Below are 72,089 nucleotides of genomic sequence, written 5' to 3'. Positions count from 1 at the left end.
GAGTCTTCAGAGACGAAAAGTGAGTTGGACTCTAAGGACATACAGTAGTGTTCAGAATAATAGTAGTGCTATGTGACTAAAAAGATTAATCCAGGTTTTGAGTATATTTATTAATGTTACATGGGAAACAAGGTACCAGTAGATTCAGTAGATTCTCACAAATCCAACAAGACCAAGCATTCATGATATGCACACTCTTAAGGCTATGAAATTGGGCTATTGGTAAAAAAAAGTAGAAAAGGGGGTGTTCACAATAATAGTAGTGTGGCATTCAGCCAGTGAGTTTGTCAGTTTTGTGGAACAAACAGGTGTAAATCAGATGTCCCCTATTTAAGGATGAAGCCAGCACCTGTTGAACATGCGTTTCTCTTTGAAAGCCTGAGGAAAATGGGATGTTCAAGACATTGTTCAGAAGAACAGTGTAGTTTGATTAAAAAGTTGATTGGAGAGGGGAAAACGTATAGGCAGGTGCAAAAAAATATAGGCTGTTCATCTACAATGATCTCCAATGCTTTAAAATGGACAGAAAACCAGAGACACGTGGAAGAAAATGGAAAATAACCATCAAAATGGATAGAAGAATAACCAGAATGGGAAAGGCTCACCCATTGATCAGCTCCAGGATGATCAAAGACAGTCTTGAGTACCTGTAAGTACTGTGGCAGTTAGAAGATGCCTGTGTGAAGTTAATTTATTTGCAAGAATCCCCGCAAAGTCCCTCTGTTAAATAAAAAAACATGTGCAGAAGAGGTTACAATTTGCCAAAGAACACATCAACTGGCCTAAAGAGAAATGCAGGAATATTTTGTGGATGGATGAGAGTAAAATTGTTCTTTTTGGGTCCAAGGGCCGGAGACAGTTTGTGATACGACCCCCAAACTCTGAATTCAAGCCACAGTTCACAGTGAAGACAGTGAAGCGTGGTGGTGCAAGCATCATGATATGGGCATGTTTCCCCTACTATGGTGTTGGGCCTATATATCACATACCAGGTATCATGGTTTGGATTTGTCAAAATACTGGAAGAGGTCATGTTGCCTTATGCTGAAGTGGACATGGGTGTTTCAACAAGACAATGACCCCAAGCACACTAGTAAATGAGCAAAATCTTGGTTCCAAACCAACACAATGAATGCCTTGCAGATGTGAAGAAATCATGAAAAACTGTGGTTATACAACTAAATACTAGTTTAGTGATTCACAGGATTGCTAAAAAAGCAGTTTGAACATAATAGTTTTGAGTTTGTAGCGTCAACAGCAGATGCTACTATTATTGTGAACATCCCCTTTTTTTTTTTTTACTGTTTTTTACTAATAGCCTAATTTCATAGCCTTAAGAGTGTGCATATCATGAATGCTTGGTGTTGTTGGATTTGTGAGAATCTACTGAATCTACTGGTACCTTGTTTCCCATCTAACAAAAAGAAATATACTCAGAACCTGGATTAATCTTTTTAGTCACATAGCACTACTATTATTCTGAACAATACTGTATAAACAAATGAAGGTCTTTTTCACAGCTTTGAGCTCTTGGTGGAGTTTTTGGAGACACTTTCCTCAGGTTTTAAGCAGAAATGTTCTCTTGTTGTGTCTGGACTTCATATTTTGGTGTTCAGCTCCATTACGGAAAGTTTTGAAATACATCTATATTTACAAGGTTCTCTACACATCAGATGTTGAAATGTTCCTGATGTGAGACAAGTGAAGAAATATATATTTTTTCTATAATATAATATAAAGATGCATGAAACAGTGCTGTGCTATTTTTAATGTCTGATATCCCCATAGTTAAAACATTTAAATAAAAAAGTGATATAAAGTTATAAAAGTGATATAAACTTGTTCTTGTAGTCTCAACAGTAAGAATTAAAAACACTGTTGTGTAGATTTGGTAAAAATCAACATAGATTAAACAATTTACAATATAAATGTTCTGTCAGCTCGACTGAGTGATTGATTCTACAGCTAAAGACTAAGCTAATGTTACAGATTAAACTTCAGTGCCCAGTGTTGCACTTAAGACACATTTTATTTTCAGATTCAGACTCACCTCAGACAAATTTGCAGACGCTCTGTTGCTTAGAGCCCCTTCACACACTGAAAAATATTTGGAGTGATATTTACTTGAAAAAAGCTAGGCAATTTTTTTCAATCAGAAATTCCAAGTAAACTTTACAAGGAGAGTTTTAAAGTAAATTTTACTTGCATATATTAGTTTCTGTAAAAGAATAACTCAAGTAACATTTACTAGCATTTATCAATTGAAATTTTTCATCAAATTTAACTCTGTCTTTATTCCTAAAAAGTAAAACTTTTCAGCTGTTCTCTTTTTTCCATTCAAGGTTGCCACAGCACATCTAATCTGGATCTGCATGTTGATTTGGCACAAATTCTACACTGGCTGCCCTTTCTGATGCACCTCCACATTACAAAGTGGAGGGCACAAGTTTTACACTGGATGCCCGTCCTGGGTTGGAACCAAGAAAGTTCCACACTGAAGCCAGGCGCACTAACCACTTTGCCACCTATGGTAAATCTGTAACGCATAGACAATTCTCAAAATCAACATGTAAAACTTATACACAACCATTATTTATTCTGCATAAAAGAGCTTTAAAAATGATTAGCAATAGTCATTTTAGAGATCCATCTAATCCATTATTCATTAAGTATAGGGTACTTAAATTTCATGATTTAGTTGATTTGAAAATTTACAAACAATGCACCAAGCTAATAAAAATATCTTACCAATAAATATTCAAAATATGTTTAAAAAAGAGTAAGTAGTTATGATTTGAAAGGAATAGAAGTCTTTAAAAAACCAAGATTCAGAACCAAAGTAAAGGAACAGAGTATTGCAGTTAATGGTGTAAAATTATGGAACAACCTCAACAAAGAAATCAAAGAATCAAGGTTGCTTAAATTATTTAAAAAAACATATTAAACTAGATGTATTAAGTAAGTATGAAACTATGAAATATGTCAGTGGGTTGTGACAAAGTCTAAAATGTACTCTGTTAATAATGTCTAAAATGTTTTAAGTCTAAAATGTAACCTGGTAAAAATGTAATCTTTTAAATAATGGCTAAAATTATGAAATAAGTCAGTGGTATGTGACAAAGTCAAAAAATGTAATCTGTTAAATAATGTTGAATAATGATGCTTAAAATTGAAACTTTGTATTGTAAAAAGGGGCAGAAAATATAAGACTTGTTCTTCCCTCTGCTCCTTTTCATTCAATGTCTTGTAATATATTCATTTCTGCTTTTCTGTTTTTCTTTTAAATTAATGAAATAAATATTGAAAAAAAGAAGAAAAAAAGAGAAATGTGGCAGAGGTGGGGGGTTTGTACCAGGAACCATATGCACTGAAACCAAGTATACTAACCGCTTGTCCAAAACCCCTGCACTGAGTTTTAAGTCCCTTTGGCTGCCATTGTTTTCACTCGGAGTCACCACAGCAGATCTTGGATCACTAGTTCATGAATGCCTTCATTATAAAACAACCATCAATGCATCTTGATGCATCTTTTTACTAAACAGAATTTCTTTTGTCTCACTGCCTCGGCAGTGACTGTCTGCTGACTGTTGTTGTGCTAATAGTGCAAATGGCCACGCATTTGCTATGTGCCAAGCAAGTGGTTCCGGTGCTAATGTGTGTCAGCTGGAATTTGGCCGACACCTGCCGCGAGAGGATTTGATGGGCTCTCACAGCACACACTCTGTCTTTCAGCCACTGGTGTGCGGAAGTAGTTGTAGCGTTGGCAGCTATGATTCTACACATATTGCATACAGTCTCTGCTTCATGTGCACTTCATGTACAATTTGACTACAGTCGTACTATGTGTAAAGGGGCCCTTCAATTAGGTGTGTGTATATATATCCAAAAGTGAAGAATTTTGGATTAAGTGTTTTTGCTCGATCACACCGGCTGTTGACTCTCTCTGACTGGGTCTGTGGGTCTCTGATGGGGCTGGCTGCTTCAGCTCTGCCTGACCACTTCAGTTCCACCTGGTCACTGAAAAAAAGCTTCAGGGTGATGTCTGTCACTTGTTATTCTGCTTTTTGCTACAAATCGTGTGGTTATGGCTTGCAGACTGAGTGTTTTGCTTTTTCCTGTCATGAATCCATGATGGCAATTCTCTGTGTTTTTCACTGGACACTCAAAAAGCCAGATTGTGACATAGAATTATCTGTCCCCTCTGCGCATCCTGACACGTTGTTGGTGCATCCAACTTTTGCAAAAAATATGAGCGGATGTGGGAGAATGATTGCGTGGCATACACGGTGTGAAAGGCCCTTACTCTTAACCCTCTCAAGGTAGGCGCTGCAGATTTGCAACAGCTAAATATTTGATTTTGCCTATTACAAAAAATAATTTGAGCCTGAGAGGGTTAACCCTGAATTTGTGTTCTCTCACCTGTTATAAGACATTCACCTTCACAGTGAATGTAAAAAATTGAATTAAACCATGTGAGGAAAATGGCAGCCCCATCTTCTTCAGCCAGTAGTAGCCCTCCTGAAATCTCTTACGATGTCACAAAGGAAGGTGGGGGGTGGGGGAAGTGTAATTGCAAAGCTGGGCTAAACCATGCAATTAACTTCAAATGACAAGACAGTCAGCAAGATGAAATTAGCTAGTTTTCAGAGTGTCTCGTGGAGAGTGTGGCATGTCTTCCAACCTTTCACAAATGAGGATGAAAAGAGGCGCTATGTGTCTATGTGAAGATAGAAAGAATAGCAAAAAGAAGCCCTTATTAAAAAAAAAAAAACTTTACACAAAGTGTAATTAAAAATATCTACTGGAACAATGACAATGAAAGTGATTATGAAGTGTAAGAAACAATGCAGTACTAGAATTATCCAGATCTTTTGGTTCCATTTTAATGTTTTACCTTTGTTTCCCTTTCAGAAAAATCTTATTTGGATAGAGGTAAGACAGATTGATGGTAAATCACTTATTATGGTATTGTCATACTATCAAAAATATAACAACCAGATACTCATTTACAGCTTCATATCTTTCAACCAACTGTTAAACTGCACTTCTACTAGCCTGCAATTAAAATTAAATGCATGGTTCAACTGCTCCCCAACAACTGGTATAATAAACCTCATTTGAAATTCTTCAAGCTTAGAAAAATGACTTTGCTGTCTCTGAAGAGAGAGCACAATGCCTCAGACTAAAACAGAGAAATCTCAAAGGGAAATGAGGTACCAGTCGATTGTGGCTCCAACAGTAATTCCTGAGTAAATTTCACTTTCTTGTGAGCCTGAATGCAAGCAATCAAGTCTCTCTCTTTGGAGTGGGATGCTCCAAGGCAAAAGCAGAATAATGTATGTTGATGAACAAACCAATCAGTCTGAGAGTACAGATCTGACATGGCAGCATTGAGCTACTAACAAAAAATAAACTTGTAGTAGGCACTGGCTAAGGTCATAGTAAAGCTGTGCAAAAATTTTGGATGTTATCCATCCAATCTGGAAAAAGTGGATGGAAATCCAATGTGGAAAAGGGATCATTTGTAACCATCAATAATTCTGAGGGGTATGTTCAGTCATGTCACGCCTCGGAGCATGGTAACACATCTATCCCAGATAATAACCAACCAGCAGACAACTTGTTATTGTGGCATTATGATTCAAATTAAATATGATTATTTGTAAAATGACAAGGTGTAGTAAAACATCTTTGGCAATCAAGACTGTGCTGGAATTACTTTTAATAACTGTTCAATTTGCTAGAAATATATTTTTCTTTCATATGGAATGAATGAGAATGGGACAGCCCATCTGGGAGTTACAAAAATCAACTATAGGCTCAAAATAGCTGTCAGCATCAATGTAAGGTAGTGTACATTCTACCACACACATACTAAGTTTCTGTTGTACCTATACAACAAACATTTGTTAATTCCTGGTTGGTATATTTTTCCTCAGTAATGGAATATTTGTGCTAATAAACCCAGTGCAATAGATTGTACCATTCTTTGTGGTACCTTGGATCTTTTCAAGATGGCTTCTCATGAAAAAATTGACCTGGAGATCAAAATCATCACTCTGCTCCAAATTTCTTGGCTTAATTGTTTCAAAATTGTTTTAAACATCTTTGTTTTTTCCTGCTCTTCAATGCAAGAAGACACATCTTATTCCTAAAATACAATGAAATGTTTACCAATCAACCCTTAATTATGAGGGCAATTGAGAAGTTTTGACCCTGATTGAGACAAGTAGGGTGTGGATCTCCATCTTTTGCATTCTTGAGAATGTGTGAAGATTTGACTCAGTGGGTGCAATGTTGAGAAATTTTGTTTTTCTAGATGCAAAAGATGGAAAGCCATCTCCTATTTTTTTTTTCTGGGTCAGGCTCAAACCTTCTCAATCACCCCTTGTAAAAGCAAGTCCCTTCAGCTGCTCGCATGTTTTTAGGGTCACCACAGCAGATTTGAGGTGAATCTGTATGTTGATTCAGCACAAGTTTTACACTGGATGCCTGTCCTGGGTTGGAACCAAGAAAGTTCCACACTGAAGCCCGGTGCACTAAGCACTTTGCCACCTATGGTAAATCTGTAACGCGCAGACAATTCTCAAATTGTTGGAAGGAGATGATAGGGGAAGTTACCAAGACAACCTTGACAGCTCAGAAACAGTGATTTGAAGTTGAGCTTTAAGTTGTTCATGATACCCATTTACCTCCAATTAAGGGTCACGGGTGGGGGTGGAGTCAGAGTCTATCCCAGCAGTCATAGGGTGAGAGATGGTGTACACCCTGGACAGGATGCCAGTCTATCTCAGGGCCATGTATAGGCAAACAAACTCATTCAGATGCTTTTAACCCTTATACAGTCTTTGGGTCTATGGGACCTGTTTTCAGTTTTTAGCTTAAGATAAATGATACAAGAAATATACGAGGTCTGTTAGAAAAGTATCCAACCTTTTTATTTTTTTCAAAAACTATATGGATTTGAATCATGTGTGATTGCATCAGCCAAGCTTGAACCTTCACGCGCATGCGTGAGTTTTTTCATGCCTGTCGGTTGCGTCATTCGCCTGTGAGCAGGCTTTGTGTGAGCACTGGTCCACCCCTCTCATCATTTTTTATTGCAAATAAATGTCTGAACGATTTGGAGCTTTGCTGCATCAATTTTTTTTCCAGAAACTGTGAGAGACCTCCAGGTGGACACCGTTCGGCAAATTAATATGGCTTTCAGGGATGATTTTATGGGGATTATACCGATTAAGGAGTGTTACTGCTGCTTTAAGGACAGCCCACAACTGCTGAGAGCGCGGCGCGCTCCCAGCCCCCATCGACAGGCTGACACCCTGCTGGAACAACCAGACCATTTCCAACGTGAAAGCTTTGTTGATCCAGGACCTCGTCTGACTTTCACAAAAAGGCAGAAGATGTGGACATCAGCACTTTATCGGCACATTCCACTGTTACAGGAGTTTTTTTCATGGAAAAAAAAGTGAAGGGACGCGCCACCGTACCGCTCATGGCGCGGCACAAAACCACCTCAGTGTTGGTCTCACAGGACGGCTTAAAGGTGGATTTCAGATGGATTCCGGTTGCTTTTAAGTCGTGTGATTATCTGATTGTGATTGTGCATGAGCTGGACCTGCCCCAACATGTCATGGAAGGCTTCATCACAGCGTTGCTTTGCACCATGCAGCTCCACCGCGACGCGCTGAATTCCTCCGCGCGTCTGTCTCAATGTGTCGAAAAAATGCTGATGTCCACCCTTTTCACAATTCCTGTGCTAGTCAGATGACATACCAGATCAAGACAGCAGTTTAGAAATGAACGGCACATTCCACTGTTACAGGAGTTTTTTCATGGAAAGAGGAGCGGTGGAGCTGCATGGCGCAAAGCACCGCCGTGATGAAGCCTTCCAGGACATGTTGGGGCAGGTCCAGCTCATGCACAATCACAATCGGATAATCACACGACTGAAAAGCAACCGACAGACGTCTGAAATCCACCTTTAAGCCATCCTGTGAGACCAACACCGAGGTGGTCTTGTCCCGCATAATCAACGGCTCGGTGGCGCGTCCCTCCGCTCCTCTTTCCATGAAAAAACTCCTGTAACAGTGGAATGTGCCATTCATTTCTAAACTGGACGCTGTCTTGATCCGGTATGTCGTCTGACTAGCACAGGAATTGTGAAAAGAGTGGACATCAGCATTTTTTCGGCACATTGAGACAGACGTGCGGAGGAATTCCACGCGTCACGGTGGAGCTGCATGGCGCAAAGCAACGCCGTGATGAAGCCTTCCAGGACATGTTGGGGCAGGTCCAGCTCCTGCACAATCACAATCGGATAATCACACGACTGAAAAGCAACCGGAATCCATCTGAAATCCACCTTTAAGCCGTCCTGTGAGACCAACACTGAGGTGGATTTGTGCTGCACCGCTTCTTTTCCATGAAAAATCTCCTGTAATGGTGGAATGTGCCGATAAAGTGCTGATGTCCACATCTTCTGCCTTTTTGTGAAAGTCAGACGAGGTCCCGGATCAACAAAGCTTTCACGTTGGAAATGATCTGGTTGTTCCAGCGGGGTGTCAGCCTGTCAATGGGCCGTCCTTAAAGTGGCAGTAACACTCCTTAATCTGTATAATCCCCATAAAATCGTCCCTGAAAGCCATATTAATTTTCCAAACGGTGTCCACCTGGAGGTCTCTCACAGTTTCTGGAAAAAAATTGATGCAGCAAAGCTCCAAATCGTTCAGACATTTATTCGCAATAACAAAAACGATGAGAGGACGGACCAGTGCTCACACAAAGCCTGCTCACAGGCGAATGACGCAACCGACAGGCGTGAAAAAACTCACGCATGCGCACAAAGGTTCAAGCTTGGCTGATGCAATCACACGTGATTCAAATCCATATGGTTTTTGAAAAAAATAAAAAGGTTGGATACTTTTCTAACAGACCTCGTATATATATATATATATATATATATATATATATATATATATATATATATATATATATATTCACTTGCTTTCTCTCTCTCTGTGAGGCCAAGATACACCCCTTGTAAAAATTTCATTGAAATTCATTGAGGATTTTTTGAGTAATCCTGCTAACAAAAATATATATATATATATATATATATATATATATATATATATATATATATTTTTTTTTTTTTTTTTTTTTTTCCAAACTAAGACTCATTGGCATTGGTTCATTTTCTATGAGGAACATAAATCCGAAAACATTTTCAACTAGAGGCACTCGGAGAGTGCAAATCTCCACCAAGGCCATAGGGTCACTGACGTCGCATGGAATACCCTTTGGCAAAGAGACTTATTCCACATCGTTTCACGCATCTACTGTCATGTTTCAGATTCAGTGGTTAACCCTCGGGTCCGAGGGCATTTTTTCGACAGTTCACTCGCCTGGCATAAATGTTTTATTATTGCTGTTAACAGCTCTCCCTGCATCCCACAATCAAGTTTTATGTCTCTTTTTTTACAGGACAACCTGTACTGTCAAAATATATATGCTATGGTTGTGTTTTATAAGTGCAATAAAGGTTTACAATTAGAAATAAGAAAAGGAAAAAGGAAAATAATTTTCCACACACATTTATTCAAAACACACAGCAAACTATAATAAACTAGTAACACATCACTCCTAAAAACAATCTTTGGTGTGTCACGTGAGGTGAATCTGCCCTACAATTGGATTTTGGAAAACCATGTGACGGTGAACCAATTCCGATTGGACACTCACTTTGCTCGCGTCATCACACAGCTTCTATGAGGAGTACAAAGATGGTGGACGGTGGCTCAAAAGTCTATGGAGTTAACTTTTCAGTAACACAAATCTAAGTTTCTATCTCATATCATTAAAAAGTTTATAATTTAGCAAAGCTTGGTCTCAGCCGTCGTATCCGATGGTGTTGGCTCCAGAGGGTTAAACCCTTAGATCTTCAGCAAATGTATTTATAAAGAGAAACTGCATGAACTACACAATGTTTTTTCTAATAAGTTTATTCAATGAGGACAACCAAATGCTAAATTACTGTTGTGTCGTAACTTAATTTTTGTTCAGCCTTTGTGACCCGTCTTCATGAAGTTAGATGCAAAAATGTTGAAATTGGCCCTATTCTGTAATGATAATGAATCCTTAAAAAAAATACTTGATCTGGATCATGTTCCAGATCATTACCAAAATATAATGACTTCTAAATGAGGCCAAGATACACCCCTTGTAAAAATTTCATTGAAATCTGTTGAGGATTTTTTTGAGTAATCCTGCTAACAAACCAACAAACAAACAAACAGACACGACTGAAAACATAACCTCCTTGGCAGAGGTAATGACACCCCCCCCCCCCCCCCACCTCCCTTCACATTTATACTACATACGGGGTCCCCTTGACCTGGAGATAGTGAAAGTGTGGAAATCATAGGTCCAGTGCACCCTCATTTTCCATTTCTGCTCTTTGAGTGTGTGTGTGTGTGTGTGTGTGTGTGTGTGTGTGTGTGTGTGTGTGTGTGTGTGTGTGTGTGTGTGTGTGTGTGTGAGTGAGTTTCAGCACCCACCGTTCACACACAATGTTGCAACCTTGTGTGGGAACTGCACCCACATTCCCAAACATTTCTCCTCTGTTTTGCAGGAACCAATCTTGGGGACCAGACACTATGAATAGCTCTGTCATCATTGTTCCATACCACAAGTGATCAAGGCAAAGCAATTCTCTGTTCAGGATACCTTACAGTTGATGTTGGAAGAGACAGAGGATTATGATGGTGATGTGCATATGCAATAAACACACAGTGAAACTCTGCCCCTGGTGTTCCATAGTCTGGTATGAAAATGGCCGAGTTCAATGGAGCTAATGTGTTGTTCAGACAGATGTTCTTATGTGTAAACTGACCTGAGTAGGTTGAATTTCTAATGAACTTCAACTGAATTATACACTATTGTATTGGAAAAAAACAAACAAAAAACTTGTGTCTTTTCTACATTTGTTAATTATTTTCCAATTATGCCTATTTTGTGATGCATTTCCTTATTTTGTTGAATTTTAATTAAAAAATAAATAAAAACAAGTGGCATTTCTATTGATAAATATGATTTAACAATGGTAAAAGGAACAAATGTAATATAGTAAGTAAGTCCCTTCGGCTGCTCCCTTGTTTGCACTCGGGGTCGCCACAGCAAATCCAAGGTGGATCTGCAAGTTGATTTGGCACAGGTTTTACGCCGGATGCCCTTCCTGACGCAACTCCACCTTACATGGAGAAATGTGGCAGGGGTGGGATTTGAACCCGGAACCTTCTGCACTGAAACCAAGCGCATTAACCACTTGGCCACACCCCTATATACACTCAACAAAAATATAAACGTAACACTTTTGGTTTTGCTCCCATTTTGTATGAGATGAACTCAAAGATCTAAAACTTTTTCCACATACACAATATCACCATTTCCTTCAAATATTGTTCACAAACCAGTCTAAATCTGTGATAGTGAGCACTTCTCCTTTGCTGAGATAATCCATCCCACCTCACAGGTGTGCCATATCAAGATGCTGATTAGACACCATGATTAGTGCACAGGTGTGCCTTAGACTGCCCACAATAAAAGGCCACTCTGAAAGGTGCAGTTTTGTTTTATTGGGAGGGGGGGGATACCAGTCAGTATCTGGTGTGACCACCATTTGCCTCATGCAGTGCAACACATCTCCTTCGCATAAAGTTGATCAGGTTGTCAATTGTGGCCTGTGGAATGTTGGTCCACTCCTCTTCAATGGCTGTGCGAAGTTGCTGGATATTGGCAGGAACTGGTATGCGCTGTCTAGGTGCAGCCAGGGTGTAGAGGGGGTCTGGTTTGGGAACCACAGAATCTCATCTCTGCTGTTTGCAGATGATGTGGTTCTGTTGGCTTTGTCAAATCAGGACCTTCAGTGTGCACTGGGGCAGTTTGCAGCCGAGTGTGAAGCATCTGGGATGAAAATCAGCACCTCCAAATCCGAGGCCATGGTTCTCGACCGGAAAAAGGTGCTTTGCCCTCTTCAGGTCGGTGGAGTGTCCTTGCCTCAAGTGGAGGAGTTTAAGTATCTCGGGGTCTTGTTCACGAGTGCGGGATGGATGGAGCGTGAGATTGATAGACGGATCGGTGCAGCATCTGCAGTGATGTGGTCGGTGTATCGGACCGTCGTGGTGAAGAGAGAGCTGAGTAGGGGGCAAAGCTCTCGATTTACCAATCGATCTACGTTCGGATCCTCACCTATGGTCATGAGATTTGGCTCATGACCGAACGAACGAGATCGCAAGTACAAGCGGCCGAGATCAGTTTCCTCTGCAGGGTGGCTGGGCGCTCCCTTAGAGATAGGGTGAGGAGCTCGGTCACTCGGGAGGAGCTCGGAGTCGAGCCGCTGCTCCTCCACGTCGAAAGGAGTCACTTGAGGTGGCTTGGGCATCTTTTCCGGATGCCCCCTGGATGCCTCACTGGAGAGGTGTTCCGGGCACGTCCCATTTGGAGGAGGCCCTGGGGAAGACCCAGGACACGCTGGAGGGATGACATCTCTTGGCTGGCTTTGGAACGTCTTGGGGTTCCCCCGGAGGAGCTGGGGGAGGTGTGTGTGGATTGGGAGGTCTGGGCGGCTTTGCTTGAGCTGCTGCCCCCACGACCCGACTCCAGATAAAGCGGAAGAAAATGGATGGATGGATGGATGGATGGATGGATGGATGGATGGATGGATGGATGGATGGATGGATGGATGGATGGATGGATGAATTAAAAGCCCCAAAATGCAATGGGTCCACCAGACCCAGCAGGACTTCCTGTCTAACAAAAAATGAAGACCCTAACAGGATTAAAAGAAATTCCACCTGTTTCTGGAATTTTGTGGAATCTTCCATGTTGTTGAAAGTGACATCTTGTTGTACATATACTGGTGCCCCACTGAAAAACTGACGTGAATAAAAACTGAAGCTTGTAGTAATTTCCAATAACTTTATATGGAAAGAAAGTTGACATTCCAACTGACACAACCCCATTATTGTTTGATAAAATGGAATATATTGGTGGGTCCTCTTATGCACGTGACACAAAGCAGTACAAAGTCCAAGACAAATTTCCACCCTAAACACCAATATAATTTTTATGCCACATGTCAGTCTCCTATGAATAACAACCACAGGTGCACCTGTGGGTGTGTTGATCTAAAAATGATCAGTCCCCCAAAAGTGTTTGTGGAAAGCCCAGGTTCAGTACTAAAGGTGTAATAAGTGCAGTAATCACATGTGTCTAACATGTACACTGTTTGCCTGTACTTATCTTTACCTATCATCAGCAACTGTGTAATAATATTATGGTGTATTATGGCCATGGAGAGGGATGTGAGGAAAAAAAAAAATTAGGAGAAATCTCTCTCTCTCTCTCTCTCCATTATATGCATAATATACATGACAGAAGTTAATTGAAAACAACCACTCAACAAAAGAGAGCTGTGTGGCTGCCGGTTTAAAAAGAAGTGTCCATGAATACTGAACACAGTAACCCCAACCCTTTTGCATGTTGCAACAGCAAAGTGTGCCCGGATACATCCCAAAAGCTGTTGCACCCTCAGTGCAAGCCCTCTTTCCAGTCACTGTTTATACAGAGCCCTGAATGTTTTTTGCCAAGGTGTGTGCAAAGAAATGCCCACGTTGGAAGTCTCACAGGACAAGTTGGAACATGTCCAGCTGTACATACTCACTCGACTGAAAAGCCACCGAAAGCCGTCTGAATCTTACGAATGGTTTCGAACACGGAGGTGTTGTTTGTCCCGCACCATGAGCGGCTGCATAGCGACGCGCGAATCCGTCCGCATGTCTTTCATTACAAAATCTCCTTTAACAGTGGAATGTGCCGATAAAGTGCTGATCCCGACCTCTTCTGAAACTTCTCTGCTAGTCACACAACGTCCTACATCAACAGAGCCTTAAATTTGGAAGTGATCTGCTTGTTCCAGCCTGTTGATGGCCGCTCGGGGCGCGGTGCGCCCTCCGCCGCTGTGGGCCATTTTTAATCAAGCTTTAATGGTCCTTAGTCCATGTGATATCGATAGAATCATCACCAAAAGCCCTCTGAATCTTCCAAATGGTTTCCATCTGGCTGTATGGCAGAGTTTCTGAATAAAATTTCATGGAACAAAGCGGCAGTCGCTCCGTCATTCCTAAATAATAAAAATCCGACGAGGGGGGTGGACCAGTGCTCACTCAAAGCCTGCCCACAGGTGAATGATGCAACCGACAGGCGTGAAAAAAACTCACGCATGTGCATGAAGGTTCAAGCTTGTCTGATGCAAGCGCACATGATTCAAATCCATATAGTTTTTGAAAAAAATAAAAAGGTCAGATAGTTTTCTCACAGACCTTGTATATATATATATATACCAGGACCTGAAGTTTGAAATTTTCATGAGACACCATAAAAAACAACACAGATCTAGGGCTGAACAAGGTATCTTGTAGGAGAAGAGAAGAGTGAGCCTGATACAGAAAAAAGTAGGGTGTGGTTCTCAATATTTTCCATTCTGAGAAACAAACAGTTATCGAGAATATGTTAAAATGTGACTCACTAGGCTCAATAATAAGAATTGTTGGTTTGTCACAATGCAAAATATGAAGACCTGTGCACTACTTTCTCTAAGTTAGGCTCAAAACCTCTCAATTGCCCCGGTACTTTCACTAATTTACTAATTTGGTATGTTTTTACCTTTAACAAATTATAGATTTCCAGTTATCTACCCACCAATGCTAAGGGGTGAAAAACTACAATTACAGATTTTTTGCTTTTTTGTTTGTTTTGGTCAAATCTTGACAGAAAGAACCATTTGGGTTCCCATATTGATCTGAGTTCATCTTATTTTAGAATGTTTCAGTCAGACAGTTTGTGTAGTTCTTGGCACATGTAATTGCATGCCCAAGTCGCAAAGAGTGCCACAATCATAGCCGCATTGTTACAAAAATCCAACAAAATAATTATCTATATTGTACCTCAGGAATACCCGAGACGACATTGCTTGCTCATTTTTTATATCATATCATCTCATTTCTATTTTACTTCTCATTTTTCACATTCTCCACGCTGCTGAGGTGTCTGAAAAGTGCACAATTACCTGTCTGGTATCTGCTACTGCCTTGACATCTCTTTTTAGGGCCAGAGTGGAAAAACCCAACTCTGCTCACTTGAATAAGCCCAGCAAGGTGGTCATTACATGGCCCCTCTCTGCAGCTATTATTGCATTTGCTAAACTGACCATTAAATGAGCATCCAGTTTTCCCCCATCTGGACATACACATCCGAGGAGCTAAAACTAAGCTGGATTTATGATTTTGAATTTGTTCAGTGGGTTCTTTCCTCCTCTATGGATGATACCGTTGTTGCATTTCTCAAACTTTCAGCTCATGCGAAAACAAAATGCTGGGTGATATTGAAGCGACATGAAATGATGCTTGCTGGGTGTGTTTCTGCTTCACCAATGCAATGCTACAACTTCTTTTTAAAGATTTGGCTCATGGCCTGAAAAAAAATTGTGTTTGCATCTTATTCTCACTTTATGAGACCAGAGTATTAATTCTTCAAGATTCACTCAACTTAAAAATGCATTTTATTATGTTTTAATCCACAGGGATGACTTATTTTCACTTCACAGCCACAGCTTGACACTACAGTACTTTTTAGCCACAATTTTTGGCACAAGGTTGCAAGATTGTTGGGTTTATACCAAATACTCAATGACTAATGCTCAACGTCACTGAGCAGCCCAGCTGTAAATGGACAAATCACAGGGTGGATTGCAAGGCTTGAGTTCTAGAGTCCCATCATGCAGAAAGAAGTAATATAAAGGTACTTCCAATCCATTTTGTCTCCAAAATCAAGGACTTTGGTTAGGAAAATAGCAGGATAGCTCTTTTCAGTTCATCACATTGGAAAATGCCTACGTGCATGATGAAATATGTCATCATATGTGATTGTTGGCTGATATTTTGAAAATTATTTCAAATTATAATTGAAAGACAATTAGATTGTCATTATGATAGAAAAGTAAGGGCAAGTAGTTATTTTTTGGCTGATGTTCTCAAACAAATTGTGGTGATCAGATACATTTTGATTAAGTTAGCATATGCCCAAGAACGTTTGGGAAACTGTTTCTTTAAATAATTCAAAACAAACTATTTTGTTGAATATGCTAGAATAAACCTGTGGTGTACATTCCCATAGGCTGAGGTAAGGCTGTCTGCCAAATTTCACTTGATTTACACTCAACAAAAATAAGACTTTTTCCACATACACAATATCACCATTTCCCTCAAATATTGTTCACAAACCAGTCTAAATCTGTGATAGTGAGCACTTCTCCTTTGCTGAGATAATCCATCCCACCTCACAGGTGTGCCATATCAAGATGCTGATTAGACACCATGATTAGTGCACAGGTGTGCCTTAGACTGCCCACAATAAAAGGCCACTCTGAAAGGTGCAGTTTTATCACACAGCACAATGCCACAGATGTCGCAAGATTTGAGGGAGCATACAATTGGCATGCTGACAGCAGGAATGTCAACCAGAGCTGTTGCTCGTGTATTGAATGTTCATTTCTCTACCATAAGCCATCTCCAAAGGCGTTTCAGAGAATTTGGCAGTACATCCAACCAGCCTCACAACGGCAGACCACGTGTAACCACACCAGCCCAGGACCTCCACATCCAGCATGTTCACCTCCAAGATCGTCTGAGACCAGCCACTCGGACAGCTGCTGAAACAATCGGTTTGCATAATCAAAGAATTTCTGCACAAACTGTCAGAAACCGTCTCAGGGAAGCTCATCTGCATGCTCGTCATCCTCATCGGGGTCTCGACCTGACTCCAGTTCGTCGTCGTAACCGACTTGAGTGGGCAAATGCTCACATTCGCTGGTGTTTGGCACATTGGAGAGGTGTTCTCTTCACGGATGAATCCCGGTTCACACTGTCCAGGACAGATGGCAGACAGCGTGTGTGGCGTCGTGTGGGTGAGCGGTTTTCTGATGTCAATGTTGTGGATCGAGTGGCCCATGGTGGCGGTGGGGTTATGGTATGGGCAGGCGTCTGTTATGGACGAAGAAGACAGGTGCATTTTATTGATGGCATTTTCAATGCACAGAGATACCGTGACGAGATCCTGAGGCTCATTGTTGTGCCATACATCCAAGAACATCACCTCATGTTGCAGCAGGATAATGCACGGCCCCATGTTGCAAGGATCTGTACACAATTCTTGGAAGCTGAAAATGTCCCAGTTCTTGCATGGCCAGCATACTCACCGGACATGTCACCCATTGAGCATGTTTGGGATGCTCTGGACCAGCGTATACGACAGCGTGTACCAGTTCCTGCCAATATCCAGCAACTTTGCACAGCCATTGAAGAGGAGTGGACCAACATTCCACAGGCCACAATTGACAACCTGATCAACTCTATGCGAAGGAGATGTGTTGCACTGCATGAGGCAAATGGTTGTCACACCAGATACTGACTGGTATCCCCCCCCCCCCCCCCAATAAAACAAAACTGCACCTTTCAGAGTGGCCTTTTATTGTGGACAGTCTAAGGCACACCTGTGCACTAATCATGGTGTCTAATCAGCATCTTGGTATGGCACACCTGTGAGGTGGGATGGATTATCTCAGCAAAGGAGAAGTGCTCACTATCACAGACTTAGACTGGTTTGTGAACAATATTTGAGGGAAATGGTGATATTGTGTATGTGGAAAAAGTTTTAGATCTTTGAGTTCATCTCATACAAAATGGGAGCAAAACCAAAAGTGTTGTGTTTATATTTTTGTTGAGTGTAATTTAGCCTTTATTTAACCAGGTTAGTACCATTGAGATCAAGACATTTTTTTCCAAGGGAGACCTGAACATTTACAAAGTTTCCAATTCACCTAACTTGCATGTCTTTAAATGTGGGAGGAAACCGGAGCATCCATAGAAACCCAAGCAAACACTGGGAGAACATGCAAACTCCAAACAGAAAGGCGGGAGGTGGGAATCAAACCCATAAACTTCTTGCTGTGAGGCAACAGTGCTAACCATTATCCCACTGTGCTGCCCAACATAGAGCAACAAATTGGGGTGTCGGGGTTTGTGATTGTCCTGCATCAAGATGAAAACCCACTTTTTTCGAAGATTTCCTGAACTCAAAGTGTTGATCTTGTAGACACATTCCCTTATCTCCACATAGACACGCCTGTGCATTAACCAGCCACTTCATTAGGTACACCTTGCTAGTACTGGGTTGGTCTACCTTTTGCCTTCAGAACTGATTTAATTCATCATTGCACATATTCAACAAGATGTTGGAAACACTCCTCAGACATGTTGGTCCATATTGACATGATAGCATTATGTAATCACCCATTCAGCCAGCCTGCCCATTCTGCTCTGACCTCTGACATCAACAAAGCATTTATGTTCACACAACTGCCACTGTTCTCTTTTTCAGACCATTCTCTGCAAACCCTAGAGATAGCAGTGTGTGAAAATCCCAGTAGATCAGCAGTTTCTGAAATGCTTTGACCAGTTTGTCTGGTATCAACAACCATGTCACATTAAAAGTCACTTAAATCACCTTTCTTCCCCATTCAGATACTCTCTTTGAACTCCAGCAAGTCATCTTCACCACATGTAGATGCCTAAATGCATTGAACTGCTGTCATGTGATTGGCTGATTAGCTATTTGTGTTAACAAGCAATTGAACAGGTGTACCTAATGAAGTATCAGCTTGGCAACGTGGATAGCTGCCTCTGTACTGTACTCACTCATACTTTGTGTGTTTTGTGGGTTTTTTGTTGTTTTTTGGCATTCTGCTTTTCTTCTTTGGTCATTTACTCCAGGGAAGAGCTCAAACATTGAACTGTCCCGTTTGAACTTTTTCACCCTTTCTCACTGAAATCGGGGGTTTTACAGATTGTCGGAGGAAAAGCAGCTCTGTATGGAGTTTATAGGAGATGCCGGCATGCTTGTGAAACTGAGGCAGTGGGGAGCTGTGCACTGTGCTCCTGTACATTCACTTTGCCAGTGTATGCTCTCTGTCGAATAAGATGGATGAATTGCTGCTCCACAACAGGAAAAAACTCAGACTTTGGCAGATCCACTGCACTGTTTCACTGAAACCTGGCTCAGTGAACATATCCCTGACAGCACTCTACACCTGCATGGCTTCTAGCTCCTGTGCGTGGACTGCATAACGGAGCTCTCTGGGAAGACAAGAGGAGGCAGAACATGCTTTTATATAAACAAAGGTTGGTGTACACATGTCACTGTTTAAGATGACATGCAGGCCTCAGCTGGAAATTTTTTTCATAAACTGTCGCCTGTTCTATTCACTGTGGGAGTTTTCATTTGTGCTGGCTGGTGTTTATATCCCACCTTAGGTGTGTGTAACGGAGATGCTGCAGGAGCTCACTGACCAGATCAGACGTAGAGAGGAAGTATCCAGACACCCTGCTCATCATTCTGAGGGATTTTAACAGAGCAAATCTCAGCCATGATCTCCATAAATTCAGGCAGCATATCATGTGTCCCATGAGGGATGTGAACATTCTTGACCACTGTTACAACACAATAAATGACATCTATCTCTCTCTTCCCTGTGGAGCATTGGGACTCTCTGATCACTGTCCAATTCACCTCATTAATACCTACAGGCAGAAATTAAAATCTGAACGAAGTGGACTGATGAGTCAAGGCATGAGTTACAGGCCTGTTGTAATTGTCCAGATTGAAGTGTCTTTGATGTTAAGGTCTGGACGCAGGTTGAGGAGCGGTCCAGCGTCTGACTGAACCCAGCACTAAATAACCAGAAGCAGTTCCAAAAGAAACAAATTTATTTTCTTCCCACTGTGCTGTACACAAAATACAAAATAAATGAGTCTGGTGGGGTGAAGAGGTGGCGCGCTCTCCCAGCGCCTCAACGGATCGGAGTCCGAACGTTCTGGACTCAGGAGTTCCGCCGACACCCCCCAGGTGGCTTTTCCCAAGACTGTAGTCTGTGAAGGAGGAACAGAGGTGAGGTTATTCAGTACTTATATCAAGAAACACTATTTAGAGGCACACTTATCAGCAACACGTTCAGGACTGATTTCAGGCTTAATTCAAAAGAACAGCTGCACACAGCTTGTGGAGGATTATCAATCCGCACGCCACAGCCGCGAGGAGCAAACGAGACAATTCTCTTCAATACTTAAATTTAGCTGCGCAACAACGCCACATTATATTCATATTCACAGATAAGCTTTTAAGGATAATCACCTCTGACGTGTGCTGACAGCGCTTGCCTCTCACCCTCGTCCTCCTTCACAGGTGCAATGTCAGCTTCTGGAGCAGCCCTCAGCGTCCTCAAACGGTTGTCACACGGTTGTATTCTCCGGCCCCTAAGCCCAGATCACTGCTGGCTTAAATGCAGTTCTTCATCTCTTCATTGGTACCAGCTGAGAGTCCTCAGAACTGCACGCGAATGTCACAGGTGTCGTAGATCGTCCCGATTAGAGAATCGCACGTGAGTGCAACAGATGCAGCAGATCACTGTGACGGAGGTGAGAGACTCTTCTGCAGCACATTCTCCCCAGAGATCAGCCCCAAACCACCTGGGAAGGAAAACAAACACAAAAACCGCAAAACAGTGTCCAGCCAAGCCCCCCAACACACAACATTTGAAGCTGCATCCACAGACCTTCATGGACTTTGTGACACTCTGATATCTTACATTAGTTTCTGTGAAGACCTGTTTGTGCAGACCAAAACTTTCTGCACATACAACAACAACAAATCACAGTTTACTGGGAAACTGAGGCAGCTCCACCAGTCCAAGGAGGAGGCTTACAGAGGTGGTGACAGGCTCCTGTACAAGAAGGCCAGGAACACGCTGACAAAGTAGATCAGAGTAGCAAAGAGGAGCTACTCTGAAAAGGCTGAAAAAAACAATTATCTTCCAATGATCCTGCAACAGTGTGGAGAGGTCTTTAGCACACCACCAACTACAGGAGACCATCCCCTCACCCTGTGGAGAACCCCAAATGGCTGATTAACTGAACCTGTTTTACAAGACATTTGAGAGTCCCTCTCACACCCCTCATCCACACCAATAAAAATGAACTACCTGCCCCTTGGATGCCTCTTTCCCCCTGCCCTCTGCACTCCCACCAGCAACAACGATCTGTGAAGAGGAAGTATGCCAGCAGTTTCGCACACAAGATCTTGACTCCAGGAACTGATGGTGTCTCTCCATCAGCCTGGGCTGATCAGCTGGCTGCCATCTTCACCCGGATTTTTAACAGATCTCTGAAGCTGTGCGATGTCCCCTCCTTGTTCAAATGCTCCACTATTATCCCAGTCACAAATAAACCTTGCATCACACGTCTAATTGACAGTTGCCTACTGGGCATGTGGGTCAGTTGAGGATGGAGTCAACACTGGACTGCATTACATCCTGCAGTACCTGGACTCTGCAGGGATGCACACAAGGATCCTGTTTGTAGACTTCAGCTCGGCATTCAACACCATCATCTGCAACATTCTCCACCAAAAACTCTCCAACCTCTCTGTGCCAGGTCCCACCTGTCAGTGGATCTCTAACTTCCTGACTGACAGGACAGGCTGGGGAGAGTCACATCCAGCACACAGACAATCAGCACTGGTGCCCTCAGGGGTGTGTGATCTCCCTACTGCTCTTCTCCCTGTACACGAAAGACTGCACCTCAGGGAACTCCTCTGTTAAACACGTGATGTTTGTGGACGATACTGCCATCATTGGTTTCACCCAGTATGGTCACAAGGTTGCATACACAAAGGAGGTGAAACAGTTGGTCACTTGGTGTGGTGAGAACAACCTCGAGCTGAACCCGCTCAAGACTGTGGAGATGGTAGTGGACTTCAGGAGAAACCCCCTATCAACCCTCATCCTTCCATCCTCAACAACACTGTGTCTACTGTGGACACTTTCCAGTTCTTGGGATCCACCATCTACCAAGATCTGAAGTGGAACTCCCAGATACTCTCCATCAGGAAAAAGGCAGAGCAGAGTTTGCACTTCCTCAGACAGCTCAGGAAGTGTGAACTGTTCATCATCTTTTACACATCCATCATCCAGTCTATCCTGTGCATCTCCATTTCTGTTTGGTTTCCCTATGCCTACAAATATGACAGGCACAGACTTCAACAAGCTGTCAGGTCTGCAAAAAAAATCATCTTAGCCAGTCTGTCGTCCACCCCGGACTTATACCAGTCCAGAACCAGGAAGCGAGCTGGTAACATCTCTGCAGACCCCTCACACCCTGGACACACACTGTTTAAACTCAAATGAGGTGGGCTTCATAGATAATTGGCAAAGCTTCTGGGGAAAACCTGGTCTTGTTAGGAGAGACGGCATCCATCCCACTTTGGATGGAGCAGCTCTCATTTCTAGAAATCTGGCTAATTTTCTTAAATCCTCCAAACCGTGACTATCCAGGGTTGGGACCAGGAAGCAGAGTTGTAGTCTTACACACCTCTCTGCAGCTTCTCTCCCCCTGCCATCCCCTCATTACCCCATCCCCGTAGAGACGGTGCCTGCTCCAGACTACCAATAACCAGCAAAAATCTATTTAAGCATAAAAATTCAAAAAGAAAAAATAATATAGCACCTTCAACTGCACCACAGACTAAAACAGTTAAATGTGGTCTATTAAACATTAGGTCTCTCTCTTCTAAGTCCCTGTTGGTAAATGATATAATAATTGATCAACATATTGATTTATTCTGCCTAACAGAAACCTGGTTACAGCAGGATGAATATGTTAGTTTAAATGAGTCAACACCCCCGAGTCACACTAACTGTCAGAATGCTCGTAGCACGGGCCGGGGCGGTGGATTAGCAGCAATCTTCCATTCCAGCTTATTAATTAATCAAAAACCCAGACAGAGCTTTAATTCATTTGAAAGCTTGTCTCTTAGTCTTGTCCATCCAAATTGGAAGTCCCAAAAACCAGTTTTATTTGTTATTATCTATCGTCCACCTGGTCGTTACTGTGAGTTTCTCTGTGAATTTTCAGACCTTTTGTCTGACTTAGTGCTTAGCTCAGATAAGATAATTATAGTGGGCGATTTTAACATCCACACAGATGCTGAGAATGACAGCCTCAACACTGCATTTAATCTATTATTAGACTCTATTGGCTTTGCTCAAAAAGTAAATGAGTCCACCCACCACTTTAATCATATCTTAGATCTTGTTCTGACTTATGGTATGGAAATAGAAGACTTAACAGTATTCCCTGAAAACTCCCTTCTGTCTGATCATTTTTTAATAACATTTACATTTACTCTGATGGACTACCCGGCAGTAGGGAATAAGTTTCATTACACTAGAAGTCTTTCAGAAAGCGCTGTAACTAGGTTTAAGGATATGATTCCTTCTTTATGTTCTCTAATGCCATATAACAACACAGTGCAGAGTAGCTACCTAAACTCTGTAAGGGAGATAGAGTATCTCGTCAATAGTTTTACATCCTCATTGAAGACAGCTTTGGATGCTGTAGCTCCTCTGAAAAAGAGAGCTTTAAATCAGAAGTGTCTGACTCCATGGTATAACTCTCAAACTCGTAGCTTAAAGCAGATAACCCGTAAGTTGGAGAGGAAATGGCGTCTCACTAATTTAGAAGATCTTCACTTAGCCTGGAAAAAGAGTCTGTTGCTCTATAAAAAAGCCCTCCGTAAAGCTAGGACATCTTTCTACTCATCACTAATTGAAGAAAATAAGAACAACCCCAGGTTTCTTTTCAGCACTGTAGCCAGGCTGACAAAGAGTCAGAGCTCTATTGAGCTGAATATTCCATTAACTTTAACTAGTAATGAGTTCATGACTTTCTTTGCTAACAAAATTTTAACTATTAGAGAAAAAATTACTCATAACCATCCCAAAGACGTATCGTTATCTTTGGCTGCTTTCAGTGATGCCGGTATTTGGTTAGACTCTTTCTCTCCGATTGTTCTGTCTGAGTTATTTTCATTAGTTACTTCATCCAAACCATCAACATGTTTATTAGACCCCATTCCTACCAGGCTGCTCAAGGAAGCCCTACCATTATTTAATGCTTCGATCTTAAATATGATCAATCTATCTTTGTTAGTTGGCTATGTACCACAGGCTTTTAAGGTGGCAGTAATTAAACCATTACTTAAAAAGCCATCACTTGACCCAGCTATCTTAGCTAATTATAGGCCAATCTCCAACCTTCCTTTTCTCTCAAAAATTCTTGAAAGGGTAGTTGTAAAACAGCTAACTGATCATCTGCAGAGGAATGGTCTATTTGAAGAGTTTCAGTCAGGTTTTAGAATTCATCATAGTACAGAAACAGCATTAGTGAAGGTTACAAATGATCTTCTTATGGCCTCGGACAGTGGACTCATCTCTGTGCTTGTTCTGTTAGACCTCAGTGCTGCTTTTGATACTGTTGACCATAAAATTTTATTACAGAGATTAGAGCATGCCATAGGTATTAAAGGCACTGCGCTGCGGTGGTTTGAATCATATTTGTCTAATAGATTACAATTTGTTCATGTAAATGGGGAATCTTCTTCACAGACTAAAGTTAATTATGGAGTTCCACAAGGTTCTGTGCTAGGACCAATTTTATTCACTTTATATATGCTTCCCTTAGGCAGTATTATTAGACGGTATTGCTTAAATTTTCATTGTTACGCAGATGATACCCAGCTTTATCTATCCATGAAGCCAGACGACACACACCAATTAGCTAAACTGCAGGATTGTCTTACAGACATAAAGACATGGATGACCTCTAATTCCTGCTTTTAAACTCAGATAAAACTGAAGTTATTGTACTTGGCCCCACAAATCTTAGAAACATGGTGTCTAACCAGATCCTTACTGTGGATGGCATTACCCTGACCTCTAGTAATACTGTGAGAAATCTTGGAGTCATTTTTGATCAGGATATGTCATTCAAAGCGCATATTAAACAAATATGTAGGACTGCTTTTTTGCATTTACGCAATATCTCTAAAATCAGAAAGGTCTTGTCTCAGAGTGATGCTGAAAAACTAATTCATGCATTTATTTCCTCTAGGCTGGACTATTGTAATTCATTATTATCAGGTTGTCCTAAAAGTTCCCTAAAAGCCTTCAGTTAATTCAAAATGCTGCAGCTAGAGTGCTGACGGGACTAGAAGGAGAGAGCATATCTCACCCATATTGGCCTCTCTTCATTGGCTTCCTGTTAATTCTAGAATAGAATTTAAAATTCTTCTTCTTACTTATAAGGTTTTGAATAATCAGGTCCCATCTTATCTTAGGGACCTCGTAGTACCATATCACCCCAATAGAGCGCTTCGCTCTCAGACTGCAGGCTTACTTGTAGTTCCTAGGGTTTGTAAGAGTAGAATGGGAGGCAGAGCCTTCAGCTTTCAGGCTCCTCTCCTGTGGAACCAGCTCCCAATTCAGATCAGGGAGACAGACACCCTCTCTACTTTTAAGATTAGGCTTAAAACTTTCCTTTTTGCTAAAGCTTATAGTTAGGGCTGGATCAGGTGACCCTGAACCATCCCTTAGTTATGCTGCTATAGACGTAGACTGCTGGGGGGTTCCCATGATGCACTGTTTCTTTCTCTTTTGCTCTGTATGCACCACTCTGCATTTAATCATTAGTGATCGATCTCTGCTCCCCTCCACAGCATGTCTTTTTCCTGGTTCTCTCCCTCAGCCCCAACCAGTCCCAGCAGAAGACTGCCCCTCCCTGAGCCTGGTTCTGCTGGAGGTTTCTTCCTGTTAAAAGGGAGTTTTTCCTTCCCACTGTAGCCAAGTGCTTGCTCACAGGGGGTCGTTTTGACCGTTGGGGTTTTACATCATTATTGTATGGCCTTGCCTTACAATATAAAGCGCCTTGGGGCAACTGTTTGTTGTGATTTGGCGCTATATAAAAAAAAAATTGATTGATTGATTGATCCCCTCTGGTTGACATTACAGAGCTCTGTACATCAAAACAACAAGACAAAAGAACATTTTATTTTCACAGGCCACCACACTGATGAACAATATAACCTGCCATAAAACTTACTTATTCATATACCCCATGTACAACTTCAATCTGTCTGTTTCTCCTTTGCACACATTTATTTATTGTTAATTATTTAGCGTTTAGTGTATATTTATGTATACTTGTACAGAAAGAGCACTCTTGTAACCAGAGTCAAATTCCTTGTATTCTTTGATGATATTTGGGAAATAAAGACTATTCTGATTCTGCAGTGGCCACTTTGAGATTGAGAGACACTTTGGAAAAGGTCATGAAGTACTGAGGTCACTGGACAAAGGCATTTGGCAATGCTGATATCTTTGCAGGTAAACAAAGATCAAAGTCTTTAAGGTCCCGTGTTACTGTGTGGTTGTGAAAGATTTGATAAGTAGTGACCTAAGGTGACCACGAGATATCATTTATACTTTGCCTCTTAGGAGGATCCTTGGGTCCTGCTTGAATGGCTTTGTGTCAAACAAGTGGTTACTTAGGGAGACTGACATGAAGATCATCACTTGTATGGTGAGGGAGCATTTTGAACATGTACATGGCACATTTCTGTGGGCATGATCCAGAGCCCAAGTACATCAGTTGAGGACCCCAGTGGCTGAAAAGAAGGACAAGGGGATGCCCATGTTTCAACAGATATGTGGTTAGAGACATGGGAATGGACCAGTTGTCCACCTTACTGCTTGCCATGGAAGACCCAGAGCAGTTCCAGTAGTTTGTTATTATTATTTTTAAATAACTTTTACAGTCGTTCAAGGATCACATTCAAAATTAAGCATGCACTGGGCAAACCTCAGCTGAAGGAGTATGTCTAATATGTACATATGTGATACAAGGATGAAGAGAGCTCTGGAAAACCAAAACTTGTTTACTTGAAACAGTAGCTTTTAAGGTTGTGGTTGATTCTTAATGATAATCAAGGATATACTGGTCCTCACTGAGGTGAAAAATTCTGCCAAATTACCGAGATGCATGACACAACAGTGAAATACAGTGGGGCAAAAAAAGTATTTAGTCAGCCCCTGATTGTGCAAGTTCCCCTATTTAGAAAGATGAGAGAGGTCTGTAATTTTCATCATAGGTACACTTCAACTATGAGAAACAAAATGAGAAAAAAAAAATCCAGGAAATCACTCTGTAGGATTTTTAAACAATTTATTTGTAAATTATGGTGGAAAATAAGTATTTGGTCAATAACAAAAGTTCAACTCAAGACTTTGTAATTTAATCTTTGTTGGCAATGACAGAGGTCAAATGTTTCCTGTAAGTCTTCACCAGGTTTGCACACACTGTAGCTTGTATTTTGGCCCATTCCTCCATGCAGATCTCCTCTAGAGCAGTGATGTTTTGGGGCTGCCGCTGGGCAACACGGACTTTCAACTCCCTCAACAAATTTTCTATGGGGTTGAGGTCTGGAGACTGGCTTAGCCACTCCAGGACTTTGAAATTCTTTTTACGGAGACAATCCTTTGTTGCCTGAGCGGTGTGTTTGGGATCATTGTCATGCTAGAAGACCCAGCCATGTTGCTTCTTCAATGCTCTCACTGATGGAAGGAGGTTTTGGCTTAAATTCTCATGATACATGGCCCTGTTAATTCTTCCCTTAATGCAGATCAGTTGTCCTGTCCCCTTTGCAGAAAAACAGCCCAAAACCATGATGTTTCCACCCCCATGCTTCACAGTAGGTATGGTGTTCTTGGAATGCAACTCAGCATTTTTTCTTCCTCCAAACATGACGGGTTGAGTTTTTACCAGAAAGTTATATTTTGGTTTCATCTGACCACATGATATTCTCCCAATCCTCTTCTAGATCATCCATATGCTCTCTGGCAAACTTCAGACAGGCCTGGACATATACTGGCTTATGCAGGGGGACATGCCTGGCACTGCAGGATTTGAGTCCCTCTCTGTGTAGTGTGTAGTCTTTGCTACTTTGGTCCCAGCTCTCTGCAGGTCATCCGTCAGGTCCCTCAGTGTAGTTCTGGGATTTTTGCTCATCGTTCTCATGATCATTTTGACCCCATGGGATGAGATCTTGTGTGGAGCCCCAGATCGAGGGAGATTATCAGTGGTCTTGTATGTCTTCCATTTTCTTACAATTGCTCCCATAGTTGATTTAATGACACCAACCTGCTTCACTATTGTAGATTCACTCTCCCCAGCCTGGTGCAGGTTGACAATGTTCTTCCTGGTGTCCTTCAACAGCTGTTTGGTCTTGGCCATGGTTGAGTTTGGAGTCTGACTGTTTGAGGCTATGGATAGGTGTCTTTTATACAGATAATGAGTTCCAACAGATCAAATTAATACAGGTAACAGGTGGAGGACAGAAGAGCTTCTTAAAGAAGAAGTTACAGGTCTGTGAGCCAGAAATCTTGCTTGTTTGTGGGTGACCAAATACTTATTTTCCACCATAATTTACAAATAAATTCTTTCAAAATCCTACAAAATTTGATTTCTTGGAATTTTTTGTTCTCATTTTGTCTCTCATAGTTGAAGTGTACCTATGTTGAAAATTACAGACCTCTCTCATCTTTCTAAGTAGGAGAACTTGCACAATAAGGGGATGACTAAATACTTTTTCCCCACTGTACATAGAGTACACTTAAACATCATCAGTATTAGCACTGGACCATATCTTTAAAAAGTTCTCCACAAAGAAACTATTCAGGCCATCTTTCTTGGGGTAGATCATTAGATTGTTATTGTTACTGATTAGCCTATTCACCTTACTGCTGAAGTCTGAATGATTCTGTGATTCGCACTGTGAAAGCAGTACCCCACAGTGACCTCAGGTCCAAACTATGAATGCAGCTTTTGTAAAAGAAGCAAGTCACTGGTTATGCTTTAAAATTGTGCATCTGCAGAGGCAAGGTTTGTACACTCAAATGCACTGTGGGATAGACCTTAGAGCTTACTCATCAATGTGGACTGTTTTAATGCATAATGTCTCACTGACAGAGAGAAACGGGAGGAGAGTTTATTGAGATAGAGGCACATGATTCAAGGCAAAAGCTGAAAACAAAGAGTAGGAGTTTCACAGACATTATGTGTCTGCTTCCAATCCACCTGCTTGAAGATATTTTTAGATTTGCCAGAACCAATGGTGATTTTAGACTGATAATTAGCAAGTCATTAGATATGAGCAATTATCCATGCTTCCACCCCATTTCTAATGATGATCAGGGTGTAAATGAGCGATTATATTGGAGAAAATTACCACTGATTTCCAACCATTATTATGCCTCACAGATATCCAGGAATGGGAGAAATCAGCTTCCGTTAAGTGTGTGTGTGTATACCTTGATTATCCTTCTCCCAAGCGAATCGTGGTGTCTCCCTGTGGGGGATAAGATTGAGGTAACTCCCCCAGTCATACCTCTAAGCTTGTGACACAACAAGCCCTTTGCTGGAGGCTGCATAACCTGATTAAAGGCCCTTCCACACAGAGCCAACTTCAGGCATATCCACAGAAGTCTTGTGTTGACATTTTGTCCACACGGAACCACCATTTTTGTAGCAGAAAAATGCTACATTTTGAATAGGGGTGCCCGAGTGGATAAGTGTCAAAATGGCATCTTTGCATTTTCGTGTGTACAACCAATATGCAAATTCTGTGAAAAGATAATGTCACTTTCTTTATGCTCATCCTCAATGTCTTCTTTTGTTTTTCTTTGGGAGCACTACAGCACCACTCACAGGTCTGGCATGTATAGTACAGCATTTTCAGTCATTTTAATTGGTTTTGGAAGTACAGAGAAATTTCTTGAAACAGCACGTTTACGGGATGCATTTTGAAAATAATTTAAGCTCTGTTTCTGTGTGGACAAGATGTAACATTGCCTTTGTTTGGAACATGGAAAAAAGATAGGACTGTGTGCCACCAAGGAGGCAGGGCAGCCTTTACCAAATGGTCAGCCATAGGCACAGGACAACAAACACATTGTGCAATGTTGGTTTAACCGGTTTACTATCATAGGATTTCATTTACTTGGTTCTATGGTCTAAGCCTGTCTGTGCTGCCATGAAAATACCTTATAGCTGTGCATGCTGGTGATATTCAGATAAGGAGTATTCTGAGGGTGTCAGCTTTGACATTTTGGAATACGTAACATTTCTCTCTGCATGATCTAGCATGCAACAGCCTATGTGTTGAGGTGCCCAGAAGGTGGAGAAGGTTAAATATTGTTTCCCCTGGCTCCAACAGCTGAATGGCCATTTCTGAAAGGTGGGGATGAAGAATGACCTTGTGCATGCAAGGAAGGACTTTTAAGCATTACATTTTTGTACTCAGTAAATACTGGTAAGCTTATACAGTGGGGAAAATAAGTATTTGACCCCCTGTCAGTTTTGCAGGTTTCCCACTTACAAAGAATGGAGTGGTTTGTAAGTTTTATCGTAGGTACACTTCAATTGTGAGAAACAGAATCTAAAAAAAAAACAATCCAGAATATCACATTGTATGATTTTTAAATAATTAATTTGTATTTTATTGCATAAAATAAGTATTTGATCCCCTACCAACCAGTAAGAATTCTGGCTCTCACAGACCTGTTAATTTTTGTTTAAGAAGCCCTCTTATTCTGCACTTTTTACCTGTATTAATTGCACCTGTTTGAACTTGTTACCTGTATAAAAGAGACCTATCCACACACTCAATCAATCACACTCCAAACTGTCCACCATAGCCAAGACCAAAGAGCTGTCTGAGGACACCAGGGACAAAACTGTAGACCTGCACAAGGCTGGGATGGACTACAGGACAACAGGCAAGCTGTTATGTGGGCCGCTGAAGAGGAGGTACTGCTGGCCCACCACCACCAGAGGGCGCCCTGCTTGGAGTGCGGGCTCCAAGCACGAGAGGGCGCCGGACCCTGAAGAAGTGACAGCTGTCATTCATCCCCTGCACCAGCTGTCACTCGTTCATCATCATCATCACCATCTTAAAAGCCGGATCGTGACTCCACCTCCTCGCCGAGAAATCGACTACCGTGAGGTACTTTCTCTGCTGATTAACACGTTGTGTAGGATTCTGAACTTCTGTTGCAGCCGGTATCCTGTGGTGTTCACCCTTATCTGGGAAGTGGCGTGGAGCGTGACGACGACAACCGCGCTACAGATAAGTGGTCACACTAGGAGCTGCACGAGTGTGTGATTCGGAGGTGGAGGTTCTCCTCCTAACTGTGTACAGACTGTGGACCACTGAGTGTAAGGATTTACACTCATTCATCTTTTTTCTGCTTTCTGCCAGCAGTACCAGGGTCGACAGCCGAAGACAGAGGTCACCTGGGGATTCGGGACTTGGCGGCTCCGGTGTTCTTCAGACCGTTGGTGGTGGAGGCCGTGTGGGACGCGGTCTCTCTCTCGTCGGGGTCTCTATCTTCGAGCCTGCCACACGTCACCTGGTGTTCATTGACTTTGCAATTTCTGTACATTTAGTTGTGTATTGTCACAACAGTAAATTGTTACCTTTTGGCTTACTCATTGTCTGTTCATTTGCGCCCCCTGTTGTGGGTCCGTGCTACGACACCTTCCCAACAGGATTTCTCGGCCAATCGTCATGGATTCCGAGGGGCGTCAGCTCGAGCGTGAACGGCCAATGGCAGAGCCAGGAGCGCAGGCGTCAGCAGGAGGCGTGTTGGGTGAGCTGCAGCAGATCTTAACCGCCTTCACGGCTCGGTTGGATTTAGTGACCGAGCAGAATGTCCTCCTTAATCGGAGAATGGAGGCTCTCGCCGCCAGGGTGGAAGCGCACGATCAGGGCGCTGCTGCAGCTCCTCCTCTGGCTGGTCCTGGGCCTGAATCAGACGTACCACTGGTCATTCAACAAACCCCCCCACCATCCCCTGAAGCTTACATAAGCCCTCCGGAGCCGTACGGGGGCTGTGTCGAGACGTGCGCGGACTTCCTCATGCAGTGTTCGCTCGTCTTTTCACAGCGCCCTGTCATGTACGCATCAGATGCTAGCCGGGTAGCTTATGTTATCAATCTGCTTCGAGGAGAGGCACGCGCATGGGCTACGGCGCTTTGGGAGCAGAACTCACGGCTCCTAACGTCTTATGCTGGGTTTGTACGGGAGTTCAAAACAAGTGTTTGATCATCCTAACAGAGGCGAGACTGCTTCAAACGTGCTGCTGTCGATAAGACAGGGCGCCGTAGCGCAGCCGAGTAATGCAGTCGACTTCCGCATCGCGGCAGCGAGGTCTGGCTGGAATAACGTTGCGCTCCGCGCCGCCTTCATAAATGGACTGTCACCGGTCCTCAAGGAGCACCTACTGGCGAAGGAGGAACCGCGGGATTTTGACGGGCTTGTCGATTTGGTTATACGCTTAGACAAACCGTTTGACTGAGCATCGTCGGGAGCAGGCCGGGGGGCGTGACCGGGTACGAGCGTCCCTCCCCCTTCCGGTTCCGATAAGACGTTGTCCCCACGCTTCACTGCCAGAGGGCCCCGTGGGGCTACAGCTCCCCTGCTGAGGAGGCTATGGACACGAGCAGGGCCAAAGTAAAATTAAGTGACAGACAAAGGAGACTGGCCCGCGGGGAGTGTTTTGTCTGCGGCTCTTGTGAGCACATGCAGAGGGACTGCCCTGAACGGTCAAACTACAACGCCCGTCCTTAGAATCTGGGCTAAGGGTGGGCCATAACACACACGCGGAAAGACCCCGCAGATCGGCACGAATCCCAGTAACAATCCTTTGTGAGGAGTTAACCCTTCACGCCCCAGCACTGATAGACACGGGGTCAGAGGGGAATCTGCTGGACAGCAGATGGGCAAGGGAAGTAGGGCTCCCTCTGGTGGCTCTGCCGGCACCATTGCAGGTGCGAGCACTAGATGGCACCCTGCTTCCATTGATCACACATCAGACACAACCAGTGACATTGGTTGTGTCTGGGAATCACAGGGAGGAGATAGTGTTCCATGTAACACCATCTACCTCCCGAGTGATTTTGGGCTTTCCATGGATGGTGAAGCACAATCCCCGGGTTGATTGGCCGTCCGGGGTTGTGACGCAGTGGAGCGAAGCCTGCCACCGGGAGTGTTTAGGATCCTCGGTTCCCCCCGGCACTACAGCTAATGAGGAGGTCAAAGTCCCCCCCAATCTATCGGCGGTGCCAGAGGAGTACCATGATCTTGCTGACGTTTTCAGCAAAGATCTGGCGCTCACTCTTCCTCTGCACCGGCCGTACGATTGTGCCATCGATTTAGTCCCGGGCGTTGAGTACCCGTCCAGTAGGTTGTACAACCTCTCACGTCCGGAACGCGAATCAATGGAGACCTACATCCGGGACTCCTTAGCTGCCGGGCTGATCCGGAACTCCACCTCCCCGATGGGTGCTGGTTTCTTTTTTGTGGGCAAGAAAGACGGCGGACTCCGTCCATGCATTGATTACAGAGGGCTGAACGAGATCACGGTTCGCAACCGATACCCGTTACCTCTGTTGGATTCAGTGTTCACGCCCCTGCATGGAGCCCAAATCTTTACGAAATTGGATCTTAGAAATGCGTACCACCTGGTTCGGATCCGGAAGGGAGACGAATGGAAGACGGCATTCAACACCCCCGTTAGGTCACTTCGAGTACCTGGTCATGCCGTTCGGCCTCACTAACGCCCCCGCGACGTTCCAAGCTTTGGTAACGATGTCTTGCGGGACTTCCTGCATCGGTTCGTCTTCGTATATCTGGACGATATACTCATCTTTTCTCCGGACCCTGAGACCCATGTCCAGCATGTACGTCAGGTCCTACAGCGGTTGTTGGAGAACCGGCTGTTTGTGAAGGGCGAGAAGTGCGAGTTCCACCGCACTTCTTTGTCCTTCCTGGGGTTCATCATCTCCTCCAACTCCGTCGCCCCTGATCCGGCTAAGGTTGCGGCGGTGAGAGATTGGCCCCAACCAACAAGCCGCAGGAAACTACAGCAGTTCCTCGGTTTTGCAAATTTTTACAGGAGGTTCATCAAAGGTTACAGTCAGGTAGTTAGCCTCCTGACTGCCCTGACCTCCACCAAGGTCCCCTTTGCCTGGTCGGATCGGTGCGAAGCCGCGTTCCAGGAGTTGAAACGCCGGTTCTCGACTGCGCCAGTTCTGGTGCAGCCTGATCCTGATCGCCAGTACGTAGTAGAAGTGGACGCCTCTGACTCAGGGATAGGAGCCGTGCTGTCCCAGAGCGTGGAGGCTGATAAGGTTCTCCATCCTTGTGCCTTTTATTCCCGCAGGTTGACCCCAGCTGAACGGAACTATGACGTTGGCAATCGGGAACTTCTTGCGGTGAAGGAGGCTCTTGAAGAGTGGAGACACCTGCTGGAGGGGGCTTTCGTTGCCCTTCACCGGTTTCACTGACCATCGGAACCTGGAGTACATACGGACCGCCAAGCGGTCTGAACCCCAGGCAAGCCCGCTGGTCTCTTTTCTTCGGGCGCTTTGACTTCGGATTACATACCACCCCGGGACCAAAGAACCAAAAATCAGACGCCTTGTCCCGGGTGTGCACGAAGAAGAAGCCAAAGCGGGGCTGTCGACCCCCACCGAGACCATCATCCCCGAGTCCACTGTCGTGGCCGCCCTTACCTGGGACGTGGAGAAGACCGTCCGGGAGGCCCTGACCAGGAGCCCGGACCCGGGGACTGGCCCCAAGGACAGACTGTACGTCCCACCAGAGGCAAGAGCTGCCGTATTGGACTTCTGTCACGGGTCCAAGCTCTCCTGTCACCCGGGGTGCGTAGGACCGTGGCAGTAGTCAGCAGCGCTTCTGGTGGGCGTCCCTGGAAACCGACGTCACGGGACTACATCCAGGCCTGTACCCATCTGCGCCAGGGGCAAGGCAGACCATCGGAGGACGACGGGCCTCCTCCAACCCCTGCCGGTGCCTCATCGCCCCTGGTCTCACATCGGCCTGGATTTCATCACGGGCCTCCCGCCGTCCCAGGGCAACAACGTAATCCTCACGATAGTGGACCGGTTCTTCAAGGCGGCCCACTTCGTGGCCCTCCGAAGCTCCCGACGGCCCAGGAGACGGCAGACCTCCTGGTCCACCACGTCATGCGGCTGCATGGGATACCGTCGGACATCGTCTCGGATCGTGGTCCCCAGTTCTCTTCACAGGTGTGGAGGAGTTTCTGCAAGGAGCTGGGGGCCACCGTGAGTCTCTCGTCCAGGGTACCACCCCCAGACCAACGGCCAGGCAGAGCGGGCCAACCAGGAGTTGGAGCAGGCCCTTCGGTGTGTCACCTCCGCACATCTGGCGGCCTGGAGTCACCATCTGGCCTGGATCGAGTATGCCCACAACAGCCAAGTTTCGTCTGCTACCGGCCTCTCCCCTTTTGAGGTGTGTTTGGGGTACCAGCCCCATTATTCCCGCTGGTGGAGGGAGAGGTCGGTGTGCCCTCGGTCCAGGCCCACCTTCGGAGATGTCGCCGGGTGTGGCGGACCGCCCGCTCTGCCCTGTTAAAGGCCCGGACGAGGGCCAAGTCCCATGCAGACCGCCGACAGTCCCCGGCCCCCACGTTCCAGCCCGGGCAGGAGGTGTGGCTCTCGACCAAGGACATTCCCCTCTGTGTGGACTCCCCCAAACTGAAAGACAGATACATCAGACCCTTCCCAATCCTCAAGATCATCAACACGGCCGCAGTGAAGCTCTGACTCCCAGCTTCACTGCGGATCCACCCGGTATTCCACGTGTCCCATATAAAGCCTCACCACACCTCGCCCCTCTGTGCACCTGGACCTACGCCGCCTCCTGCCCGGCTCATCGACGGGGAACCTGCTTGGACGGTCCGCAGGCTCCTGGACGTCCGTCGTAAGGGCCGGGGGTTCCAATATCTGGTGGACTGGGAGGGGTATGGACCTGAGGAACGCTCCTGGGTGAAGTGGAGCTTCATCCTGGACCCGGCCCTCCTGGCCGAGTTCTACAGCCGACACCCGGACAAGCCCGGTCGGGCGCCAGGAGGCGCCCGTTGAGGGGGGGGTCCTGTTATGTGGGCCGCTGAAGAGGAGGTACTGCTGGCCCACCACCACCAGAGGGCGCCCTGCTTGGAGTGCGGGCTCCAAGCACGAGAGGGCCCTGAAGAAGTGACAGCTGTCATTCATCCCCTGCACCAGCTGTCACTCGTTCATCATCATCATCACCATCTTAAAAGCCGGATCGTGACTCCACCTCCTCGCCGAGAAATCGACTACCGTGAGGTACTTTCTCTGCTGATTAACACGTTGTGTAGGATTCTGAACTTCTGTTGCAGCCGGTATCCTGTGGTGTTCACCCTTATCTGGGAAGTGGCGTGGAGCGTGACGACGACAACCGCGCTACAGATAAGTGGTCACACTAGGAGCTGCACGAGTGTGTGATTCGGAGGTGGAGGTTCTCCTCCTAACTGTGTACAGACTGTGGACCACTGAGTGTAAGGATTTACACTCATTCATCTTTTTTCTGCTTTCTGCCAGCAGTACCAGGGTCGACAGCCGAAGACAGAGGTCACCTGGGGATTCGGGACTTGGCGGCTCCGGTGTTCTTCAGACCGTTGGTGGTGGAGGCCGTGTGGGACGCGGTCTCTCTCTCGTCGGGGTCTTCTATCTTCGAGCCTGCCCACACGTCACCTGGTGTTCATTGACTTTGCAATTTCTGTACATTTAGTTGTGTATTGTCACAACAGTAAATTGTTACCTTTTGGCTTACTCATTGTCCGTTCATTTGCGCCCCCTGTTGTGGGTCCGTGCTACGACACCTACCCAACACAAGCAGCTTGGTAGAAGACAACAACTGTTATGATTATTTATTAGAAAATGGAAGAAAACACAAGATGACTATCAATCTCCCTCGGTCTGTGATTCCATGCAATATTTCACTTTGTGGGGTAAGGATGATTCTGAGAAAGCTCAGAACTACAGAGGAGGACCTGGTTAATGACCTGAAGAGAGCTGGGACCACAGTCACAAAGATTACATTAGTAACACATGTCATGGTTTAAAATCCTGCAGGGCAGTAAGGTCCCCCTGCTCAAGCCAACACATGTCCAGGCCCATTTGAAGTTCACAAGTGACCATCTGGATGATCCAGATGGGAGAAGTTCATGTGTTCAGATGAGACCAAAATAGAGCTTTTTGGAATGAACTCTACTTACCATCTTTAGAGGATGAGAACAACCCCAAGAAAACCATCCCAGCCATGAAGCACGGGGGTGGAAACATCATACTCTGGGGTGCTCTACTGCAAAGGGGACAGGATGACTGCACCGTATTGAAGGGAGGATGGATGGGGTCAAGTATTGCGAGATTTTGGCAAACAACCTCCTTCCCTCAGTAAGAGCATTGAAGATGGGTCATGGCTGGGTCTTCCAGCATGACAATGACCCCAAACACACAGCCAGGGCATCTAAGGAGGGGCTCTGTAAGAAGCATTTCAAGGTCCTGGAGTGGCCTGGCCAGTCTCCAGACCTGAACTCAATAGAAAATCTTTGGAGGGAGCTGAAACTCCAAACTTGAAAGATTTGGAGAAGATATGTATGGAGGAGTGGACCAAAATCCCTGTTGCAGTGTGTGAAAACTTGGTCAAGAACTACAGGAAATGTCTGACCTCTGTAATGGCAGACAAATGTTTCTGTATCAGTTGTTAAGCTCTGTTTTTCTCAGGGGTCAAATACTTATTTTATGCAATAAAATGCAATTTAATTATTTAAAAACCATACAATGTGATTTACTGGATTTTTTTTTTTTTTTAGATTCTGTCTCTCACAGTTGAAGTGTACCTACAATAAAATTTACAGACCTCTCCATTCTTTGTAGGTGGGAAAACATGCAAAACTGACAGGGGTTCAAATACTTATTTTCTCCACTTTACTGTGCAGAATTCCAGTCAGTGACTCTGGCTCAGTAGTTCTCAAGCTGGCTCATAGCACTATCTTATTAATCTACTTTGGATTGATTAAACCATCTGTTTTGGAACTTAAAACATTTCCAATTTCAGCGTAAATCAAGTCAGAGTTTAGAGATAGACTCAAACTTTGTTGAACCTTTCTGAAACAGGCTCCTGGCCTATGTGAGTGATAGAAGTTGGCTTCACATGGTGGCACACATGTATGATTCACAAATATTCCACCATGCACATACATAGTTCTTAAGGCTTTCTCTATGGCTCTGAATTGCTGCTCTTCTGCAACACCCGAGCACTATAATACAGGATATTTTAAGCAATTACTTCTATCAGTAGCTATTGGAGTGCTGATTTAACATTGCTTTGAATGTGGTAGTTTTGTTTCTCAGGACAGAAAACAAGTCCAACAATTTGCATTTAACAGTGATTTTGGGAGCATAGGCAGAGCCTTATCCATGTTTAATATAAACAACACAAGAAGAGAATATCCTGATTGATGCACTAACTAGATCACTGTTATATATGTCATGCATAATTTCAAACAGTTACCGCACTTCTCCAAGTTTGGTAAAGCCTAAAGCATATGCCTCTTTTACAAGCTGGGGCCAAAACACAATTCTCTGTTTCAGCAGCAGCTGCACTGATCAGCTGTAATTTAATGAAATATGGTTTTTGCAGGGGAATGAAACCCATCCTGGTTTAGCACACATGGTTTTTTTTAATTTGGATTACAGTTGTTGTTTGCAGAAGATTGCCAGTTTGTGGATGTATTAAACCACAGCACCGTACAGTAAAAGGAAAGCATTCATTTATCAGCCTGGTTTTCTCCTGGCCGACAGGTTGCCATATTTAAACAAATGACCTATAATCCAATTCACTCATCTCAAACTTGAATTCTAAAGTGTGTGTGTTTAGAATTCAAGTTTGAGATGAGTGAATTGGATTATAGGTCATATATATATATATATATATGTAAGATTTTCAATTTTTTATGGCTGGATTTGGTGTAGTCGGCAGGGTTCAGTAGATGTAAGACTGTTTTGTACATACAGGAAAAAAAAATCATCAGCTGCTGACATGAGGTGCCTGGTTGTCATGACATCACAAAATGAGATAGGTATATCCATTTCTAAAATGATTATTTTGTTTAAATAACAAGTTAAACTTTTTTTTTGGAGATGTTTCATAACCCGGTCCCCCATTGCAGAGTTGTGGCCTTGAATTAAAAAAATGAGGAATTTTACAGTGTTTTTTATCCTACGTATGTTATTATTGTAAAAGATATCTGACAGGATTTGGACACACTGCAGAAAAACATCATGGAAATCCTTTGTACAGTCCAAAATGTTTTCTGACCTCAGAATATAGTGCATCAGCGCTTCACTTTTCCCACATTTTGTTATGTTACAGCATTGTTCCAAAATGGATAAAATTCATTTTTTTCTTCAACATTCTGTACACAATACCCAGAAATGACACCATGAAAAATGTTTGAGATTTTTGCAAATTTATATATATAGTGAGAAAAATAAGTATTTGAAGACATTGCAATTTTGTAAGTTCACCCACTTAGAAATCATGGAGGGGTCTGAAATTTTCGTCTTAGGTGCATGTCCACTGTGAGAGACATAATCTAAAAAAAAACACCTGGAAATCACAATGTATTATTTTTTTAATAATTAATTTGTATGTTACTGCTGCAAATAAGTATTTCAACACCTGTAAAAATCAATGTTAATATTTGGTACAGAGGTCAAATGTTTCCTGTAGTTTTTCACCAGGTTTGCACACACTGCAGCAGGGATTTTGGTCCATTCCTCCATACAGATCTTCTCTAGATCTTTCAGGTTTGGTTTCAGCTCCCTCCAAAGATTTTCTATTGAGTTCAGGTCTGGGGACTGACCAGGCGACTCCAGGACCTTGAAATGCTTCTTACGCAGCCCCTCCTTAGTTGCCCTGGCTGTGTGTTTGGGGTCATTGTCATGCTGGAAGATGCAGCCACGACCCATCTTCAATGCTCTTACTGAGGGAAGGCGGTTGTTTGCCAAAATCTCACAATACATGACTCCACCAATCCTCCTTTCAATACGGTGCAGTCGTCCTGTCCCCTTTGCGGAAGAGCACCCCCAGAGTATGATGTTTCCACCCCATGCTTCACGGTTGTGATGGTTTTCATGAGGTTTTTCTCATCCTCTAAACATGGTAAGTGGAGTTGATTCCAAAAAGCTCTATTCTGGTCTCATCTCACCACATGACCTTCTCCCATGCCTCCTCTGGATCTTCCAGATGGTCACTGGTGAACTTCAAACGGGCCTGGACATGTGCTGGCTTGAGCAGGGGGACCTTGCTGCCCTGCAGGATTTTAAACCATGACAGCATCATGTGTTACTAATGTAATCTTTGTGACTGTGGTCCCAGCTCTCTTCAGGTCATTGACTAGGTCCTCCTGTGTAGTTCTGAGCTTTCTCAGAATCATCCTTACCCCACAAAGTGAGATCTTGCATGGAATCCCAGACTGAGGGAGATTGACAGTCATCTTGTGTTTCTTCCACTTTATAATAAATAATCATAACAGTTGTTGTTTTCTAAAAGCTGCTTGCCTGTTGTCCTGTAGTCCATCCAAACCTTGTGCAGGTCTACAGTTTTGTACCTGGTGTCCTTAGACAGCTCTTTGGTCTTGCTATGGTGGACAGGTTGGAGTGTGATTGACTGAGTGTGTGAACAGGTGTCTTTTATACAGGTAACAAATTCGAACAGGTGCAATTAATACAAGTAAAGAGTGCATAATAAGAGGGCTTCTTAAAGAAAAATTAACAGGTCTGTGTGAGCCAGAATTCTTACTTGTTGGCAGGTGTTCAAATACTTATTTGCAGCAGTACATACAAATAAATTATTAAAAAATCATACATTGTGATTTCCAGATTTTTTTTTTAGATTATGTCTCTCACAGTGGACATGCACCTAAGATGAAAATTTCAGACCCCTCCATGATTTCTAAGTGGGAGAATTTGCAAAATTGCAGGGTGTTCAAATACTTATATATATATATATATATATATATATATATATATATATATATATATATATATATATATATATATATATATATATATATATATATATATATACACCTAAACAAATAAATATTCACAGCCTTTGTCATGAAGCTCAAAATTGAGCTCAAGTGCATCCTGTTTCCACTGATCATCCATCAGATGTTTCTACAGCTTAACTGGAGTACACCTGGGGTAAATTCAGTTGATTGGGCATGATTTAGAAAGACACACACCTGTCGACACATGAGGTCCCACAGTTGACAGTGCATGTCAGGGCACAAACCAAGCATGAAGTCAAAGGAATTGTCTGTCGAACTCCAAGACAGGATTGTCTCAAGGCACAAATCTGGGAAGGGTACGAAAACATTTCTACTGCTTTAAAGGTCCCAATCAGCACAGAGGCCTTCAGTGAAGAAGTTCACTCTGATTCCACTCAGATGAGCTGGCGACTCATCTAAACTGAGCAAACAGGGGAGGAGGGCATTCAGGGAGGTGACCAAGATCAATGCAGAAATCCACCAAACAGGCCAATATGGTAGAGTGGCCAGACAGAAACCACTCCAGTAAAAGGCACATTGCAGCCCACGTGGAGTTTGCCAAAAGGCACATGAAGGACTCTGAGACCATGAGGAACAAAGTTCTCTGGTCTGATGAGACAAAGATTGAACTATTCAGCGTGAATGCCATAACAAAATGTGGAAAAAAGTGAAGTGCTCTGAATACTTCCAAGGATGCACTGTTTCTCTCCATGACACTGTCCTGTGAGACCCCACCATCTGTCTGGGACTTTCCTCCTGCTCAGTTCCAAGCAATCACTACTCCTGGGTTGAGGTGTTGGCTCATTGCTGAAAGAGACCCTCACACACACCTGCTTCACCACCTCTGCTTAGCTACATTTATCCCAATACCATTTTATTGGACAACACATAGGTTTATCCTGCTGATGCTCCTGGATCTGGGTCAGAACTCTGGACTCTGACATGTGTTGTTACAGGTCCCTCAGAGAAGTTCCAGCACCTTCATCTTCAGTCCAGCACCTTCATCTCTAATAACAGCTTCCATGGTGACTGCAGCTTCTTTCACTGATTGATAACAGTGTCTGGGTGGCCCATCATTCCACTACCAAGCCAAGTGGATGACCATCATCTCCATGAGAATACTTCTTAGTCATAAACCTTATGAAACAGGCAAGGACCAGATGCTGCAGGAGTCTCCACTGTCCTGGGATGGCAGAGAGACCATCTCTCAGGCCTGCTGACACAAAACTAATCTAATTTGTGGTGGGTATTTTATGAACTTTAATTAAAAAAAAAAAACTTTAATTTAGATTTGGCGCTTAAGCAACTTTCATTCGAAAGACAAGTGGGCGGGTGCTCAAGTGCTGGCATTCCAAAGCACAGATACGGTAAAATATTCTCTGTATTTTTCCTGTATCTGTCTGTTCAGCCATCTGTTACACTGACCAAGGCACCTGTCTGTAATCAGAGGAAGCATATCTCTATTGGCAAGCTCACAATCTGGGCATCATCCAACCATACATGTGACAGATTGGTTTTGGATGCATTGCCAGTAACATGCATGGCCTCGTCTCGAATTGCTACCACATTAGCCAACTGTTCTCCTTACAAAACCGATGAGACAAACACATTCTGCCACATATTACATTTCTACCATGCTCAGGAGTGGCACCCATGCATGCAGACATTCACTGTACTGTACAAGAGAAAGGAAGTACATGTTTTAGAAAGCTGCTGGGTCATGTGGAGGTTTTGTTGTCTTATTTCCTGTGACTGCTAATGCCTGGTTCACACGGCAAGATAATTATGCCAATTTTTCACCAGATCATCCCCTTCCATAATTTTAAGGAAGTCCAGCCAATTGTGATGCTCTAAAGATAATCTTTCAGATGTTCCTGCTGTTTGTGGTGTGTTAGGAGTGCTGTAGTCTGCTCAGAAGGACATCAGGACTGCTCATACATCAAATTGTGAATGTTCAACAATTGAATTGTCTTGGCCCGATATCCCAGCATGTGGAGTGTGCCCCGAGCGCAAACATGCACGCAGACGGTAGAATGTGATGTGTAACCAATCAGATAGCGAAGTGATGGAAGCACAGAGGGGATCCAAAATTGTTTACTCAGATGTCGTATTTGATCTCGAGAGGTTTTGCGAGATTTCGCATCTGACCTGAGAATGTTCGTGAGTGAAACCTGTTTGTGTGTGGTGTATTGTCTTTACCATGCGCCTGCACACCCGACACATTATGACCAAAACTGTTCTATGATTTTTTTTATCACCGTGTGTAGGGGTCTCAGGTATTGAAAACCTACTGACATTTTAAAATCTTGCCCTGTGAACCAGGCATTAAAACCCTTCACAAATAAGATGATTGAAGCCGACTGAGGCATGAAGGAGAAATTGCACGCCACTCGTGAAAATTTGGAGCCACCTTCGAACACTTCATACAGCTGTCACCACAACCATTCATGCACACCACATGCACTCAACATTTGCATACCACTCGTGCCGGTAACCCATTTGAACGGCGAGCAAGATGAGGTTGCTGTAGCGGGAAGATGTGTTTTAGGATACGTTGAAATGATCCCTTGTGGATAATTTTACCTCAAATAATGGGGGCACCACCTATGACTGAATGAGATTATAACAAGATTATAATATCAGTGATTTTAGGGTCAGTCAGTAGGAAATATTAATTTAATACATTTAAAACATTTATTTAACTCAGTCAGGAGTTAAATAGCATGACATATCACAGTAAGCAATTTGATGATTCGAAGTTCACTGAACAATTATTACATGACGTTTATGTAATTTGGTTTAGTTGTGGGAGTTTAAGAATGAATTCTGTCCTAATCAGCAGGGGATTTACTTTGGTATTAATTAACAGGAGATATTGTTAATAACAGGGAATAGAATTAAATAAAGCTACTCTGCTTATTTATGATACACAAAACCCAGGTCTTACTTGGATGTACAGTGCAGATGGAATCTCTGAGATGTCAGAAGCTGGGAGCTGTCTTGTTCCAGTCGATGAATCGTCCGTCTGCACAATTGCTTCAGGGACCTTGGCAAAGGGACTCTGCTGGTCACTGCGCCCAGTTCCTTTGGATACCAAGGGCGATTTGTTGTGATCGCTGTAACTTTTGACAGCGCTTTGATCGCTTCACGGCTCAAGCTGACCTGGATGTATATATCTCTGCAGCGCTTGCCATCTGGGATCATCAGAATAAAGGTTTGAGTGTCTTTATTTTATATTCACCAAAACTAAAATTCATCCTTCACCGTTGTCTTTGGAAGCCAGGTCAAATCAAAAACTTGATACAAAAATTGTTGACTTTGTAAGAAAAATGTTCATGAGAGGAATTTGGAGTTTAACAAGAAAAGTTTTAACTTGAAAAATCATCAAAGAAAGTTAACTGCGCCTGTGCGTTTAACTTTACAAAAGTTAGAAAAAGTTAGTAAGTTATAAGTTGACTGTAGAAAAAGAAAAAGTAATTTCTTGTTGCGTGCACAGACAAGAAATCAAATCAAACAACACGTGGTTGCAAGAACAAAGGGTCATAAACATTAGACGGCGGAGGCAGCATCTCAAGACCCAAGGAGAGAAAAAGATGCAAATCGAGAGCCGGAGGAAAAGAGCCTGAGGAGAAGAGAGCGAATTCAGCAATGAATGGGGAGCGCAAGCTTTTAAAGGGTTAAAAGCTCCACCCCAAGAATTCTGGGTACTGTAGTTTTTCTGTGCCTTTATTTGTCTAATTTTATAATAAATTTGTGTCCATTTCTCAAATTCCCACTTAAAACCAAACAAGTCCTGTATCATAACTCTTGTAAAGGATTTTCCTTGGAAATACACACACACAACACAGTCATATATGAAAAAAAGCACACATTTGATAAACTCTCTACAATCTATGATCAGAGTAAAAATACAGGAAATATAAATTCCATGTGTGAGGTTAAATGATCACATGTTCCTTTCTTTTTCTTTTCTTTTTTCTTTGTTTTTATGCTTACAACACAATAGTACAACTTTTAAACATGCAATCTTAACTTTATAACATTCACAAACTGGGCACATGTCCTTCCCCAATTCACCAAAAAGGGGTCACTCTTGTTCCACAGACTGGAAGAGGCTGGTTTTTGGATTTCATCATAAAATGTGAAATCCATCAATATGAGGCAGATTTTGACCAGAAAAAAACTGTATTGTGATCTCCAAGTTGATTGCAATTCTTCTGTGGTATGGATTTATTGGAATTGTGCTGTAAAGACTTTGGGGACAGTATGTCTTTGTGGGGTCTCTGTTTTTAGATGAAAAAGGAGGTGCTCACCATCTGGTTTTCAGAGCTGATAAGGAGCCCACAACTCTGTGAGGAATGCACTTTAAAGAGATTTAAATCCTGCTAGTGGGGTGGGGGTGGGGGGGGGGGGGTGATGACACCTGTCCATCCTGTGTTTGGCACAGAGAACATCATTTGACACCGAGATATATTCCAGACCTTGAGCTGTGATGGGGTCTTCTTTGAAGAAATTTTAGGACATTTGCTTAATGCAAACTTAGGAGGTTTAATGGTGGATGCAGGGTTTTCGCTACATTGCATTGTCAGCTGATCATGTTCGCAGCATTCGCACGATATGTCGTACGCAGGTCAGACATATCGTTGCTACTGCCACGGTGGCAATTGAGGCAGCCTTTACATCACCGGCTGATTGTTGGCGAGTGCGGTGCGAGTGCCCATTTGACCCCCTTTGGGCCGGTGTTGGCCGGTGTCCAAGTGTCACCAACAAACATACAACACCACTTACAGGGCACTTAGAAAAGTAGGAGCTATTTGTGTAGCTATTTGTGCAATCAGGGACTGACTAAATACCTTTTTTGCCCCTCTGTACATGGTAAGATGAGTTTGATGTGATTTTCAGTAAACTGAAAGCCATGACTGGTCATAAGGAACTACAATTGTGCTCATATATGATTACATACCCTGGTGGAATATTTGATGTTTTGGCGATTTTTCAGAGAAAATGAATAACAGAAAAACATTTTTTTGCCACTCATGGTTAGTGGTTGTGTGAAGCCAAATGTCAAACAATTGTGTTTACTCTTTTTACATCATAATGACAACAGAAACTTACCAAATGACCCTGATCAATCAATCAATCAATCAACTTTTTTCTTATATAGCGCCAAATCACAATAAACAGTTGCCCCAAGGCGCTCTATATTGTAAGGCAAGGCCATACAATAATTATGAAAAACCCCAACGGTCAAAACGACCCCCTATGAGCAAGCACTTGGCTACAGTGGGAAGGAAAAACTCCCTTTTAACAGGAAGAAACCTCCAGCAGAACCAGGCTCAGGGAGGGGCAGTCTTCTGCTGAGACTGGTTGGGGCTGAGGGAAAGAACCAGGAAAAAGACATGCTGTGAAGGGGGGCAGAGATCGATCACTAAGGATTAAATGCAGTGATGCATACGGAGCAAAAAGAGAAAGAAACAGTGCATCATGGGAACCCCCCCACAGTCTACGTCTAAAGCAGCATAACCAAGGGATGGTCCAGGGTCACCTAATCTAGCCCTAACTATAAGCCTTAGCGAAAAGGAAAGTTTTAAGCCTAATCTTAAAAGTAGAGAGGGTATCTGTCTCCCTGATCTGAATTGGGAGCTGGTTCCACAGGAGAGGAGCCTGAAAGCTGAAGGCTCTGCCTCCCATTCTACTCTTACAAACCCTAGGAACTACAAGTAAGCCTGCAGTCTGAGAGCGAAGCGCTCTAATGGGGTAATATGGTACTACGAGGTCCCTAAGATAAGATGGGACCTGATTATTCAAAACCTTATAAGTAAGAAGAAGAATTTTAAATTCTATTCTAGAATTAACAGGAAGCCAATGAAGAGAGGCCAACACGGGTGAGATATGCTCTCTCCTGCTAGTCCCCGTCAGTACTCTAGCTGCAGCATTCTGAACCAACTGAAGGCTTTTTAGGGAACTTTTAGGACAACCTGATAATAATGAATTACAATAATCCAGCCTAGAGGAAATAGATAATTATGCCAATTTTTCACCAGATCATCCCCTTCCATAATTTTAAGGAAGTCCAGCCAATTGTGATGCTCTAAAGATAATCTTTCAGATGTTCCTGCTGTTTGTGGTGTGTTAGGAGTGCTGTAGTCTGCTCAGAAGGACATCAGGACTGCTCATACATCAAATTGTGAATGTTCAACAATTGAATTGTCTTGGCCCGATATCCCAGCATGTGGAGTGTGCCCCGAGCGCAAACATGCACGCAGACGGTAGAATGTGATGTGTAACCAATCAGATAGCGAAGTGATGGAAGCACAGAGGGGATCCAAAATTGTTTACTCAGATGTCGTATTTGATCTCGAGAGGTTTTGCGAGATTTCGCATCTGACCTGAGAATGTTCGTGAGTGAAACCTGTTTGTGTGTGGTGTATTGTCTTTACCATGCGCCTGCACACCCGACACATTATGACCAAAACTGTTCTATGATTTTTTTTATCACCGTGTGTAGGGGTCTCAGGTATTGAAAACCTACTGACATTTTAAAATCTTGCCCTGTGAACCAGGCATTAAAACCCTTCACAAATAAGATGATTGAAGCCGACTGAGGCATGAAGGAGAAATTGCACGCCACTCGTGAAAATTTGGAGCCACCTTCGAACACTTCATACAGCTGTCACCACAACCATTCATGCACACCACATGCACTCAACATTTGCATACCACTCGTGCCGGTAACCCATTTGAACGGCGAGCAAGATGAGGTTGCTGTAGCGGGAAGATGTGTTTTAGGATACGTTGAAATGATCCCTTGTGGATAATTTTACCTCAAATAATGGGGGCACCACCTATGACTGAATGAGATTATAACAAGATTATAATATCAGTGATTTTAGGGTCAGTCAGTAGGAAATATTAATTTAATACATTTAAAACATTTATTTAACTCAGTCAGGAGTTAAATAGCATGACATATCACAGTAAGCAATTTGATGATTCGAAGTTCACTGAACAATTATTACATGACGTTTATGTAATTTGGTTTAGTTGTGGGAGTTTAAGAATGAATTCTGTCCTAATCAGCAGGGGATTTACTTTGGTATTAATTAACAGGAGATATTGTTAATAACAGGGAATAGAATTAAATAAAGCTACTCTGCTTATTTATGATACACAAAACCCAGGTCTTACTTGGATGTACAGTGCAGATGGAATCTCTGAGATGTCAGAAGCTGGGAGCTGTCTTGTTCCAGTCGATGAATCGTCCGTCTGCACAATTGCTTCAGGGACCTTGGCAAAGGGACTCTGCTGGTCACTGCGCCCAGTTCCTTTGGATACCAAGGGCGATTTGTTGTGATCGCTGTAACTTTTGACAGCGCTTTGATCGCTTCACGGCTCAAGCTGACCTGGATGTATATATCTCTGCAGCGCTTGCCATCTGGGATCATCAGAATAAAGGTTTGAGTGTCTTTATTTTATATTCACCAAAACTAAAATTCATCCTTCACCGTTGTCTTTGGAAGCCAGGTCAAATCAAAAACTTGATACAAAAATTGTTGACTTTGTAAGAAAAATGTTCATGAGAGGAATTTGGAGTTTAACAAGAAAAGTTTTAACTTGAAAAATCATCAAAGAAAGTTAACTGCGCCTGTGCGTTTAACTTTACAAAAGTTAGAAAAAGTTAGTAAGTTATAAAGTTGACTGTAGAAAAAGAAAAAGTAATTTCTTGTTGCGTGCACAGACAAGAAATCAAATCAAACAACACGTGGTTGCAAGAACAAAGGGTCATAAACATTAGACGGCGGAGGCAGCATCTCAAGACCCAAGGAGAGAAAAAGATGCAAATCGAGAGCCGGAGGAAAAGAGCCTGAGGAGAAGAGAGCGAATTCAGCAATGAATGGGGAGCGCAAGCTTTTAAAGGGTTAAAAGCTCCACCCCAAGAATTCTGGGTACTGTAGTTTTTCTGTGCCTTTATTTGTCTAATTTTATAATAAATTTGTGTCCATTTCTCAAATTCCCACTTAAAACCAAACAAGTCCTGTATCATAACTCTTGTAAAGGATTTTCCTTGGAAATACACACACACAACACAGTCATATATGAAAAAAAGCACACATTTGATAAACTCTCTACAATCTATGATCAGAGTAAAAATACAGGAAATATAAATTCCATGTGTGAGGTTAAATGATCACATGTTCCTTTCTTTTTCTTTTCTTTTTTCTTTGTTTTTATGCTTACAACACAATAGTACAACTTTTAAACATGCAATCTTAACTTTATAACATTCACAAACTGGGCACATGTCCTTCCCCAATTCACCAAAAAGGGGTCACTCTTGTTCCACAGACTGGAAGAGGCTGGTTTTTGGATTTCATCATAAAATGTGAAATCCATCAATATGAGGCAGATTTTGACCAGAAAAAAACTGTATTGTGATCTCCAAGTTGATTGCAATTCTTCTGTGGTATGGATTTATTGGAATTGTGCTGTAAAGACTTTGGGGACAGTATGTCTTTGTGGGGTCTCTGTTTTTAGATGAAAAAGGAGATGCTCACCATCTGGTTTTCAGAGCTGATAAGGAGCCCACAACTCTGTGAGGAATGCACTTTAAAGAGATTTAAATCCTGCTAGTGGGGTGGGGGGGGGGGGGGGGGGGTGATGACACCTGTCCATCCTGTGTTTGGCACAGAGAACATCATTTGACACCGAGATATATTCCAGACCTTGAGCTGTGATGGGGTCTTCTTTGAAGAAATTTTAGGACATTTGCTTAATGCAAACTTAGGAGGTTTAATGGTGGATGCAGGGTTTTCACTACATTGCATTGTCAGCTGATCATGTTCGCAGCATTCGCACGATATGTCGTACGCAGGTCAGACATATCGTTGCTACTGCCACGGTGGCAATTGAGGCAGCCTTTACATCACCGGCTGATTGTTGGCGAGTGCGGTGCGAGTGCCCATTTGACCCCCTTTGGGCCGGTGTTGGCCGGTGTCCAAGTGTCACCAACAAACATACAACACCACTTACAGGGCACTTAGAAAAGTAGGAGCTATTTGTGTAGCTATTTGTGCAATCAGGGACTGACTAAATACCTTTTTTGCCCCTCTGTACATGGTAAGATGAGTTTGATGTGATTTTCAGTAAACTGAAAGCCATGACTGGTCATAAGGAACTACAATTGTGCTCATATATGATTACATACCCTGGTGGAATATTTGATGTTTTGGCGATTTTTCAGAGAAAATGAATAACAGAAAAACATTTTTTTGCCACTCATGGTTAGTGGTTGTGTGAAGCCAAATGTCAAACAATTGTGTTTACTCTTTTTACATCATAATGACAACAGAAACTTACCAAATGACCCTGATCAATCAATCAATCAATCAACTTTTTTCTTATATAGCGCCAAATCACAACAAACAGTTGCCCCAAGTCGCTCTATATTGTAAGGCAAGGCCATACAATAATTATGAAAAACCCCAACGGTCAAAACGACCCCCTATGAGCAAGCACTTGGCTACAGTGGGAAGGAAAAACTCCCTTTTAACAGGAAGAAACCTCCAGCAGAACCAGGCTCAGGGAGGGGCAGTCTTCTGCTGAGACTGGTTGGGGCTGAGGGAAAGAACCAGGAAAAAGACATGCTGTGAAGGGGGGCAGAGATCGATCACTAAGGATTAAATGCAGTGATGCATACGGAGCAAAAAGAGAAAGAAACAGTGCATCATGGGAACCCCCCCACAGTCTACGTCTAAAGCAGCATAACCAAGGGATGGTCCAGGGTCACCTAATCTAGCCCTAACTATAAGCCTTAGCGAAAAGGAAAGTTTTAAGCCTAATCTTAAAAGTAGAGAGGGTATCTGTCTCCCTGATCTGAATTGGGAGCTGGTTCCACAGGAGAGGAGCCTGAAAGCTGAAGGCTCTGCCTCCCATTCTACTCTTACAAACCCTAGGAACTACAAGTAAGCCTGCAGTCTGAGAGCGAAGCGCTCTAATGGGGTAATATGGTACTACGAGGTCCCTAAGATAAGATGGGACCTGATTATTCAAAACCTTATAAGTAAGAAGAAGAATTTTAAATTCTATTCTAGAATTAACAGGAAGCCAATGAAGAGAGGCCAACACGGGTGAGATATGCTCTCTCCTGCTAGTCCCCGTCAGTACTCTAGCTGCAGCATTCTGAACCAACTGAAGGCTTTTTAGGGAACTTTTAGGACAACCTGATAATAATGAATTACAATAATCCAGCCTAGAGGAAATAAATGCATGAATTAATTTTTCAGCATCACTCTGAGACAAGACCTTTCTGATTTTAGAGATATTGCGTAAATGCAAAAAGGCAGTCCTACATATTTGTTTAATATGCGCTTTGAATGACATATCCTGATCAAAAATGACTCCAAGATTTCTCACAGTATTACTAGAGATCAGGGAAATGCCATCCAGAGTAAGGATCTGGTTAGACACCATGCTTCTAAGATTTGTGGGGCCAAGTACAATAACTTCAGTTTTATCTGAGTTTAAAAGCAGGAAATTAGAGGTCATCCATGTCTTTATGTCTGTAAGACAATCCTGCAGTTTAGCTAATTGGTGTGTATCCTCTGGCTTCATGGATAGATAAAGCTGGGTATCATCTGCGTAACAATGAAAATTTAAGCAATACCGTCTAATAATACTGCCTAAGGGAAGCATGTATAAAGTGAATAAAATTGGTCCTAGCACAGAACCTTGTGGAACTCCATAATTAACTTTAGTCTGTGAAGAAGATTCCCCATTTACATGAACAAATTGTAATCTATTAGACAAATATGATTCAAACCACCGCAGCGCAGTGCCTTTAATACCTATGACATGCTCTAATCTCTGTAATAAAATTTTATGGTCAACAGTATCAAAAGCAGCACTGAGGTCCAACAAAACAAGCACAGAGATAAGTCCACTGTCCGAAGCCATAAGAAGATCATTTGTAACCTTCACTAATGCTGTTTCTGTACTATGATGAATTCTAAAACCTGACTGAAACTCTTCAAATAGACCATTCCTCTGCAGGTGATCAGTTAGCTGTTTTACAACTACCCTCTCAAGAATCTTTGAGAGAAAAGGAAGGTTGGAGATTGGCCTATAATTAGCTAAGATAGCTGGGTCAAGTGATGGCTTTTTAAGTAATGGTTTAATTACTGCCACCTTAAAGGCCTGTGGTACATAACCAACTAACAAAGATAGATTGATCATATTTAAGATTGAAGCATTGAATAATGGTAGGACTTCCTTGAGCAGCCTGGCAGGAATGGGGTCTAATAAACATGTTGATGGTTTGGATGAAGTAACTAATGAAAATAACTCAGACAGAACAATCGGAGAGAAAGAGTCTAACCAAATACCGGCATCACTGAAAGCAGCCAAAGATAACGATACATCTTTGGGATGGTTATGAGTAATTTTTTCTCTAATAGTCAAAATTTTGTTAGCAAAGAAAGTCATGAAGTCATTACTAGTTAAAGTTAATGGAATACTCAGCTCAATAGAGCTCTGACTCTTTGTCAGCCTGGCTACAGTGCTGAAAAGAAACCTGGGGTTGTTCTTATTTTCTTCAATTAGTGATGGGTAGAAAGATGTCCTAGCTTTACGGAGGGCTTTTTTATAGAGCAACAAACTCTTTTTCCAGGCTAAGTGAAGATCTTCTAAATTAGTGAGACGCCATTTCCTCTCCAACTTACGGGTTATCTGCTTTAAGCTACGAGTTTGTGAGTTATACCACGGAGTCAGACATTTCTGATTTAAAGCTCTCTTTTTCAGAGGAGCTACAGCATCCAAGGTTGTCTTCAATGAGGATGTAAAACTATTGACGAGATACTCTAACTCCCTTACAGAGTTTAGGTAGCTACTCTGCTCTGTGTTGGTATATGACATTAGAGAACATAAAGAAGGAATCATATCCTTAAACCTAGTCAACCATATCAAAAGTGTACATATGCTGGTGATTTTCACCTGATAACATGCACACAAGTTGACACAAACAGGTTTGAATGGCTTCTCAAGGTAACCATCCTCACACTAATTGCTAATTGTGTGTGTTTATAAAAGTTCAGTAAGTTTATGGGCTCCTGACAGACCCTTGCATCTTTCATTTAGTGCTGGACTGATGTTTCTGTTTTCTGAATAGTGGAGAAACCTAAATAATTGTCAAAGGATCTGCAGGAAAAGGTAACAGGAAAACAGGAATGGGATATAAAAAGACATCCAAGGACCTGAGAATGCTAATGAGCAGTGTTCAAAATCTAATTAAGAAGTGGAAAATGAAGGATTATGTTGAAATCAAACCACGGTCAGGTAGATCCACAAAAATCTTAGCAATAATTGCCATGAAAATTGCTCAGGATGCAAAGAAAAACCCACAAATAACTTGAGCTGAAATACAGGACTTTCTGAAAAAATGTGTTGTGGCTGTTTCAAGATGCACAAGGAAACACTTCAAGAAAAATGAGCTGCATGGTCTTGTCACCAGATGAAAACCATTACTACACAAATGCCACAAAGCATCCCGCTTGCATGTGCCAGACAGCACAGAGATAAGCTTCAAAATTTCTGGAACAAAGTCATTTGGAGTGATGAGACCAACATTGAACTTTTTGTCTATAACTATAAATGCTACATTTAGAGAGGAGTCAACATGATGAAAGGTACACCATTCTTATTGTGAAACATAGAGGTGGATTGATGATGTTTTAGGGATGTTTCAATGACAAAGGCACAGGAAACTCGGTCAAAATTTATGGCAAGATGAATGCAGCATGTTATCTGAAAATACTGGAGGAAAATTTTCACTCATCAGTCTGGAAGCTGCACATGGGTCAACCTTGGAAGTTCCAACATGAGAAAACAAACACAAGGCTAAGTTGAACTGTCATTGGCCACAACAGAATAAAGTGAAGGTTCTGTAGTGGCCATATCTGCCTCCTGACCTCAATATCATTGAGCCACTCTGGGGAGGACTCAAATGTGGTGTTCATGCAAGAAAATCCAGGAATTTATAGGAACCTACAGCTATTTGCCAACAAGAATGGACAGCTTTATCATCAGAGAAAATAAAGATCCTCATTCACAACATCCACCAAAGACTCTAAGCTGGCAATATGCTGTATTGAGAACTGGGGTATGTAAACTTTAGATCAGGGTCATTTGAAACATATAGTATCATGTGGGTTAGTACTGAGACTTTGAACGCGCATGCCTGTGTGCCTAAGCCACATTTGAGTTTTGAGTTAGAGTGCCAGCCTGTAATAAGCTTTATCTATATATCTCATAAATGCACTAACTTACCGAGCCAACAGTTCAGGAGGTCAGTGAAAGATTGGGTAAGGTGACGCTGTTAACTGTTCGTAAGGGCCCCTTCACTCATAGTACAAATAAGTACAACTCAGGGCAAATCACGGCAGAACAGCTCGTATGAGCAAAGCACAAAAACATTGAGCCAACGGGCAGGTGTGAACGATGCCGCTGCGATGGTTTCGTGGACATGGGAACACAGTGCAAGCAGCTGCTTGATGTGTAACCACACTGCACAGCTGCGGTGAAAAAAAATAACATAAAAAATAATACATGCCACCCATGGGATTCAAACCTGCACTTTCCAAAAGCTCTGATTTCCAGCCAGAATATTTAATATTAAGTTACCATCATTGTCCTGTAAAAGGTGCGGGAAAATGCTTGATATCAAGAAGGGCATAGATGTATTTAAGAAGAAAATAAAGCCCCACACACCATATAAAAAACACCTCATTTTATTGAATCCCTCTCATCAAGCAAGCAATACAAGTGTGATCTGTTTGTTCCTCTGTAGATGACCCATGGTCACAGATGTATGGTCATGAAATGACATGAATGAGAAGCAGGGCACTCTTATTGTGTCCACATCTGCTGGCGGCGTGTCCAGCCGACCCCACACGCGCGTCTTGTGGACGGTGTGCCACAGGACTGACACCGCATCATGTGGAGCAGAGCTCACATGGGTGACATGACATTCAGATCGCCTGATGCATGTTATGAACTGATGTCAAGCCTGTCAATGTGTGCGGCGTGCACATGCTCGCTGCAGCCCATTGCAACAGTGATATGTTTTTATGCATGTCCACATGAGGACAGCAAGCAGACGCAAGTGTGTCACAGTAGACAGTTGTTAGTTAATGTCCAAACACGGTATGTGTTCCCCAGCCATGACAAACCACAGATCTCCACAGCTGCTCCTGTCAGCAGACAAGTCCCCTGTCCGTTCAGTGCACACACCAACATGTCACTGTGTCTGTTTGCAAAGCCACACTTGGGGAACATAGACAAATTTCACATCCAGCTCAACAGTGATTGTCTGCTGACAGTTGTGCTAATAGTGTGAATGGCCACACATTTTCTAAGTGTCAATCGAGTGGTGTTAGATGTTCATGTGTGTCAGCTGGAATTTGGCCGATACCTGCCACGAGAGGGTTTGATAAGGTCTTACAGCGCACACTCTGTCTTTCAGCCTCTGGTGTGCGCAAATACTTGTAGCAACAGGTGTACGACGCGTTGGAGGCAGCTACGATTTTACACGTACTGCATATGATTCCTGCTTCATGCTCACTTCATGCGCAGTTTGACCACATTCATACTATGTATAAAGGGGCCCTAAACTGTGATCTGCTCAGAGTTGGTTCTCCTCTTTTGATGTGGGTTTAATGGTACACTCTCCCCATCACTGGTCAACCCCTTGCACAAAGAAACTGCTGTAATCATTTTCATTTCCACAGGCAGACTTGTCCGTACTTCGTCGCCATGATCCTGGGAACGCGCAATGTTTATATGCATTGACCCAGCAGCCACTGCAGTGCTGAAAACACAAAACGTGCTTATTGGCCTTGATGGATCTGTTTATTAATGAGTGCAAAATGTACACAATCCACTCACTCATCACGCATGTTCAACCGCTTATCTGGGATTGGGTCACAAGGGCAAGAGCTCTTGCAGGGGACTCCAGACTTCCCTTTCATGGGCCACATTGACCACTGGGGGATCCCGAGGCATTCCCAGGCCAGTGTTCAGATATAGTCTCTCCACCTAATCCTGGGTCTTCCCCAGGGTCACCTCCAAGATAGACATGCCTGGAACACCTCCCTAGGGAGGCACTCAGTGGGCATCCTTACCAGATGCCTGAACCACCTCAGCTGACTCCTTTCAGCGCAAAGAACGAGCGGCTGTCCTTTGAGCTCCCCATGGATGACCGAGCTTCTTAACTTATCTCTAAAGGAGACACAAGCCACCCTCTCCTAAGGAAGCCCATTTTGGCCGCTTGTACCCGCAATCTAGTTCTTTCAGTCATGACCCAACCCTCACGACCATAGGTGAGAGTCGGAATGAAGACTGACCAGTAGATCGAGCACTTCACCTTTTGGCTTAGCTCCCTTTTTGTCACAACAGTACGGTAGAGCGAATACAAACCTGCTCCTGCTGCACAGATTCTCTGGCTAATCTCACGCTCCATTGTCCTCTCACTCATAAACAAGACCCCAAGGTACTTGAACTCCTTCACTTGGAGCTCTTGAGGAGTGAGGGGGGAGCTAGGGCTGCGCCTTGTCACCAATCCTGTTTGTGATATTAATGGAGAGAATATCAAGACGTAGTCAGGGGAGGATGGTTTCCAGTTTGGTGGGTTCAGGGTCTCATCACTGCTTTTTGCAGATGATGTGTTCCTGTTGGCATCATTGGCCTGTGACCGCCAACACTCACTGGATCAGTTCGCAGCTGAGTGTGACGCGGCTGGGATGAGTACCAGCACCTCTAAATCTGAGGCCATGGTTCTCATAGTGCAGCAGATGAGAATATTTAGAGCAGAATCCTGCAAATGGTGAAAAAAGCATAAAATTTGGCAGCAATACTCCTCAGACAATCCTCTTTTGAAAAAAAAAAAAAAGATTGGCCACTTGAATTTTCAGTTGGCGTTTTTGGTAGAGGTCAAATGAAGAATTACAGTCTAAAGAATTAGAGTCTAAAGTAAAAGATGCGCCAATCATATTGAAACCTATGCCACATTACTTGCCTGATCATAAAGATATGGTTGCGTGATCAAAAAAGGTATGGTTTGGACGGTCTGTAACTGAATTCTATGGAGTTATGGGATAAAAACAGCAAGAATGGTGACAAAGGTCAGTGTCAGTTTGTACAGGGGTCAAAAGTTAAAGTTGCTCCAATTTTGGTAAAAAAGTGATGCAAATTACTAGTTGAGTTAACACGGTTTTAAAAAGGAATAGTTTGGACCATGCATCATCCTTACTTATCACGTTACGGGGTAAGATATGTCACGTCATACAATCCAATAGATGTAGACCTTGTTTGATCTTTACTTTGGAGAACAAGCATTCAGCACTGTCAAAATTATTCCATTTATTAATCCTATTAGCTCAACCAATAATTTGCATCACTTTATACCAAAATAAGAGCAACTTTAACTTTTGACCCCTGTACAAAATGAAACTGACCTTTGTCACCATTCTTGCTGTTTTCATCCCGTAACTCCATAGAATTCAGTCACAGATATTCCAAACTATGCCTTTTTGTAATCTTTATGATCAGGCAAATAATGTGGAATATTTTTCAATATGATTGGAGCATCTTTTAATTTTGACCTCTGTGTAATTCTTCAATTGACGCCTACCTGACCACCAATTGAAAAGTCAAGTGGCCAATCGTTTTTTTCAAAAGAGTAGTGTCTAAGGAGTACTTCTGCTGAATATGATGCTTTTATCACCATTTGCATGATTGTTTCAGATATCTGCTGCACTATCAGCAGGAAACACATTCACACGTTCACATTTTATGACGCAGTCAGTTTCAGTCACAATTTTTAATCCTAACACTAACCACTACCATAACCATAACTCCCAATGCCCCCCACCTCTGAGTCACCCCACATTTTGTGATACCATCAGGAAATAATTTGTGACACTGTCACAAAAATGTAAGACATTTCATGACTAATAGATTAAAACACTTTCTGTGTCTCTGTCATGAACTTGGCATAAGGTCTGGTTGACAATGCAGATGTGAGATGGTGGGAGGTGGTCTGAAGATCCTTTCTTTTATATATATATATATATATATATATATATATATATATATATATATATATATATATATATATATATATATATATAATCTCTACTGCCATGGTCTTGTGGACATGAGTCAACTTCATCACATGACCTCAGTCTGTTTGAGTGGCTTGATATTGAACGGAAGCTCAATATTTGATCATGCACACATCATTTCTACTGGACAATATGCAGATGTAAGAAAGTTGAAAGGAATCTGAAGGTCAAAGGGTGACAACAGTCACAACATGCTATAATGGTCTTTTTTCATGTGCATACAGTAGTGTTCAGAATAATAGTAGTTCTATGTGACTAAAAAAGATTAATCCAGGTTTTGAGTATATTTCTTATTGTTACATAGGAAACAAGGTACCAGTAGATTCAGTAGATTCTCACAAATCCAACAAGACCAAGCATTCATGATATGCATACCCTTAAGGCTATGAAATTGGGCTATTAGTACAAAAAAAGTAGAAAGGGGGTGTTCACAATAATAGTAGTGTGGCATTCAGTCAGTGAGTTTGCCAATTTTGTGGAACAAACAGGTGTGAATCAGGTGTCCCCTATTTAAGGATGAAGCCAGCACCTGTTGAACATGCTTTTCTGTTTGAAAGCCTGAGGAAAATGGGACGTTCAAGACATTGTTCAGAAGAACAGCGTAATTTGATTAAAAAGTTGATTGGAGAGGGGAAAACTTATACGCAGGTGCAAAAAATTATAGGCTGTTCATCTCCAATGTTCCAATGAACTCCAATGCTTTAAAATGGACAACAAACCAGAGATGCATGGAAGAAAATGGAAAACAACCATCAAAATGGATAGACGAATAACCAGAATGGCAAAGGCTCACCCATTGATCAGCTCCAGGATGATCAAAGACAGTCTGGAGTTAAATGTAAGTGCTGTAACAGTTAGAAGATGCCTGTGTGAAGCTAATTTATTTGCAAGAATCCCCCACAAAGTCACTCTGTTAAATAAAAGACATGTGCAGAAGAGGTTACAATTTGCCAAAGAACCCATCAACTGGCCTAAAGAGAAATGGAGGAATATTTTGTGGACTGATGTGAGTAAAATTGTTCTTTTTGGGTCCAAGTGTTGCTGACAGTTTTTGAGATGACCCCCAAACTCTGAATTCAAGCCACAGTTCACAGTGAAGACAGTGAAGCATGGTGGTGCAAGCATCATGATATGGGCATGTTTCTCCTACTATGGTGTTGGGCCGATATATCGTATACCAGGTATCATGGATCAATTTGGGTATGTCAAAATACTTGAAGAGGTCATGTTGCCTTATGCTGAAGAGGACATGCCCTTGAAATGGGTGTTTCAACAAGACAATGACCCCAAGTACACTAGTAAACGAGCAAAATCTTGGTTCCAAACCAACAAAATTAATGTTTTAGAGTGGTCTGCCCAATCCCCGGACCTAAATCCAATTGAGAACTTGTGGGATGACATCAAAAAGCTGTTTCTGAAGCAAAACCAAGAAATGTGAATGAATTGTGGAATGTTGTTAAATAATCTTGGAGTGGAATAACAGCTGAAAGGTGCCACAAGTTGGTTGACACCATGCCTCACAGATTTGAAGAAGTCATGAAAAACTGTGGTTATACAACTAAATACTAGTTTAGTGATTCACAGGATTGCTAAAAAAGCAGTTTGAACATAATAGTTTTGAGTTTGTAGCATCAACAGCAGATGCTACTATTACTTTGAACACCAACTTTTCTACTTTTTTTACTAATAGCCCAATTTCATAGTCTTAAGAGTGTGCATATCATGAATGCTTGGTCTTGTTGGATTTGTGAGAATCTACTGGTACCTTGTTTCCCATGTAACAATATGAAATATACTCAAAACCTGGATTAATCTTTTTAGTCACATAGCACTACTATTATTCTTAACACTACTGTACATGCCATGAAGCTTGGTATGTAATATGCAGACTTTCTTAGGTGTTATTTCTCAGTCTCCCTAACAGCAGTAAATGCAGCGTGACAGACAGCAATGTACTCAAAAAACACAATTATATATTTCATTTTGGGCATTTATTATACACTGCTCTATAGTTGTCTTTATATATCACACTACTTCCCTGATCCAATGACTGGTAGAGCCATTTCTTGCACCAGAACAGGTCATCCACATGAACAATGGTGGACTTTCTGTCAGAAAATGAAGTGGCGTGGCACAACAGGCTGGTGGACACATTTGCAGACTCATAGCTCAGAGGTGGGATTGAGAAAAAGGCTTTAATCAAAAAACAGGCTGAGGTCAATATACAGGATGACAAACAGGCAGGCCGAGGTACAGGCAGGTGTGAGGCAGTGGCATGGTCAGTTAACAAGCAGAGTTTCAGCACGGGAAAACAGGTATACAGGAGGAGTCAAAAAAGGAGTTAAAAATAAGCAGGGCTCAGGCACAGAGAAGCAGGTTAGCAGGCTCAGATAAAAGTGTAGTCAAAAATAAGTGAGGATCGTACATGACAAGGAAACAGACTATGGCGAAATACAGGAGGCTTGAAACGAGGGAGGATGCACAGCAAACTAGCACAGAACTGAGGAAATCATGGGGCTAAATAGAGAAGGTAATCAGGGTGTGATGAAGTGCAGGTGCAGGGAGAAAGGCGTGGTCAGATGAGACAAAAGTGAGACAGGAGACAAGAGTGGAGTGACAGTTGGGTGTGTCAAACACAAACAGTAGTAACAGAAATGTGACAGTAACAAGACAAAGGTTAAACAAAAGCAGCAGTAACAGAAAAGTGACAGTGACAAAACGAATGTTAAACAACAAAGAAAGATACCTAAAATCCAAATGTGAGAGGAAACACCGAGTTAACAATTGCCAGAACTGAAAAAGATCAACAGAAAAAAAAAGGCTGGGTCTAAACTAGAACAGAACTCAAGAAGCTGCAGAAGTATGACAGATAATATAACCAATGACTTACGTGGAAAAAAAAAAAATATATATATATATATATATATATATATATATATACAAGGTCTATTAGAAAAGTATCCGACCTTTTATTTTTTTCAAAAACCATATGGATTTGAATCACGTGTGATTGCATCAGCCAAGCTTGAACCTTCGTGTGCATGCGTGAGTTTTTTTCACGCCTGTCGGTTGCGTCATTCGCCTGTGAGCAGGCTTTGAGTGAGGTGTGGTCCACCCCTCTTGTCTATTTTTTATTGCGAATAAATGTCTGAACGATTTGGAGCTTTGCTGCATCAATTTTTTTCCAGAAACTGTGAGAGACCTCCAGGTGGACACCGTTTGGAAAATTAATATGGCTTTCAGGGACGATTTTATGGGGATCACACAGATTAAGGAGTGATCCAGACGGTTTAAAGACCACCCACAACTGCTGAGAGCGTGGCGTGCTCCCAGCCCCCATCGACAGGCTGACACCCCGCTGGAACAACCAGATAATTTCCAACGTGAAGGCTTTGTTGATCTGGGACCTCGTCTGACTTTCACAAAAAGGCTGAAGATGTGGACATCAGCACTTTATCAGTACATTCCACTGTTACAGGAGTTTTTTTTATGGAAAGAAAAGAGGAGGGACGCACCACGGAGCCGTTCATTACGCGGGACAAAACCACCTCGGTGTTGGTCTCACAGGACGGCTTAAAGGTGGATTTCAGATGGATTCCGGATGCTTTTCAGTCGTGTGATTATCCAATTGTGATTGTGCATGAGCTGGACCTGCCCCAACATGTCCTGAAAGGCTTCATCACGGCGTTGCTTTGCGCGATGCAGCTCCACCGCGACGCGCGGAATTCCTCCGCACATCTGTCTCAATGTGCCGAAAAAATGCTGATGTCCACTCTTTTCACAATTCCTGTGCTAGTCAGACAACATACCGGATCAAGACAGCGTCCAGTTTAGAAATGAACGGCACATTCCACTGTTACAGGAGTTTTTGTCATGGAAAGAGGAGCGGCTCCACCGCGCTTCGTGGTGGAGCTGCATGGCGCAAAGCAACGCCATGATGAAGCCTTCCAGGACATGTTGGGGCAGGTCCAGCTCAGGCACAATAACAATCGGATATTCACACGACTGGAAAGCATCCGGAATCCATCTGAAATCAACTTTTAAGCCGTCCTGTGAGACCAACACCGAGGTGGTTTTGTCCCGCGTGATGAATGGTTCCGTGACGCGTCCCTCCGCTCCTCTTTCTATGACAAAAACTCCTGTAACAGTGGAATGTGCCGTTCATTTCTAAACTGGACGCTGTCTTGATCCGGTATGTCGTCTGACTAGCACAGGAATTGTGAAAAGAGTGGACATCAGCATTTTTTTTGGCACATTGAGACAGACATGCGGAGGAATTCCGCACGTCGCAGTGAAGCTGCATGGCACAAAGCAACGCCGCGATGAAGCCTTCCAGGACATGTTGGGGCAGGTCCAGCTCATGCACAATCACAATCGGATAATCACACGACTGAAAAGCAACTGGAATCCATCTGAAATCCACCTTTAAGCCGTCCTGTGAGACCAACACCGAGGTGGTTTTGTCCCACGTAATGAAAGGCTCCGTGGCGCGTCCCTCCACTTTTCTTTCCATGAAAAAACCTCCTGTAATGGTGGAATGTACCAAAAAAGTGCTGATGTCCACATCTTCAGCCAGTCAGACGAGGTCCCGGATCAACAAAGCCTTCACGTTGGAAATGATCTGGTTGTTCCAGCGGGGTGTCAGCCTGTCGATGGGGGCTGGGAGCGCGCCGCGCTCTCAGCAGTTGTGGGTGGTCTTTAAACCGTCTGGATCACTCCTTAATCTGTGTAATCCCCATAAAATCGTCCCTGAAAGCCATATTAATTTTCCGAACGGTGTCCACCTGGAGGTCTCTCACAGTTTCTGGAAAAAAATTGATGCAGCAAAGCTCCAAATCGTTCAGACATTTATTCGCAATAAAAAATAGACGAGAGGGGTGGACCACACCTCACTCAAAGCCTGCTCACAGGCGAAAGACGCACCCGACAGGCGTGAAAAAAACTCACGCATGCGCACGAAGGTTCAAGCTTGGCTGATGCAATCACACGTGATTCAAATCCATATGGTTTTTGAAAAAAATAAAAAGGTCAGATACTTTTCTAACAGACCTCGTATATATATATATATATATATATATATATATATATATATATATATATATATATATATATATGCAATTCTCAGTAATATATAATATTACTGAGCATTTCACAAAATTATAGTTAGAATTTGGCTATACAGTTTATATATTTCGACATTTTGTTATGTTACAGCCTTATTCCAAAATGGGGAATTAATACAAATAAGAAATCACATGCACATAAGTATTCACGCCATTTGCTCAATACTTTGTTGATGCTTGGCACACAAATCTTTGGCCATTCCTCTTTGCAGCACCTCTCAAGCTCCATCAGGTTGGATGGGGAGTGTCAGTGCACAGACATTTTCTTCTCACTTCAGAGATGTGCAATCGGATTCAGGTCTGGACTCTGGCGGGGCCACGCAAGGACATTCATAGAGTTGTCCTGAAGGCAGTACTTTGATATCTTGGCTGCAGTGGTGGGCACAGCTAACCAAAAAGTTAGCTTCAATAACCCTTAATCCATTAAGTGAAAAGTTAACTTTTATAATGCTAAACTGATAAACCCCTAAAAAATGTAGCAGAAGTTACAGCTAAACCTGTTGTGAAAGTGTAGGTACACGGACCCACAACAGGGGGCGTAAAAGAACGGGCAATGGATAAGCCAAACAGTATCAATTTAATGTTGTAAATTGTGCACAACGGATTACAGACAACAATCAGTTTGGGACTATAGTCAATTACACGTTGGGTGACGTGTGGGCAGGCTTGAGGATAGGAGACGCCCGTCCAGAACCGAGCCGGATCCCACACGGCCCTCACCGCCAACGGATCTGAAGAACACCGGAGCCGCCAAGTCCTGGGTCCCCAGGTGGTCACCGTCTCCAGCTGTCAGACCTGGCACTGCTGGCAGAGAACAGAAACAGCAGAGGTGAGTGTGAGTACGCACACTCAGTAATCCCACAGTCTGTGTTCTTTTGGGAGGGAGCACCTCCACCTCCAGTCACACACTCGTGCAGCTCCTGTCTAACCACTTATCTGGTTGGGGTGTGAAGCGAAGCCGTCGCTGATCACACCAAACGCCAAGCCCACAGATAAGGCAACACCACAGGAAAACGGCTGCAAAGAAGTTCAGACTATTAGTCAGTGTTAAATACAGCAGAGAATATTACCTCCAAGGTAGATGATTTCTCGGCGAGGAGGTGGAGTTGCAGTCCGGCCTTTATGGTGATGGTGATGAGTTGACTGAGTGACAGCTGGTGCTGATGATGAGTGACAGCTGTCACTCCCAGTGGCTCCGGCGCCCTCTCGTGCTTGAAGCCCGCACTCCAAGCAGGGTGCCATCTGCTGGTGGTGGGCCAGCAGTACCTCCTCTTCAGCGGCCCACACAACAAAACCAATAACATTTAGTACTGATTCCAGTCCACTGGAAGCTACCGATACTTCTGACAAAATTCAAAAGGCAACCCTGCCCAGTCTTATATTTTTTTGTGCCCCCATCACAAAATGAGTCAAATTTTCGTGACTTTTTTTAACTCACTATTACTAAGCCGACTCCTACCCCCAACCCTAACCTTAACCATAACCTAACCCTACTCCTTCCCCCAACCCTAACCATAACCACCCCAACCCCCCACTTCACTTTTAATTTCAAGCAGCCACCACGGAATGAATTCGAATGAATTTGTGCCGTGATGGAAATGAGGTGCTTTTCATCACAATATCACGAACCAATAGATTAATGTATATTTCATGCTGCTGAATCACGATGTGCCGTGAGACTGGGTTGGGCAATCACAAACAACAACAAGCCAGCACTTCTGTCTATAATCAGCTTTCTCTCAGCAAAAGAGACCTGGTGACCAGAGAAAAAGGAAGGGCAGAGAAAAAAGATGATTTATTTTCACAGCCATACAATCTTGCATATATGTCACAGGAGACATGGACAGCAAGGCAGTTTTGATTTATGGTTAAAATTTTTAACAGACAAATTCTGGACAGGTTATCAAAATTAATGTCACCTCTGTCATTTTTACAAAGTGAAAATATCACCTTTATGTTTTAGTTTTAAAGTAATCCACTAATTCTGAAGGTTGGAGCATTTACAGACACACATGCCAAAAGGCATTATGGGAAAATGAGCTTCCTGTCATCAGTGGTTGGTCAGTGGTTCTATGTAAAAACCAACACACAAGTTACTGTAATGTGTGTGTGTGTGTGTGTGTGTGTGTGTGTGTGTGTGTGTGTGTGTGTGTGTGTGTGTTGATTTTTACAAATAAATCTGTTTGTAAATATGTCATTTTTTTATTTGTAAAAAAAGGCAATTTGAAAATTGAAAATTCTATAAAGTATGATTTAACCCGTATAACAAATGTATGGCAATTGGAATTCACACTGCCATGAACACTGCCATTTACTGGGTGGGAGTAAAAACTGCCTTGCTGTGCATGTCTCCTGTGACACATCTGCAAGACTGTATGGCTGTGAAAATAAATGATCTTTTTTTCTTCTCTTACTTACTCTCAGGAAGCCAGGTCTCCTCTGATGGCAGAGGAATGAGCTCTATCTCTCGTAACTGTCTGTCTGCTACAAAACACGTAACAGGGAGGAACTAAAATGTATGATTTCAGGCTTCACAAATGTTTTAAACTATTGAGCTTTATTCACTATGCCTGCAAAAAGATATTAGTGGTCTAAAATTATCAGAACTAAATTTAGTGGAAGTTAATTGTCCACTGATGGTTTTCAAAGGTAGCTGAAAAGCTAATCAGTTAACAAAAAAGTTAGCTTTGCTAATTAGCAGTTAGCCAAACTGTGCACACCACTGCTTGGCTGTGTGCTTGGGGTCACTGTCCTGCTGATAGTTGATCCGTTGCTCCAGTCTGAGGTCAAGAGCACCCCAGAGCAGGGTTTCATCCTGGACGTCTCTGTACATTGCTGTATCTTTCCCTCAATCCTGACTAGTCTCCCAGTTCCTGCTGCTGAAAAACATACCCACAGCATGATGCTGCCACCACCATGCTTCACTGTAGGGATGGTGCCTGGTTTCCTCCAAACATGAGACAGTAATCATGCCAAAGAGTTCAATCTTTTTTTTCCCTGTCTGCATATATAGTAATGGTAAATGCCACACTGGCAGAACCATTTATGAACATTAATACCCATATATGCACAAGTTCAATCTTTGTCTCATCAGACCAGAGAATTTTGTGTCTCATTGTCTGAGAGTCCTTCAGGTGCCTTTTGGCAAACTCCAGTCAATCTGCCATGTGCCGTTTATTAAAGAGTGGATTCCATCTAGCCATTCTATCATACAGGCCTGATTGGTGGATTGCTGCAGAGATGGTTGTCCTTCAGGAAGGTTCTCCTCTGTCCACAGAGGAATGCTGGAGCTTTGACAGAGTGACCATCGGGTTCTTGGTCACCTCCCTGACTAAGGCTCTTAGCCCCAGATCGCTCAATTTAGACAGGAGGCCGGCAATAAGAAGAGTCCTGGTGGAGCCAAACTTCTATATACGTATGGATGTTGGAAGCCTTTGTGCTCAATTTGACATTCTAAGCAGGAGAAATGTTTCTGTACCCTTCCCCAGATTTGTGCCTTGAGACAATCCTGGCTCAGAGGTCTACAGACAACACCTTTGACTTCATGCTTGGTTTGTGCTCTGACATGCACTGTCAACTGTGGGACCATTTTTGTAGACAGATGTGTGCATTTCCAAATCATCTCCAAACAACTGAGGTGGGCTCCAATTACGTTGGACTCCAATTAAGTTGTAGAAACATCAAGCTTCATGGCAAAGGCTGTGAATACTTACGTACATTTATTTCTTCATTTGTTTGTTTGTTTTTTTAATATATGCATAAATACATAAATATATAAATTTGCCCCAAATTATTATGGGGTATTGTGTGTAGAATTTTGAGGAAAAAAAAATAATTTCATCCATTTTAGCATAAGGCTGTAACATAATGTAGAAAAAAGTGAAGCACTGTGACGACATTACGGATGCACTATATGTCATGTTATTCTCAAATTTTCCCAATACTTCAATTCTGAGCACACTTTATTCATGCTTGCTGCAATGACCACCTTAAGTGTAGGTCTTCTTCAGTCAAGGAGTGTGATAGAGGGTATGATCATTAAAACAGACAAGTCCCATTAAGTCTTCAAACCCCTTGCTGTCTTGTTATAGAATGTGCACTGATGAGTTCTCTGCCTGCCCCACCATGGGGGAATCTAATGAGCTCTTTGATACAGGTCACAGTTGAAACTGTCAGATGAAAAGCTATTGTTACTCTCAGGGATCGGCCAATACTTTGTGAACACTGTAAGAGTGCCTTTCTACAGGTCTCTTTTTTTTGGCCAGTCCTAATGAAAACAGCAAGGAAAGATAAAACAGAATTGCCACAGTCAGTCACTCTGTTTGTCTTCCCTAATAAAAAAGATGTTTATCTGTTTATTCACAGTATCTCTCTTACATAAAAAGTAAGTGCACTTTCAGTTGACTTATGTATTTATCAGTACCATGTACTGATCAGATTATACTTAAAGTTGTACTTTTGGCCACTGCAGTTTGTACAGGGTAAAGATTTGTATGCAATATTTGTACAGTTAATTTTTATATACATAAACAAATCTACACATCCTAATAAAGCTTTTATTGTGTCAGCACTGGCTGATGGCAGATTTTAGATGTCTAACAACACTGAAAAGGCTCTGAAGTGTTTGGATTTCACCCTTTTCTGTTTCTATTCTCTGGTGTTCGTCTTATATTTGTCTTGTGAGTTTTAGGATGGGTGTGGCTGACCTGTTTGCCACTCTCACCTGCAATCAATAATCGACTCCAGTGCAGTTTACATGACACTCCTCAACAATTTTTTGACTTACCTTCTGTGGTACAATTGGCTCAAGTTCTTAGCTCTCTGATGACTCTATTTCTGAGAACTTTTTTTGAGACTGGATTTAACTCTGTTTCCTGTGTTTTCTCAGCTGGCCACACTCAGCCTTTCCACCTGTCCACATCTTCAGACCTGCTGGCCTTCAAGGACAGTTTTGCTCACTACCACCACCTCGCTTGGAACCAGCACTGGATCACATCCATCCATCCATCCATCCATCCATCCATCCATCCATCCATCCATCCATCCATCCATCCATCCATCCATCCATCCATCCATCCATCCATCCATCCATTTTCTTCCGCTTTATCCGGAGTCGGGTTGCGTGGCAGCAGCTCAAGCAAAGCCGCCCAGACCTCCCGATCCACACACATCTCCCCCAGCTCCTCCGGGGGATCCCCAAGACACTGGATCACATTGAAGTTTAATTTTTTTAATACATGACAGGATAATAGGCAAGCAGCTTGGTGAGAAGTCAACTATTGGTGTAAAAAATTGAAAATGGAAGAAACACAAAATAACTGTCAATCTTCCTCAGTCTGGGGTTCCATGCAAGATTTTACCTCATGGGCTAAGGATGAATCTGAGACAGCCCAGAATTACACGGGAGGACCTGTTCAATGACCTGAAGAGAGCTTAGACCACAGTCACAAAGATTACATTGGTAACACCTTAGGGGAGGTGATGGTCTTGTGGTTAAGGCATTGGGCTTGAGACCAGAAGATCCTCGGTTCTAATCCCAGCCTGATTGGAAAATCACTAAGGGCCCTTGGGCAAGGTCCTTAATCCCCTATTGCTACCAGTGTGTAGTGAGCGCCTTGTATGGCAGCACTCTCACATCGGGGTGAATGTGATGCATAATTTGTAAAGCGCTTTGAATATAAATGCAGTATAAATGCATATAAATGTGCCGTCATGATTTAAAATCCTGCAGGGCATTCAAGGTCCCCCTGCTCAAGCCAGTGCATGTCCAGGCCCATTTGAAGTTCACCAGTGACCATCTGGATGATCCAAAGGAGCCACGGGAGAAGACCATGTGGTCAGATGAGACCAAAATAGAGCTTTTTGGTATCAGTTCCACTCGCTGTGGTGGAGGATGAGAACAACCCCAAGGGCACTCTCCCAACCGTGAAGCATGGTGGTGGAAACATCATTTTTTGGAGTGCTTTTCTGCAAAGGGGACAGGATGACTGCTCCATATTGAAGGGAGGATGGATGGGGTCATGTATTTTGGCAAACAACCTCCTTAAAAGCATTGAAGATGGGTGGTGGAAGGAGTGGCTCAGTGAGAAGCATTTCAAGGTCCTGGAATGGCCTAGCCAGTCTCTAGACCTGAACTCAAAAGAAAATCTTTGGAGGGTGCTGAAACTCAAAACCTGAAAGATCTGGATAAGATCTGTATGGAGGAGTGGACCAAAATCCCTGTTGCAGTGTATGAAAATTGGTCAAGAACTACAGGAAATGTCTGACCTCTGTAATTAGAAACAAAGGTTTCTATACAAAATATTAAGGTCAGTTTTTCTATTGTATCAAATACTTAATTCATGCAATAAACCAAAAATCATAAAATATGATTTTCTGATTTTTTTTAGATTCTGTCTATCTATCTATCTATCTATATATATATATATATATATATATATATATATATATATATATATATATATATAAACATACAAAAATATTTGGACACAATATAATTATGTGCAAACAAAGAACGTATTTAAATCATAAAAATCCAGCAACACTTTTTTCAGCATAGGGAGATGTTTGGTATCAAAACAAACTGACAATATTTAAGAAATGTATTCAATAATAAATTAGTGAAATTAATGTGTCAATTTTGGGGCACCACCCTGGTAACAGGGATCAAAAACCAAGTTTCAAAATAAAAGTGGAAAAAAATCTGGCTCCACTGTGAGTGTTGAAGCTTTTTAAATTGGCAGTATGGCATGAGCAGTAAAGGATGTAGATTCAGCACAGACAGCAACAACAACACTCATCAATAAATACAGAGTATATATATATATATATATTTGACAATTGCAATAACAATTGGCATCAACATTGCTTTTATTAATCAGATGTCTCACTAAAGCTGCATGCATGTGTGAACATACAACCCCTGGTAAAAATTATGGAATCACCGGCCTCGGAGGATGTTCATTCAGTTGTTTAATTTTGTAGAAAAAAAAGCAGATCACAGACATGACACAAAACTAAAGTCATTTCAAATGGCAACTTTCTGGCTTTAAGAAACACTATAAGAAATCAGGAAAAAAAAATTGTGGCAGTCAGTAACGGTTACTTTTTTAGACCAAGCAGAGGGAAAAAAATATGGAATCAATCAATTCTGAGGAAAAAATTATGGAATCATGAAAAACAAAAGAACGCTCCAATACATCACTAGTGTTTTGTTGCACCACCACTGGCTTTTGTAACAGCTTGCAGTCTCTGAGGCATGGATTTAATGAGTGACAAACAGCACTCTTCATCAATCTGGCTCCAACTTTCTCTGATTGCTGTTGCCAGATCAGCTTTGCAGGTTGGAGCCTTGTCATGGACCATTTTCTTCAACTTCCACCAAAGATTTTCAATTGGATTAAGATCCGGACTATTTGCAGGCCATGACACTGACCCTATGTGTCTTTTTGCAAGGAATGTTTTCACAGTTTTTGCTCTATGGCAAGATACATTATCATCTTGAGAAATGATTTCATCATCCCCAAACATCCTTTCAATTGATGGGATAAGAAAAGTGTCCAAAATATCAACATAAACTTGTGCATTTATTGATGATGTAATGACAGTCATCTCCCCAGTGCCTTTACCTGACATGCAGCCCCATATCATCAATGACTGTGGAAATTTACATGTTCTCTTCAGGCAGTCATCTTTATAAATCTCATTGGAACGGCACCAAACAAAAGTTCCAGCATCATCACCTTGCCCAATGCAGATTCAAGATTCATCACTGAATATGACTTTCATCCAGTCATCCACAGTCCACAATTGCTTTTCCTTAGCCCATTTTAACCTTGTTTTTTTCTGTTTAAGTGTTAATGATGGCTTTCATTTAGCTTTTCTGTATGTAAATCCCATTTCCTTTAGGCGGTTTCTTACAGTTCGGTCAAAGACGTAGTAATCTGTGCAGATAGGGGGTGATATGCATGTTTTACTTTAATTTTACAGACAACTTTGATTTATTTATTTACATGTTCATTTATTTACATGACACTAAACTAAACTGAACAAACCAATTGATCTACAAAAAAAAATCAATAACACTAAAAACACTGTTAAAGTAACATGAAGCATAATCACAATATTTCAAACCCAAAAGTCCAATGGTGGATTGCAGCACAATGTCCATATTAGTTATATCAACATTCCATTTTCACAGTGTTCATCCTTGACCCAAAATACATTAGCATACCAAACGGCAAATGTCAGCTCTCCCCTGTGATCAAAGCCATACACATGATCTCGCACACATACATGCACACACAGGGCACTCCGCTATTGTAATATATTAGAATAAGCTGAAGTTTGGCACCTCCCTCATTTTCACTATAAGTCATCACAGCAGGTCTGAGGTGGATCTGCATGTTGATGTGCACAGATTTTAAGCCAGATCCCTTTCCTGTCACAACTCTGTATTACATGGGGAATGGGCAAGGGTGGGGTTTGAACTGAGAACTTTCTCGTTATAAATAAGCACACTGAACCACTTGGCCACTACTAGAGGTGGGTGATACCGGGAATTTTGGTATTGATCCAATACGAAGTAAATACAGGCCCAGTATCGCCGATATCGATACCGATACAGATACTTTTTCATATTTAATCTTCATAGATTCAAAGGATCCAGAAGAGCTAGGATAGAATTTTGCCAAACATTGTACGTGACAACAAAATACTTCATTTTCACAATTACCATTTTTGTTTTGAAAAAAAAATCACTCAACA

The sequence above is a fragment of the Thalassophryne amazonica genome, chromosome 14 (assembly GCF_902500255.1).
Source record: "Thalassophryne amazonica chromosome 14, fThaAma1.1, whole genome shotgun sequence".
NCBI lineage: Eukaryota > Metazoa > Chordata > Actinopteri > Batrachoidiformes > Batrachoididae > Thalassophryne > Thalassophryne amazonica.
Note: the sequence above shows the minus strand (reverse complement) of the source record.